Here is a 72,089-nt window from a genome sequence, read left to right on the forward strand (position 1 = left end):
AATACTAACTTACAAACTATGCCGTGCTAATGGCTGGAAAATGTATTGATAAATAAAAACAATAGACCAAACTAACAGCAGAGAAACAGACCATGTGTTTGACTACAGCAGCTTTAGGTGTAAGATGCTAACGTTATACAGCTAACGTTACAGTCAACACTGTTCAGGTTTAAAGCCATTGTTTACGTTACACACCACAGTCACAAATAAAGCAGTGTTACCTCTGAATCTGTGCTTCACTGCTCTGTCCGGACCAGACGTTTTATTATTCTTTCAGCCGCTCATTGTTTATTACACACGGCTAAAAACAAGCAGCATTTCCACTGAAAATCTCTAAATATATCATTATATCAACCATCGTTCCTTCTGCACCACACAATCAGCCGGTTGCTAACATGCTAACTGTAGAATAAAAGCGATGCCTGAAGTCTCTTTCACCCACTGTTTGGCTAACATGCTAACAGCTCCAGCTTGCAACACTGCGTTTGAAAAGTTGACTATAGAATAAAATACTGCTCATAAGGGAAAGCTACAATTCTACTGAATAAATAACCGTTTTAAAAGTAATACAGGATTTTAAAAATGACACAACTGTCATTTATGTCACTAACTAGCTTAGCTTATCGATAGCATTAGCATTAGCATTAGCATCCACACTAAACTAATAGAAGAGCCATAGCGCTTTTCTTAACTTGCCTTAACCCCACGGGTTGCCAGGTGTATGTCAAATTATTACACACGAATTAAAACAATACAATAAGAAATTAAAGCATTGCATGTTTAATTCATTTTAATTGTAATTTTAATATATATATATATATATATATTATATATTTATGAATAATAAAAAAAATTTATTGCATCTATTTTTATTGAATTTTTTTCACTTCTTTTTACATTTTTATTTTCTTTCCCTTTTCTTTCTTTTTTTTAATTTTTTTTATTTACAATATAAATGTTACATTTTAATTTTATTTCATTTCTGTTTTATTTTTACTATAAAAAGAGACTTTAAAATCCAACTACTAAGCTAAAACTCTTTCAATAAATTAACCTTATGACTATCCACAAAGAAAGTGCAGTGAAGTGAGAGACCTGACCAGGTTATTTAAAGGTGGGGTGTACGTTGTTTGAAAGCCAATGTTGACATTTGAAATCACCAAAACAAACACGCCCTTAACCCAAAGGGGTCCCACCCCTGTATTGACAGCTCCACCCACACATACATCTCTCTCAGTCTTTATCATAGCTGGAGGGAAGAACAACACGATTGCAGATTAACAAACAAGCAAAACCAACGTTACTCACCTATCGAGAAGGAAAAAAGCAAACTCAACGTCCCATCGCAGACCTTCCCGCCCCTTCAGTTCTCTCCAGCGCTGGAAAGCTGATCCTATATTTACACGTGTCCAACTTCTTGCCTTATCTTAAGCCTTTTTTTGCTTAATGTTTTTATCCGCCATGTCAATGTTTCAATCGCTTTCTGCTTATGGCACACATGTGCACTGAACTCTCTCTCCGCCGAATATTGAGAAGACACACCCCTTTCTGCTCATTGGCTACACGTTAGTTTTGTTTTTGTTTTGTTTGGCAGCCCAACGCAGTTTTCTGAAGCGTTTCTCAAACAACGGAGACCCCACCTTTAAGTTCAGTTCAATTAAAATTTTAACAATAGCCATTGTGACAAATCAGCTTTACAGTAATATAGATGTAAGTAATGTAGATGCAAGGGGGAAAAAAATCACTTGAAAAAAAACACTGCCTATGACAAAAAAGGGCCAATTTTATTTATACCAAATAAGGATATTATTTACAAATAGACACCACTGTGTAAATGATTTAAATTAATCAACACCATAGCAAAGCTACAATGACAGACCAAATAAGTACATGAAAAAAAGAATATAAAAAAGAATATAATAAAGCAATAAAAAAATGTGCACAACAACACAGACTGTTTTAACAGCTTTCTTGCTGCATGTGGTGGCTTACACGCCGTGACTTCACACGTAAACAAACACCAGGCCTTGTCTCAAGTTCAAGTTCACGTTTTGCTGTATTCATGGTGCACTTCAAAAGTGCTTTGGAACAGCATACTTTATTGAGCAAAAGATAGCATTGCATGTATATTTTAATGACTGGGCAAATAAGGATAATTTGTAGATGCTAGAATTGTAGATGTCCAATCTGCGTAGGACATTGTTACACTATATGGTCAAATATATGTAGATTCCTGACCATCACATATTTTGTCTGGTTCAAGAATACACTTTTCACCATGTTCTGCTATTTCATGTAGCACTTAAATTCTGAACAAATAACATGGAGATTCATAGAAATGGTCTGAATTTATGAATTCCTCAGCTAGCTGTAATACTATTAATAATAATAATAATAATAATAATAATAATAATAATAATAATAATAATAATAATAACTTCTCATAAAATAATTAGTAGTATAATTACAAATATAATTATTTAAAAATACATGAAGTAAACATCCATCTGCGCGTGAAACACTGTATGAATCAGAAATCTTCGACGCTTTGTCAAAAGGGTGACAGATCTTGACGTCAGAGTTCGTTTGGGTTGCCAAATACACCGTTTTCCATCCCTTGACTGCTCTTGACATGTTTTCTTTGTTTTCAAAATGACCAGAAAAAAAATAAAACCTTCTCTGGCATTAATGCAGTGTTACAGAGATATTAGTCAAATTATAAGTGCATTGTTTTATTTTGAAAGCACTCTCATAATTGCTTAGTATTTTGCTGATGTATTGTTGCATTAAGAAAAAGCCAATGCAAATATTAAGCTTTTTTGGAAATCATTGAACATATTATCTCTTTTACAGTATACAGCACTGTTTCCACACACAATCAAGATACAGTTTGCATAATCTGATCATTATGTTATAACCTTATGGTATTTGTTAAAAGGTCATGGTTGCGGTTGTTCCATTGCACCTGGAAAAAATGGTTATGGATATTTATAATGGTGGACATCATTTATTCCCAGTAAGTTACATCCTGCATATTGTTCCATAAAAAGCACTGGGAAAGAATGTTCAGGTGTACTGACCTGGTCCCGGCAAACAAGAAGCCCCTGGTCTTAAGCAATCCATCCCTGTCCAGATTAGCTTTCTAAATCCCTGGGATAATTGAACACTATCATAAACTCTAAGAGGGTTTCTTCTTCTAACACGAACTGTAATGAGACACTAAGTGTACCTGGGAATCACATTTCTGTAACACTTTTCTATAACATTTCTGTAAATGATGCAGGAACGTCATTTACAAAAATGCTCAGTTGGATAGAAATAGAGACTAAAAAAGACATGACTATATTTATGACATTATCTAGTTAGATATATAGCAAAGACAGTGGAACAGGTTTGCTAGTCTTCTGGCTGATGGTGGACCAGCAAGAAAATTATTAAAGCAAAAAGTACATTACTTTTTTATAAACGACAGACAGACAGACAGACAGACAGACAGACAGACAGACAGACAGACAGACAGACAGACAGATAGATAGATAGATAGATAGATAGATAGATAGATAGATAGATAGATAGATAGATAGATAGATAGATAGATAGATAGATAGATAGATAGATAGATTTCAACAGATGCGTTTACTTGCACTTCCTACAAGATGGCAGTGTGTAGTAGCTTTTACCAGCTCAAACACTAAAGTACACAGACACCAGGTCTGTTTTCTAGACTTTTCTTGACTTTTCTACATTTGATTTTATAAACCATTTGCACTGAAGCTTGAATATGCAGTTATCTTTCAAAGATCAAAATGATTTTTGTTCAATGAGCTGCACTGCAAAATGAAAGAAGCAAACGCTTGGCCTATCCCCCTAAATTTGTGGTTAGGGGGAAACAATGTAAGTGTATTTTTTATTGTTACAATGAATACTTAGGCACCATTGTTTACATGCCCACGTCGATAACCTGCCTCTGCCTGCTCGCTTGCTTACTAACAAGAATAGAATGATCTGATATACTCAATATTCTGACTCAGTGTTAGAAATCCCTTGAGCATTTTTTTTTCATACAATCAATCAAGAAAGATACTTGTATTTTTGCTCCCAAGCCAATATAAGGGTGAAAGAAAAATGGCAAATGGGGCAAATTCAGAGCAACTCACATTAAAGGTACAGGTATGATTAACGTAACAGATTTATCACTACCTCTATAATAATTCTGAATATTACTCCAGTGGCTGATTCAGTGTCAGCTCAGACTGTGAAGGGTTCAGCCCTGGCAAAACTCACTTTTTTCATCTGCTCCTCCTCTCCTTTTCACTGCTCTTGGATCTCTGTAAAAACCCAAGACTGCACATCAAAACCAACCGGAAAAGCTTTTGATGTGGCATAATACATAATAAGCATTACACATATTTAGTACACTAATGAAGTTCTTCAGTTCATTATCTTTAATGACCCCTGGCTCAAAGACTTTTTTTATGAATGCTGAAAATAAGCAAAATTTCAATTAGGCATGCAAATTCTGCGAATATGCAAAGCCCTCTGTGCTGCTGCAGGAAGAACTGGTCTGTTTGTTGTAGTTCCACTTTTTTAAAACCCTCACCCAAGTATATTCCCAGCATGAGACAAGCTCATTTGTAGAGCACCATCGCTGATTGATGTTAGCTCTCAATGCACTGAACCCCTTACTGTGCTTGGCTGGTTAATTCATTGAGGCTTGTTTTTTTGGGGGGGGAAAAAAACATTTGCTGCAGGCATCAGCATCACATAGTGGTTAATTCCCCAATTCATATTCAGCTGTTCTCAGTGCTTATGCATATCCAAAAAAGAAAGTCTTACATATTAAAAAAAAAATAATAATAAAAATAATGCAAGACAGACCAAAAAAAAAGGTTTAAAATGTAGCCTTAAGGGAACACTACAGTTCTTTTAAAACCAAATGTTTATACATTGCAAAATGTATATAATTAACCTTAGCATCTACTAAATTCCCACTTTTACTGAATAAATAGACTGACCCATTTTACTGAAATTTTACTTTTAGTGAAAAAATAGAAGGTTGCATACTATGTAAATGTGTCAGTAAAACCTCTACTTCTGTGAGTCTTCCTTTGGCACATGCATCATACTGTGTTCTTGTTTCTGCACCAATAAAGTGCAGTATGCTGGGTTTAAACACCTGCCCAATTCAAATGTTGCCCAATTAAGCCAGATTGGGACCACTGTTTTTTTAATTATTTTTTTTATATATAACCATTATTTTGACCTTTGCAGAAAAGCATATAAAATGTAGATTTGGCCCATTGTGCATCAGCATATCCAAGCCTAAAGTGTCTGTCTACATCCATGAAGCACATTAGATAGTGAGCTGTTGGTTTTTGTTCATAAACAGATAAGCCTTCATTCTTCCTCCTTCTGCCACTACCCCCTTGGGAATTTGCCAATTCCCAGCCACAGAACTGCTGCAACTACAGCCACTATCTGATTTCTTGAGCTGATAGCTAGGCGGCTCTTACAGTGAGAGTGGTATATCCAACTTGCTTGCTTTCCCGCCTCAATTTTGTTTGCAATTTTGTGCCTTTTTGGGTTTTGATTAAGAACACCATTGAGGTGTTGTTGTTCTGCACTTGTATGTATGACACCCTTTAGGAGTTACTGAAAATGTTGGGAAACACAGGAACAGAGCCTGTATTCTGATAAACCTTTAATAAACCATGTCTTGGATGTGGCACAAAACTATTTTTGTTTGTACATACATTATTTCCACTGTTGCAATCTCTAAAATCCAACTTGATTTCAGAACTTGATGACAGACAAGGATGCCTAAAGGTAGACTGCTGAATCAAGACTTGATTGCCCCCCCTCCCCCGCCCCACTCCCTGTGGGCCTGTGGGCCAAAGACCTGTCCAGGTACCAGTGGCAGATGGCATTACGAGGCTCTGGTAATAGAGTTTGAACCAGGCAAACCTTCCGATTTGCATGAACAAACCCTCTGATGGCTCAAAGTTCTTGGAGTGCCGCCTTAAGCCGTTTTGTACTCATTGATTCTCAAGTATGAGGAAATAATTCATAAAATGTCAGAAGCATCTGTGCCACCATATTATAGAAAAAACATACTATAAATTTGCTAGAGTAAATCTTATAGAGCTTACAAACAAACTCAATAATTTTTGGCTGTAGGACATGGATTTCTGCACACAAATCTCAACAACCTGTGTATCTACATAGGTTGGCAGTATTTCTATTAGAGGCATAAATATTAACCTTAGTGATCACAGTTGCAGCTGCCAAGGAAGCCATTAAAGCGTTTTACATGATGTTTTACTGTGTACAGTATGATTGTGTAGGTGACAAATACATTTTTCATTTTTTGAAGCCAGCATAACTTTTTAAGAGTTTTCATCTTTACTATGCTTGTAAATACACAAAAGAGCTCTTAAATGAGACTGGTGCATTCTGGAATAGTCTAGTTAGTTGCATGGGGAGATGCAATTGGTAGCAAAATCAAGCTTTTGAATTGCTAAAGCAATCTTAATTCCAGGCTGTAATGTATTCACTGCCACTGCTGAGCTGCACTCCTGCATTATATTCTGATCATCAGACAGCTCAGATGGCAGTCTATAAACAGGGTGGATTCATTACTCATATTGAATTAGAAGCAGCCAGTGAGAATACATAAGGGTCTGTCTCCATATGTGAGAGGGTGGTTTTTAGCTTATCTGAGTAAATTTGGTTGCCAGTTCCTCTACTCTATGTTTCTAGATATAAACTCTTTCCCTTCTTCTGGCTCAGCAGCGGTAATCTGTCTGTTTCCGTTGTAATGATGCAGCAAACATAAAACTGCAGTTAGAGCAAGGGTTAGACCCTTGACAGTGAAGATGGTGAGTCCTAAATATTCTGAGCATTGAGCAATTTTGACATCTCCATTGGTCCATGCAGGCATTTGCAAATTAAATTATTAGCCACCCTGCCCCAGGTTCCTGTACGACAAATAAGTAAAAGAAAAAATAAAGAAAAAATACATTAGGCTGAAACTCACAGGTATATATTTTACTGTGTAATATATATCCAATATAAGAAGGAGTCATTGCAAAAAATTTTTTTGGAACAAAATCTTTTATTAGAAAAAGAAGTGTTAGAAACATTATGCACCTGTCCAGTGCCAGTGTGGTAGAATGTCTGACATTCAAAATGACATTAGTACTGCAAATGTAATCTTCACACTTGAGTTTAATCCCCAGTACAATGATACATTTATACAATGAACAAATATGCTACAGTTATTTATTTCAAATGAGATCAGCAACACCATCAGAAATATTTATTTATTATCTACAACATCTAGCCCATTAATAAAAGAAACATGGTTTGGAATGTTAATAATAAACTGCTCAATGGTTTTCTTTTCAAGAGGCTTAGAAATGTACCTTATTCATGAATGAATATGCCTCCTGGTCTCTACGATCCGTAAAAGAAAACAAAAAAACAAAAAAAACAAATTAATATTGGCCTGGTAAAAAGCTTGATGCCGTCTGCACTCTGCAAACCATCAATCAACTCTTAGCAAACTTAATCTGCCTCCTTATATAACCGGATCCCTGGCACACATGACCAGGAAGAAAAGCACCATGGAAAGAGAACTGGAGCTGAGGGAAAGGGTACGCACCTGGTTTAAGTCCAGTAGGGTCTGGACTGAGATCTTAAGAGAACACTGACTTACAAACACTAACACAAATAAAATCTTTAAACTGATTTAAGGTTCTGGATATTCTTTATGAGATAAACTATTGGTATATACAGTAAACCCACTGTTCATTTGAATAAGAATGGCTGTATACCCCTGCTCATTATCCCATCATCAGCATCTGGCAGCAGCACAATGCATAAAACCAGTCAGATACTGTTACAAATGGTCTCCAGGTCTTCAACTGAGAGGGGCAGTGGTGGCTCAAGTGGTTATGGGTGGTTAGGGTGTTGCTTGGAAGGTCTGGGAAGCAGTCTTCTCTGCTTCAGGGGTGCCCTGACCCCAACGTCTTCAACTGGGATATGCTATATGATGTGATAATAAAGGCTTCATCTGGTCAGGTATGTTGAGACTCCTGACCACAGCAGCCTCAGATTTCTGCAATGAGTAGAACCCTAGTTTGGCTTTTAGCTGTTGTAACTTATTAGGGCACAGTATGCTAAGATGTTTTTCTGCCCACTTAAGTTGTAAAGAGTTGTTTGAGATACTTCCTGTCGACTCAAATCCAGCCAGTCATTCTCCGCTGAACTTTCTCTCATCAACTGTATCAAGTTTCTGCCTGCAGAACTAATACTTACTGACTGTAAAGAGACTGTTTTATATGAAAAGTAAATCAAATTTTATGAAATATTCAAACCAGTCCAACACCAAGTCACTGAGATCATTGATTTGAACACTGACAGAAGATTTTGACCTGCATGATTCAATGCATTGTTCTGCTGTAACATGATTGGCTGATTGTATAATTGCATGAATGTGCTGGCAGACATCTGAAAAGTGACATCTGAAAGTGAGTGTATATATGCTGGATAAAATTCTATATAATGTCTGGATGGGGTATCCATAAGGCTCACAAGTGGAATATATGACATACCATGTACAAAGAAAACAAGTATGAATGACATAATATGGTCTACTAAAGTATTGTGACTCAAATTAAACATCTGCAGCAGTAATTCCTAGGATGTGTTGTCAATAATGTTTATTCTTCATGTCTATTTTGATATTCACTATGATGTGAGTCAAAATTCTAAAGATACACTGTTCAAGCAATGCACACATTAAAGTCACCATCTGCCACCAAGTCTAGAAAATAAATATGTACTTATTCTCAGTGGAAACAAAAGGGAAAGAACAAACGAATCGTTTTTCATGATTTTTAGTATAAAGGTAAACAACCGTCAAATCAATAGAGTGTTTTCCAACTGCAGATGTGTCTTTGACAGGACATTACATTGCAAACTTTATAAGGTGTAAAAAAAAAAAATCTCCTGGATACACTTCATATATAAGATAAATTGCAGTCAAACCCAGCCAACTAAATAAGGAACAGCAGCTGAATATTGTTAAATCAATATGGTTGAAAAAATAGTCCCACTTTTTACTGAAAAGAGCAAATCAGCTGCAGTGTGCCTGTTTAATCATTTAGGCCAAGTATAGTGGAATCCAAAAGTAAGATACCATATTGAAAATCTAGGAAGATTTTTGATATTTAAAACTGGAAATAACCAGGAAATTGTAAGATTTTGAAAAAAAAAAATCTTTCGATTTCTAGATCACAAACATTGCTGATGGTTTTGCATGCTGTACAAAAGAACAGATGATGGTCAGATTATGCATGATGTTGGACTGATTGGCATGTTGTGAATTCAAATCCCAGGACAACCAAAGATGCCCCTACTGGCCATTAACCCTCAACCTCTCATTTGTATGAGCAAAATAAATACAAGTCGATCTGAATAAGAGCATCTGCAAAGGGTCATACATGTAAAATGTAAATGTATTCAGATGACACTGATGTCTAAAATGAATCATTAAGGTTTTTTTTTTAATGTGGAATCCATGTCAACTTAAAGGTGGGGTCTCCGTTGTTTGAGAAATGCTTCAGAAAACTGCGTTGGGCTGCCAAACAAAACAAATACAAAACTAACGTGTAACCAATGAGCAGAAAGGGGCGTGTCTTGTCAATATGGCCGGAGAGAGTGTTCAGTGCGCATGTGTGACATTAGCAGAAAGCGGTTTTAACATTGACATGGAGGATAAAAACAAAGAAAGAAAGCAAAGAAAGGCTTGCAATAAAGCAAGAAGTAGCACGTGTTAATATAGGATCAGCTTTCCAGCACTGGAGAGTCAATAACTCCTGAGATAAATGCTGTTACTACACAAATAACACCTCTTTTCTATCGTAGTAATGTAGAGAGGCAGCTACAACCGTGTTGTGTAGTAACAGTGTCTAGCTCAGGAGTTATTGACTCGGGAAACTCGAATCTGTGAATATGCGGCCAACTTTACTTAAGACGCAGAGGCGCTTTTTTCCTTCTCGATTGGTGAGTAACGTTGGTTTTGCTTTGTTACACAGAACTAATATATGCCTTTGTCCTTTGCATGATTATGCTTGTGTGTCATTTTTGGTTGTTTGTTTATCTGCAATCATATTGTTCTTCCCTTCAGCTATGATAAAGACACATTGCTTTCCATTAGTTGCCTGGGTTACGTATGTATGTATGTGCGAAGCTTGTTCTGTAAATTATCATATTCCAAAAAATAAAAAATCTGTTTTAACGTTCCTTTAATTTTTCTTAATATTTTTTGTTTTTTTGTCCTTTTATACTTACATCTCATAGAACAGGCATAAATGGTAGTACAAGTAATTAACAGAAAAGCAAAAACTTAGCGTGCATCCTTTCTTTTGCCCCAGACTTGTGGTGAACAAAACCGTTGTACAAGAGTTTGCTTTTTTCCTTCTCGATAGGTGAGTAACGTTGGTTTTGCTTGTTTGTTAATCTGCAATTGTGTTGTTCTTCCCTTCAGCTATGATAAAGACAGAGAGAGATGTATGTGTGGGTGGAGCTATCAATACAGGGGTGGGACCCATTTGGGTTAGGGGCGTGTTTGTTTTGGTGATTTCAAATGATGAAAACATAGGCTTTCAAACATCGGAGACCCTGCCTTTAAGTGGGAGATAAATCTCAAAATCTAAAATTCTACATTTCCCTCAAGTTATTTCTGATAATATCATTTGTAAGGAAAATGCATTCGATTGTAAAAGAATACAAAATAAATGTATTTTCATTAGTGGTATCAGACTTTTGAATGCCACTGAAACAATACAGAAATCTTTACAGAACCCGGACCCTATACCATCTGTTCATTTTTGAGGTCTCCAAAATGCACACCACCATTTACACAACCAAATGTTCCTGACAGTATGAATACACATTCAATTTCCCACCTCTCTCAGCATGTCACTGTGACATATCCAAGCCTCACTGACACCAACCAGAAGTCGCAGATGGCTTTAGAATGGCTCAAATTGCCCCCAAAATCATGCCAATTCATTAATATCTCCCGGCTGGCTCACAGAGTGCTGAGGATAGGAACGGATTATAATTGTTTAGCTGACGTAACTGAAATTCCTCATATAGCCAGGAGTAACAGAGCAGCCAACAGCAATGATAAAATACACTTTATTATTGTTAGCTAATGCACACTTTAGGTAATAGTAATTATTTTAGCTATTTTCAGAAATCACTTGCACTATACCTCCTTTCCACTAGCTAATTATTAGCTACTGACAGTCATTGAGAATCAGCAATTTCCCATGTGTATCCCATCGTCTATTACATTTGGACACTCCCTACCAAAAAAATCAATGAATCTCTACCATGTTAAGATGGCTTTACACCGTACGATTTCCAGCCTGATGTTGCTCTGGAGACAAAAAATACTATGAACGAATTATTTGGTCATGATTTGAGATCATCATTGGCAGATTTATCACGCATGTCCTGATGTTCTGGCAGTATCACAAATTATATTTTTTAATCAACAGCTCAGAGTGTGACTTGCTCCAGACCTTGTCTAAAATCCACCAATATATTTATGGCATACAGTAGGATTATGTGACCGTTACAGGAGAGCTACAAATATTGTAGCGGCATTGGAGAACCATCAAGCAAACATGCTAATGGACAGAAAAGTGTGTAATATATCAAACTCTATGTAAAGAATGTTTTCTACAGAGGCCTGGAATGATTTCACAGAAGCAGAACATTTTCTTTAACCGTTAAAAGATCTTACAATCTGACATGAAGTCTTTTATAGAATTCGTCTAAGATGTCATTGGGATCGTCTCATACAGTGTGACAAGAAATTTTAACAGACCACTGAAATTGTACTGTGGAAAACCAGCTTTTCAGGACGTAAGTTAAATTTTAGGGCCCAGATTTTAGCTTCCACAAAACCATCTCACAAAAGAGGTGAAGGCCAACTGAGATAAAGAATAAGGCTTGTAAATGCTTTTGTTCACAGGCAGTTTGCAGGGCTTTAAAAACGACACACTCTGCCTGTAAAGTCCCTGACGTTGTTTGTGAATATGTTTTGGGACCAAAGAGTCAGACATCAATGTCTAGAACTTAATAAAGTAATTAACTGCCCTTTCTCCCCAAATGAAAAACTTTGCTGACTCACAGACTTACGATCTAATGGCTGACATAAGACATCACATGATATATGACAGGCTTGAATATTTTCCACAAAAATAGATTTTAGTTCATTCAGCATTTGTGCCCCACTGCAGCATTGCAGCAATGCTGTGTAATTGCTGACACCTCACTAGTGCAGTCCCATTTCCCATACTGCAGCGAGCTGACCTGTGGAAATGGAATTCTGCTAATGGTTTCTGCTAAGAAATGTCTAAGCTAGAAACTCAAAAAGTGCCTAGGATATCCAGCCAGATATCCTATTAGAGGCCCAAAAACTAAATTAGTCTACACTGAAACATAGATTTCAGACTACGATATGGGAAACATGTTCAAAAAGATTGGCTAGAAGAATTTTCTGGCATCTTCTCTAGTGATTATTGATAACGTATAAGTCAGCAGAGTATACGGTCTTCACACAAGATACTTAACAAGGACTCCTACTCACATCTGGACAGAGGTTTAATGGACATACTCATAAATGGCTAAAACCTGAGTTATTCAAAGGACGTCATTAAAAAGACCACAACAATAAACAACATTATATAAATTATGGAGCACTGACATTTGGATTATTTGCATGACCATGGCTACATAACATATTAACAAGATGTATGCATATCCATATATTACCAGTATGATTTCTTCTCATGTCTCAATTGTATTTTTGAAAAACAAAAGTTTCAAAAACTGCCTGACTTTAGACATAAGACTTTTTTTTTTTTAAAGAAGTACGATACTCTTCAACAGAGAGAGCCTTGGTGAAATAGATATGTGACATAGAAAACACGGAACAGTCAGCCTCCATTCTTTAACACTGCCACCAAGGAGAGATTTCACTTTGTTTACTGACATGAAACGCTGTCCTTGGCACATGTCCCCCCTTGTCTCGGTCTTCAGCCCTGAACCCATCTGCCACACTCTAGTTTCATGGTCTCGAGTGAGGAGTCAGAATACATGATAACTCTCGGATACCAGTGGCACGATGTCCAGTTCCTGTTCTCTTTAATGAGAGCTAGTGGGATGTGGTGTTTCACAGGAAGGGGGTGAGGGGGAGTTCTGTCTGCTAGGACCCACGCTCTCAGGATCTCTGGGTCACAACAGATCCTCATAGTCCATGAGCTTTGAGTGCTGTCGCGTCTTCCATAATCGGTAGAGGCGAAAATCAAAATACGTTTCGATCATTTCCTTTCCTGTGACAGAGTGTAAGACAAAGCACTGATATATATATATATATATATAGTGTTATGCTATGATTAAAATATATGACAACACTCTTATAAGGTCTGCAGAAAAAGAATATGAGAAAAACAGAAACATAAACATTGTCCATGAAACAGTATTGTAGCCTTAATGTATTCTTCTATGAGCAGAAGCAGTACAGTAATTGTACTAGACTATTAGCCTTAAGCAAAAGATACTGTATAAACAAACTATTAGCCACAAACCTGACCCTATATTGTAAATGCATCACGGTGTGACATGTGGTATTTATTTATTGTGTGCACATTATATCTGAATTTCTTATCCACATCATCACTGTTTATAATAATAACAGTAGTATTTTGTCATATCGCTCAACCCTAACATAGATACATAATATAAGCAAATAGCAATTTATGAGTATTTAAAAAGTGCACAATTGGTAATTGTGTGTGTGTGTGTGTGTGTGTGTGTGTGTGTGTGTGTGTGTGTGTGTGTGTGTGTGTGTGTGTGTGTGTGTGTGTGTGTTCCTCACCCTGTGCAGATAGCTCCAGCGGTGACTCAAAGGTAACTGAATAAGGCCTCATCAGGTTCTTCAGCTTTTGGAACAGCTGTTGGCAGATGATAAGCAAAGACACCAATTAATCCTGCCTCTCTCTCAACCAGTCCTCCTTACCCCTCTCCCTCTCCCTTTCGAAGCTGTATACAAAATGGCTAATTCTTCCAGAATAACAACAAGCTCTTCACAGCCACAAGCATCTTGTTCAGTGGTTTAAAATGGCTGTCTGGAAAGGCAAGCTGAGGGAACCTTCAAATGCACCAATTACCATGCTTTTTATTCAGGCATGGATATGCATAGCTTAAAGCCTAGACCAAATCCGAGAATGTCTGTCCAGCTTAGGATTTTCTGAAGTGTTTAGCACAATCTTTCTGCAAAACCTGTCACTGTTACTTAAATGACATATGCATGAACATGGGGGAAGACTTACTGTGTTAGAATGACCATATGACAAAAAAAAATTAAATTAAAAAAACCTGGTAAATTTTAACTGAATGTTGGTTTACATCCCTTGTTTTTACTGAGGACAACATTACTAAGAATCCACTACTTGTCTGTTGGATTTCTCATTAATATGAAATTGAAAAAAATGGTAAGTGAGAAACTCTTGCTGTGTCTATTCCTTAGCTTTTTCTTTTAAACTCCATTGTAATTCCATTGTCTCCGTCTTACACAACACCATTAACATCTCACAGGGATAAAGAACCAACATTTCTCCGCAAAGAACCTGATATTAGCCAAAAATCAGTAGTGCAGAACTATTTCCCATGATGCAGTTCTAATGAAAAAGGTCTACAGAACAGACTACATTCACACATGTATCAGTCACACTTGGTTCACAGGAACAGCCAGACCTTTTGTGTGTAGTGAAATACAGAAAAGTTAATCGGTGCCTTGGCCATTGACACCACAGCCATTTCCAAATAAGCTTTATAAGCCCTACTGATACTGAAAGAGGGCTAAAATGCCCCAGGATTAAAACCACACCATCTACTGGATAACCTCACACAATAAATATGAAATATTTCCATACCATGGATGTACTGGAAGTCTTGGTTCATTTTAGAAAAGTGGACAAGGCATAATCTGGGTTTGCTTTCATGAAGACAGAATGACACTTTAGCCTCAGGATTACGCAACCAACAAGGGACGGGCTGTCTGACGGGCACAGACAGGCAGGTGGCAGAGACAAAATGAGACAAAGTGACAGACAGATGGAGAGAAAAAATAGAGGAGTAGAGTGACATGGATGAGAGATGAACATGGCCATTTATTGGTACACCAGATCCCTGGGGCTTTGAGTCATGACATGAGGTGAGATAATGCACTATAGCAGGAAGGCAGCCAGTGTATGATGACGTGTCATTGTGTTCATCTTTATTAAGTCTGAAGATAAAATCAGCAAATTCAGGACAAGCAGTATTTTATCACTGTAAGCGTTCTGTAAGCTTTAAGATGGACAATTTGTCACTGTGTTACTCTGAGTACACTGTGTTTATTTTGTGCATTCCTGCAACCTTGCGGAGGCAGTCTGACAGAAATATTCACTCACTATAGAAGTGCATTTAATCTGTGGGGTCAGAGTGTTTTTGTTCAAATTAATCTTCTAGCTTTTTCAGAAATGCTAACAATTATGCATTTTGAATTGGAATCTCTGCATTGTAACATCAGAGTATGCTAGAATGAGTTAGCATTAGAATAATGCAGTTTCTCCTCAAATAAGCCAAATGGAATTCCTGGAAGTCCTGCCCACTTCTCACATCTCACATTAGTAATTATTTGACTGGTGCGCTCAGCTTGACTCAGCGTTCCCGCTTGAAAGACTAGATGCTCTCTCACATACTGGCAAGGTAAACAGGAGTGTAAAATGTTTGGTTCATCAATGTATAATAAAATCTTACAGCATCTCCAACTTAGCTAACATTTGGTTAAAATATAGATGACAAGATTTATTATGGATACACCAAAAATGGTCAAAAATTGCTCTTTTGTTTTTAGACTAAAAGAGAGAAAATTCTGATTTTTTTTTTACAGAATTATAAAGAATAGAATAATGACAAATTGTCAATCTGAATATTTTCTAAACAATCTTTTCAAAGAACGATAATCAGAACATTATTAAAAACGTTTCCTTTGCTCTCCTGAGCCTGGTGGTAAAGACACCATCAAATAGTCTGAGCAGCTAATCTACATGGAAAATATCAGCCACATGTACGTTTTGCAGTTTTTACGTAGCACAACAGACAACTGATTTATTAAAGGACATTGCATGATTCCCCCTAATAGATAGCAGATTAGTTATAGCTAATTCTTACTTGTTGAAAAGTGGCATGACAGTTATGAATGTAGATGAGTTTAGAAATGTCACAGGATGGCTAATCACCTGGCTTTGAGGAGCTTTGACAAAAGTGCTAACTAGGAAATTCTGTGCACAAACAACTTCAATTAGCTAAGCAGGGCCAGTATGCTCCCTGGGATAGCTGTGACCTCACTGGGCTTCAATTCCAGAAGCACAAACCAAACCATATACTTGAATATCAACCCATGATATTGATTGGCTAACTAGCTAAACTGAGAGAGATGTTTTTACCCAACATTCTCCCATTGTACTAGCAGCAAATTTAGTATTCCTTATTATAGTTTTATAGATATACAACACCAATCATTTTTTTAGTGAAAAGAAAACAAAATAATTTTGAGCTTCCGTCTGAACGCAAGCATCAGTCCTACCTTTTCTCCATTAGGATTCCCCAGTACATAGCAGCCCATGACATGGATCAGGTTAGGCTCTGGGTTCACTTTACTCATAAACTTGCTTAGCCTTTTCCAAAACCTATAAACACACAGTGAGGAAAAAATATCCTTGAGAATTTGCACTGCATAATGGAGCGGACAAGCATTGATTTTACTCACTGGCTCATGTCCTCTTCTTTCTCCACCTTGGCAAACGTGGCCACTTTATTCTTCAGTAGGTACAGATGCCCTGGCCCACCCTGAATATAATTTATCAGAGAATTCAGCCTCATAGGCACTCATATACAAAAGACACAAATGAGCACACACATACCAAATAACAGGACTTTCTTTGTAAATTAAGGAGACTGAAGGTAGTACCATGTGACACATTGCCTAGTCACTACTGCTGTATTTGTTGTAAATTCACCTGACAGAAGATGAGCATGCTCCAGATCTTGCATCCTCTCCTATAGGAAGCCAGTCTTTTCTCAATCTCCTCTAGAGGACATCAACAACACGGATTAGCACTTGATTTTTTTTAAATTTTTTATTTATTTTCATTTTGATAATTTAGTTTGACATTAAAGTTTTTTCCACTACCACACACCACGACAGATTCTCAGAACAACAAGTTATAACTTATCATAATCATTCTGAATCATCATTATTACACTGCAGTCCAAGTTCTTCATCTCAGGCATCATGCAAGCCAGTGCTGATGAATATAAAGCCATTCCAATTTAAACACATATAGCACAAAAAAAAAAAAAGCCTCACAAAAAACAGCACAAGAAATGACAAATACGAGCAAACAAATTGGACACAGACACAGACATCAACCACACATAACTACCTACCCAAAATATCATCGAATGTAGCATGCTCATGATCCTAGATGTAAAGATATTAATGTTGAGTGATTAATGAATGCAGAACAACAAAGAATGATTTCTATAAATACCGCACTACGTGTGATGCTACTTGATTTGAGAGGTTCAAAGGTGTTTCAATAGGTCATGCTATACAGGATACCAGAGGTGAGAACAAGTCTTTGTTTCATAAAAAAAAATGTTTAGGTCTCAAATCTTGACATTTAAGTACTGAGTCAAGACAGACAAGTCCCAGGTTCAGACAAGAAGCTTTATGTAAAGACAAGAAAAAGTCAAGTCAAGTCAAGATCATAGAAATGATGCACGTTTAATATCATGTCCTAAGTATAGATAAACTATTCCCAAGTCAAGTCCTATGTCAAGGTGATGGTAAAGACAGACAATGTCCAAATCAAGTCACAAGAAAGGACATACTGGTCCCTAGTTATGTCCCAAACAAGACAGAAATCTCTGTCTTAATTTAAGGCTTTAATTTGGCCCTTTTTCTAAATCAAAAAAGACATGTCATGTTTTGTGAAGATGAAGATGAACATGTCCCGGGTCACCACAAGTGAAGACATACAATTTCAGTAAAGATTAGTACTGTAGTAACGTTATAGGAGCCCCAAGTCAAGTCCCAAGTCAAGATCGAAAACTTTGAGCTGTTATTAATTTACCAAATATCATACGATTTCAATACACAATTCCAGCAAAGTGGCCTAAATGAATAATTATTGTTGTTTCAGTATCTACGTGTGGATAACTATAATAGACACAGCAGTACGAAGCAATGTTGTGAAACTAAACAATTAAATAAGATGCTTAATTTGTTACTGGACATAATTTAAAAAAAAAGTAACTAAAGTAAAAACCAGAGATCATTAATAGATACTGTATAAAGAACACAATGATTAAAACAATTTAACAAAATGTCTTTTTTTTCTATTAAAAACTGGGTAGAATTGTTTGAAGCTTAGGAGTCATTTTAGACTAGGTCATGTGACTCAAGTCCACACATGTGGATGGTAACTGGCTACGACTGTCCACAATTATAATGTCATTCCTGATTTGTGATAGTGTATAGCTTTACGCAGTGTACACTTACATAAAGTATAGGGATAACAGAAGGGTCATCTCTGCGAATAATGTTGGGGACATACTCCGCCTTGGGAACTTTCGATGATATCAACTAGAGAGAAAAAATAAAAACATATTGTTTTGGTTTGTGTGGTGTTGTTTTGTCTTCTCACACTTGACTGCTTTTGCTTTGTGTTATTATTGACTACATGCCGGTGTGTCACAGAGCATGTTTGGGTATATGGGTCAGGTCTATGGGTCACATAAATAAAACAACCTTACATAAGTACAGTAATCGATGTAGAGAAAGATGTGAAGGTGGACTTTTTATTTATTCATTTATTTATTATTATTTTACATCAGAACTCTTTCTCATACATTCTAGTAGCTTTGATAAATATTAAAAAAAAAAAATCCTGTCTCTAAGGCACTTAGGCATCACTTTTGACTATAACATTAGAAAGCTCTGCCTCTTGCACTGGCATTCACCCTGTGCTTGTTTTTATGGGGCATGACTTTAGAGGGATGAGTAGAAAGTCATTTAAAACAAACAGCTTCAATGACCTTCTAACAAAACTGTATTAATACACGATACACAATACTAAACTGGATAGGTGTGAGGGCTCAGTTTCTTTTCTAATCTTTTTGCTCTTGTTTATGTTTAGACCCGAAGTAAGAACAAACAGATGACAAAATCATGTTAGCTAGTATTTTATTGCTTTGCTAGCTCAAATTGGTCAAGCTGTTCAAGACAATGCGGTTGGGTGACACATTTTCACCTTCTTGCCGCCATCCTAGACAGGCTGTAAACATGTCTTCAGACTAAACTGCGTATTAAATCTTTTTTTATTGGAGATGGCAGCCTCTTCAGAGCCTTATTTATAACCTAATGAAATCTGAAACCAATGGATAAAATGTCATATTGATAAAAAGTGAGATTTATGCCAGGCTAGCTATTTTTTTGAGTTTTAATACACAGTGCATAATAAGTAAATAATAAACATTTCGGAATGCTTTTCTATGTGTGGTGGTTGTTTTGTATTGTAGCACAGTAGATCCAAAATTTTCTTGAGCAAGCATATATCCTCTTCTACTTCTACTTCTTCTTCTTCTTCTTCTTTCGGCTCATACGGTATAATAAAATAAAAAATAATCCTGTTTTGTATGTTATATGCATGGTCTTGTATGTTGCCCTGTGGTACTTGAGACAATATGACAAAAAAATATGATGCGAGTTATTTCATATCTATTTCAGTGAGACATATATCACTCAGTACTAATGCAATCACAACATATGCCCTCAGCTAAGCTTCTAGATTGATTCTGAGAAAACTTGGCTGAGCTCACCATGACTTTAGGAGGGATGAAGTCATCGCTTTCACAAGCTAGTCTTTCCATCTCTTTCTCCTCTTCCCAGCCCGTGTCATTACAGCCTCCCTCATCTGGTGCAGCAGACGGCATCTGCAGATCTCCACCTACAGCACAACACGACATGGCACACCACAAAATGCACCAGACTCAGGTCAGTTCCAGACAGAGAGACAGTAGCAGCAGAGTAAGTTCGGCATAGACTACATGACAAAAGGATGACAAACGGAAGCACAAAAAAGTGATCAACGAGGACATAGAATCTGGATAGCTCTTTTGAAAGCACAAAAATACCTGGCAGCATACGAAGGGGATAGAAAGAGAAACAAACACTCGGATAATAAGACTAAATTGACAATCAGACAGTTCCCTCTTTCCACAGACACAAACTACCTGTATAGCGTAGGCGGCACAAAGAGACAAAAAACTATAACAAACTACACATATAGGATGTCACATGCTGACATGGAAACCTGCAGACCACACACACACACACGCACACACACAATCTGAAGCCCTAAACACTCCAGCTGAGACAGATACTCACAGAGAGAGAGAGATAGAGTGAGGAACACAGAATTGGAGACAGAACCCCACTCAGAAGAAGACAAACAGACAAGGTCAGAGTCAGCAGCAGAAGAAGCACAACACTCTGTGTGTGTGTGTGTGTGTGTGTGTGTGTGTGTGTGTGTGTGTGTGTGTGTGTGTGTGTGTGTGTGTGTGTGTGTGTGTGTGTGTGTGTGTGATATAAGTGACTTATTTTGGCAGCTACAAACATATAGCTTAAGCTCCCAAATGAAACACTTGTCTACGCTTTCACAATCATTTGTAGATCATGAGTAGAGCTGTGCATGGGACTGTGTATGGGACCTTCCCCACGCACCCTAAATCTTTCCTTTCATACTCATCTAAGTTATTTCTAAGGTACGCATTACAATTTCTAAATAATATCTTATGGGTTCATTCTGTTTACACACAATTAACAGCCAATGCACAGTTTAAAGAAATAAAATAGTCAACAACAGGATGTGCTGGTTCAAGTGCTGTTTTATAAACTGCTGAATATTTAGGGTGAAATCGATTTTTATATTATATTACATTTCACAGAATAAAAATGTCAATCTGCTTTTGCATGCATTTTCTATCCCCCTACAGTTCAGGCTTAAAGGTAAGCTCTTGCGTTTTAAGGCGGCAGCCTAGACGTTGTCGAAAAACCCAGTCTTTTCTGTTCCTACTCTAGAAAAAAAAAAAAAAAGGCCGGGCAAATCTCACAGCGATTTGCATAAGGTGAATTGGATGCGGAGAAAATAGACGTAAGCACCTGTCTAACCCCTGTGTGAATCCACAGTACTTTCCATGCATTAATACTAACAGAACCTTTGCACTCAGGTCACCAAATCTGAATATGGCCTTCAGTCTATATCACAACAGAGATGCAAACCAACAGAAAACTATTAGCCAAAGAATTGTTTTTAAATGGAACTGTTAATTATTTATTTGTCCATGCATAATCTTTCCATCTGATCGTTGCACCTATCTAAAAAAATCTGTGCTTGCATTTTTGTTGTAGTGTTGAGCAGATTCCCAGTCCCCATGCACACACATGCACAGATCTACTCAGTTTGAATCCTAGTGATGCAACAGGAGTCCAAGAGTGCATAATTGGCTCTGCATTTTAGATATAAAAAATGTCATCTCTCTTTCAGAGCTAGCCAATTACAGAATTCTAGTTCATGTACACAGGATAGGCGAGGGTGTAAAGACAGAGAGGAATGTGTACTTCCCACCCCCAAGCTAAATCAGGCTATCTTGGACTCTTGGCAATGGTTATTTGAATGTGGATAACTAGCCAGTGAGTGGGAATTAGCTAGGACTAACTGTAAGAAATCTGCACTGAAAGACATACTGGTCTATATTGTGTAGCTTACACAGTGAACAGGGTGTCCTAAAAGTCTCCATACATTGGGGAAATAAACACTTTCTTACTTACTTAGCTTATATTATGTTATGTTTTTTTTTTCAGATAGTGTTTAAGCCTTAAAAGAAAAGTGTGCTGAAATCATTCTGGATCAGGAAGCTGTCAGAGAAACAGGACTCATGGTAAACAAATACCGCATGACACTGTCGCCAGACTGGGAGGCAAAGTTGAGAAAGACGACTCTTGAGAAAGAGTGCTTAAAGACAATCATATAAAGTTGTTAAAAAGTATTCAATTCCGCTTGTATAGAGATTTATGAGACATCTAGTAAACCTATATGACTTTTAATGTAATTTCCTTACAATTAGTCCTAGTGTGTCTATACCGTATGTGTGCATTTCACACATTCCCCTAAATGCACATGATGACTGGGTGTGTGTCTAAGAGTGTAGGCATCTTAGTTTATCTGTCTGTACGAGTGTGTAATCAGGGCAGTGTGCAGGGATGGGTTAATGGGTTGACTCACTGTCTTTTGAGTCGGGTAGCGAGTCTTGCTTGACCGGGGTCGGGTCGCTCCAGGAGCGGTTGAAGCTCTTCGCCCTGCGCTCTGCAAAGGCTAGTGGAGGTGGAGAGATGATCACACACACCCTAACTCTCTCTCTCTCTCTCTCTCTCTCTCTCTCTCTCTCTCGCTCTCTCAATCACTCCGTGTCTGCTTAATATGTGTCACACATGACGTAGAGCTGTCCGGATCACTAACCACATGCTTCACGGCTCACACACATATTTCTCACCTTCTGTTTCTCACCATCACTGCCTAGATTAACGCTGTGATTTTCTGGCTGTTTCTTCCTATCTCGCTTAAACAAACCCCCAACACACAGAGTAAGACCAAGTGCTAGTTCCAGATCCTTATCTTAATGATCACCAAGAAGAATAGGACCACCGTTAATGCTCATATCTACTCATGCACATGGGAACACATTCTCAGTTTCAATCCATATGTACATATCACTGATGCATCACGATAGCATGCCTGGTATAGACATACCAAAACACGAATCACAAATCACAGACACAAATGTACAAGACACAAATGAAGTCAATCATGCGCTCCATAAGACACTCATACACATGCACACACGGTGACTCACTCTGTGCCTTCATTCTTCTGCTGCCCACCATTCGAAGGTGCTTCCGGAAATTTCTGCACACACGTTCATTAGAAGGAAAGAGAAGAAGGGAAAACAGGACAGAATCCAATTATTGGATCAAAACAGTGAACAGATGAACAGAGATGAGAATCTGAGAAGATTCTAAATATAGGTATAAAGTATAAACATGTAAAGAGCATGTACGTATTATACAATCTGTATGTATCATGCTCTCATTAGCCATTTCGGTCATTTTCCCCACATAGACACACACCATGAAACATTTTTCCTGTTTAGTTGAATCTCAGAGATGGAACTACATGTTAAGAGGGAAAAATATGTGATCATGTTACTGAAATATTCATAATGCATTTAAATGTCTTTTGACATTTACCTTTACCTTTTGTTTGATGCTTTTATTTCCAGAACGACTTACCGAGTGCTTCTGAAGTCTCTATGGGTGAATATAATTAATACTGGTTTCCTCCCCCGGTCCAAAGACATGCATGGTAGGTTGATTGGCATCTCTGGAAAATTGTCCATAGTGTGTTTGTGTGTGTGTGTGAGTGAATGAGAGTGTGTGTGTGCCCTGTGATGGGTTGGCACTCCATCCAGGGTGTATCCTGCCTTGATGCCCGATGACGCCTGAGACCCGAGAAGTTCGGATAAGCGGTAGAAAATGAGTGAGTGAGTGAGAGTGAGAGTGTATTAGAAACTCCTTTAATAGAGACGTTTGCTCATCTTTCACTCAGTCATTTAACGTTCCATCCTTGGGTCAATTTACTGACTCACACCTACCTACATTTCCCTTCACTATGAGCACATTTACACACACACATGCACACACAAACACACACACACACACACAGGTGACGCATGAGTTTCATGCTTCTCCTCACTCCTCACAGTTATCATTCCGTCCCACTGTCCACCTACACATGTATCAGACTACTCCCATTACTATTATAACCATCCACAAACAGCCACCCAAGTGCAGGAGAGGGGCAAGGAAATAACGCTGTAGCTCGGTACAGTCAGGGACGTATAATTACAATGTAGTGACTTGAGAATAATTGGTAGGGCAGTGATAGAGTGATGGGATGAAAGAAAGACGTGTCCCGAGTGGAGAGAATGAGAACACAGCGATCTCACCGTCTCTTTTGTCCCCTTTGCTCCTTTCACCCCATGTACGTAAAAAGCGTGATTGAATGTTATATCACCTAGATCAATAAGAAAGAGCGAAAGAAAGACCGAAAGAGAGAAAGAAAACAGGAAAGCAAAGAATAATGACTCCTGCACCTCCTTTGCAATTTTTATTCCTTTATATTCTTTCTCTCCTTCCCCAATCTCCTGTATTTCTTTTTATTCTTCCATTTCTTTGTCTTTGGATGGTATTAGATGGAGTCTCAGCTTGCTACTTGATTCCTTTCCTCAATTCAGAAGCTTGTCCATGTCATATCATCCTTCTACCTAAGCAGCTGGGTATCGTGGGATACATACAATTCATACACCTACCTCTTGTAAACGGGAACACACACACACACACACACACACACACACACACACACACACACACACACACACACACACACACACACACACACACCTACCTTCCACATTCACTCTGATTATACAACAATTTTTCACCCGTCGTCCCTGTCCCCAATCTCTCCAGCCTTCCCCTCCCCTCCCCTCCCCTTCTCTTCTCACTTCCACTTCTTCTCTTCTCTTCTCTTCTCTTCTCTTCTCTTCTCTTCTCTTCTCTTCTCTTCTCACTTCCACTTCTTCTTCTCTTCTCCTCAATCTCCTGAATGAATGATTGCAAAATCACCACTGGCTGTCTCCAGAGCGGTCTGGAATTCATTCCGGCCTGTTTCAATTACATTTCCTTCCTCTCCAGGAATTGCCTCTGATAATATTTATTCATATAGTGCTCAGCTCTGTAAAAGACACACAGGGTATGCAAATATTTCTGGCTACGCTTGATCACTCACTCTCTAAGAACTGGTTTACTATTAACCACCACAACAATCATTTCTGGATCGAATCAACATCACTGAAAAGCATTAGCACATCGATTAGGTTGTGTACAATAGTCAGAGGTTTTCATTCATTCATTCATTTTCTACCGCTTATCCGAACTTCTCGGGTCACAGGGAGCCTGTGCCTATCTCAGGCGTCATCGGGCATCAAGTCAGGATACACCCTGGACGAAGTGCCAACCCATCACAGGGCACACACACTCTCATTCACTCACACACTCACACACTACGGACAATTGTCCAGAGATGCCAATTAACCTACCATGCATGTCTTTGGACCGGGGGAGGAAACCGGAGTACCCGGAGGAAACCCCCGAGGCACGGGGAGAACATGCAAACTCCACACACACAACCCTGGAGGTGTGAGGCAAACATGCTAACCACTAAGCCACCGTGCCCCCCTAATTGTTTTCATATTTTATATAATATTTGTATTATATAAAGTGTGTATTGTGTATATTAATGATGTGTGATTCATTAGTGATGATTCAGTGATTCAGTTTTCAGAACTGGAAAAGAAGCGGTTCAGGCTGAGGACGACTCACTGAGACGTGACATTCTAATGAATGAACTTTTTAATTATAATTCTATGTAATTAGTACCAATTATCATGAAGTATTTGGGGAATATCTAATCACACCACGGCAAACTCCGGCAGTCACTAAAATGATTGGGGTAGACACTGGGTTATCCGTGTGAGTGATACAGAACAGAAATTACTGTGTAAGTGATCAACCATCACTAGAAAGTTCTGCATTGTGTTGTCTAAAATGATCCAAAGCAGAAACATGTGTAAATGAGGACTTCGTGAGTGAAGTAATGCAACAACACTTTATTCTGCAGAGCCTCTAAGGTGACATTGTAGATATTTTTTCATAAGTTGTGGTCACTAATTAATTAACTGAAGGCACATGATAATATATGGAGGCTGTTAATTTAATATTTCAAGGCCAGCTCAAGGCCATGAATTATTGTTTTGGCCACGAGATACGAAAGTCATGGCCATGAATTTTTTAACATCAGCTTGTATTTTAATATGCAGTGGGAATGACATCTTAACACGTGTCCTCCAGATAATTATTTGGAGAGAATGCATGAAAGCGTCTGTTAGCTTGGAGAATTTGCTTAATGTCACATAAGCTAATGATATATCCATGTGTGTGTGTGTGTGTGTGTGTGTGTGTGTGTGTGTGTGTGTGTGTGTGTGTGTGTGTGTGTGTGTGTGTGTGTGTGTGTGTGTGTGTGTGCGTATGCCTATGCTTTATTCTAGTAGCAATGTTTTATTAGCTACAGCCTCCATGCTTAGGTTCCTGTGGCCATAATGATCTGAATAATTTCATTTATCACGGTTTAAAATACAACATCTGCTGCAAGTCACATAATTTGGCTCTCAAGAAACTAAATATTAACTGGTAGCCACACCTTGATAAACAATAGGCATTTTGTCGCCTCAGCAGCTTGGAAGTCTTGTGGAAGTAGAATTTTCTGACACATATGTGAGATTACAACAAACTACAATTAAAACTTTTTTTTTTTAGTAAGAAACCTTTTAAATAGAAACCATAAATGGCCCAAAAAGTCATTACAAGCTCTGTGTCTGTTTATCCTGTTTTTTTTTTTTTTACCTTTGCCTTATTTTTGGACCACTGTACCAGACCTTGCCCTTGGTATCACAGTTTGCCGATCGCTTGACCTGCCTATAGAAGTAATAGCTCACCTGGACTCACCAGGTTCTTTATTTTTTGATTAAACACAGGATTTGTAGATCGGATGCTTCAAATTTAAACTAGCTTCTTTATACTTTGCTGGAAGAATTGCTTTGGAAATGTCAGCCAGTCGACCGGCTGTAATGATGAAGAGGATACGAAGGATGATAGAAGCTTGCATTTAACAGGCAAAAGAAAGAAAGCAAGAAAGAAAGCAAGAAAGCAAGAAAGAAAGCAAGAAAGAAAGAAAGAAAGAAAGAAAGAAAGAAAGAAAGAAAGAAAGAAAAGAAATGTACTCACGATATCCTGCAGAACAGCACAGGAGGTTGTCCATAAAGCGCAGAGAGAAGAGAAAGAGAAAAAGTCACTTAACAGTTCTGATGTTCTGTAATGTTGTGTGGAGGTGTTTTGGTGAGTGCTTTGCTCACTGTGTACTCATCAAATATCTGAGTCACTGAAAAATATGTGTGTTTGGCTAGAGAATCTGCAGGATCATCTGTCCCCGAGGTCACCGCACACTGCAACCTAATAATGTATATACGTGAGTGTGTGTGTGTTCATCAGTGGGTTGCTCACGCTTGCATGGTCGTCGTAGCAGTCTGGAAGCTGAACATGTTCTCTTTGGGGTACCATTGGTTGTCTTCTGTTGGAGAGAAAGTAAAGTTAGTTGTAACTGTGGGTTTATTTTATATTTAAAACACTTTCAATTGAAAATCCTGCCTGACGTATACTTCTGCAGAGACGCACATCATTTTTGTTGTTCATAGAAATGTGTAGTCAAGACTTATCATAGGGTAATCAGATAAGAGTTAAAGAGGAGCCAAGCTTGTATTATTACTGCAAAAAGATGAGCTGTAGGGGACATAGATCTTGTGGATCCTAATTATTCTCAGAAATAAGATAAAATTATGAATTTGAAATTTATATCCTGAATTTAAATGACAGAATCATTAGCCAAATTAAATTAAATTGAAACGTCAAGCTAAAAATAGAGACATCAAAACATTTCTAATGTGTATGTCATTATTATTATTATTATTATTATTATTATTATTATTATTATTATTATTATTATTATTATAAATAAAATAATAAAAAACAAGAAAACAGATTTTTATTTATTTCTTACACAAACTTATATAAGGAATACATTTTATTTGTATTCTAAATTGAAATAAATTTTTTAAAACTATTGAAACTAATTAAACATGAACTTATTATCATTTTTTGGCTTTGAACTTCTGTTGCGCTCGTACACAGCCCATTGCTAATGTTAGATAAAGAAAAGCAAATCTAAACAGCTAAAGTCATGACAAAGTAGTTGTATTGCTTTATCATGACTTTCTCACAGAACCTCACGTTCATTAATATTCCCATGCATTTGATGCACTGCTGTCTTTTACCTAATGAAGATTCTTATCAACTTTTAAATGCCTCTAACATACATTATCATAAGCATAATTCAGTCCTTCATGTGTTGCTTAGCACACACACACACACACACAGTTCCACTGCACAGAGGGTGAGAGAGGCTCACAGAGACACAGAGAGAGACACAAAGAAGGTACAGACCACGGCACATCTAACAAACGCCCCTTCTGATCTTCTGTATTTCTCTCTCTCTCCGTTCTGTTTCCCGTCTCACCTCTGTCTATAAAAGTCACGCGGTCCACACTGCTCATGCGCTCTAGTGGGCGGCGCTGCTTGCCTGGCTCTCGCACGCTGCTCTCCAGCTCTAGTGAGCCGTGACTGCGAGAAGGTGCTCCGGGACACAAGTCACATGCCAGGCCGCATTCTTTGCCCTCGCCCCAGCCGCGGATGTTATGGGCGCTGATAGAACTCTGCAGGGGCTGAGACAGGTGGTGGTGATGATGGTGGTGGTGGTGTTGGTGTTGCGAAGGACCTGCTCCTGCACTTCCTTGCCCTCCACCTGCAGGTTGCTGCAAATTCGGCCTAGTGGAACTTTGATGGTTAGCATGGCGATGGTGATGCTGGATGGGTGAGGAGGAGGTGGAGGCCTGAGCGAGGGTTTGAGAGGCAGACGGGGCATCCCTTGCCTCCCTCAGCACATCCAGCTCCAAGCTCTCCTTGCTGGTACGGCTGCCAGCCAGCATGGCGCTCTCGCCGCTGATAGTGTAGACACGTGATGGCTGCAGCGAGCACTCCACACACTTCTGCTGCTCTTCCTCGACTGAGAAGCTGCGCTCTAGTGACAGGCGGCTCTCAGAACAGGTAGACTGGACGGCTGAAGGCTGCAACAGGTGCAGCGTATTGTCAATCAGATTGGGCTCGGTGCTGCTATTTGAGTCCTGAAGAGAGAAGCTGTGCTGGTGGTTGTTGTTCTGGGTACAAACACTATCCGGTGAGTCCGAGTCGTGGCCAATGAGGGTGTCGGACAATAAGTGATCTTGAATGACAGAAACAGATAGATAGAGCATAAATAACAGAAACAGAGAGAACCAGTAAGAAAGGACAAATAATGTCATGTCCAATAGAAACTTTTGAATAATGCATAAATGTGTAAGAGGCTTAAGGTAGAGGTGTGCTTCAGGACTGGGATTCCCCCGGATCGAATAGGGAGCAAACTGGGTACCAGTGTGGAGCTGTGTGATGAATTTATGACCAGCAGAATAGAAATAGATTTATCAGACATTTTCAGTCAGTATAAACAAATGAATTCTTTTATAGCAGTAAGTCTGATATAAAATGAGTCAGGACTCAGGTGTTTTTCCTTCTGCTAGATAACCTTACACAGAATTTTAGTGTTTTAAGATAACTCCTTCGAATTTTAGATGCTTATGAACAAGCACTTGGGGCATCTCAATGAGTAGAAATGGGTTTGACATCATTTGAAAATAGAATTTATTTATTATTGCCCCAAATACGCTAGGTAAAAAGAGGAACACTTCTGAAAAACAAAAAAAAAACTCTTAAAGCCCTGAAAGTGTCTACTTTCACATGAGCTGTTAGTCACCACTGCAGCTGGTGACTTGACAAAGAAATTCAATGCTGAACATGGGAACAACCAAAACAGGCACAAATTCCATTTTTTGGCCTCTACGAAAAAGGATCAACTGATATGTCTCTATTCTGGAAAACAGAACCATTTGTTACAGAAAAATTGTAACTGCAGGAGCTGGCAGGGTTTGTCAAAATTCCTTCGGGACCAGGTGAGATTGTGATTTAAATGTCCCATGCACTCCTTTAGCCTGAGGTGCAAAAATAAAGGCTTATCATGAAAGGAAAGGGCGAGGGAGAGCCGTCAGTAATGAGTGTCTGACCTGATCCGTTTCGGCTCTCAGGTTGAGCGTGAAGGTACTCTCCAAATGCTCGGGCTGCTCTGCAAAGAGACACATAAGATCCATCATACACACACCGGCTATCGCATAACACGAGCACACCATGACATGAGAGAGCCTGTGAGTCATGGTAATTGATTTTCTGAGCCCAATCAATTACTCGGACTGGATCTATATCTACCCTGACTAAGACAAATTCAGGGCCAACTGTGAGCTAGCTAACAGTAAATGGAGTCATGAATTCAGGCTGTTTCTTGTTTTATTTGATCCAGCACCTACACACAAGGATGGATAGAATAGAAATACTACATGAACACTGTCTACGGACCCATTTCACTACTGAATTACACAATATAATAGTTTATTGCAAGCTAGCTTGCTACTTATGATTAGACTCCTGATTTTAGCTCAATATACAAATTGGGGACAATATTAATAAGATAACAGTTAGCTTGCTTGTTAAGAAACTTACTTATCAATCACCTCATTTAATAATTTTAATATTAGCTAGCTTTTTAATAAACCTGCATAGATACTAATGTCATTGCTTAGCATAACATTTAGCATTGTGCTAACGTAAAAAATAATTCAGCAGTCATGTTTATGTAGCTGGTATGCTTAGCTAATACTCTGTTACACTAAACTGGTGTTTAAGGACACCAACAGCTATACTTTGTGGCCAAAAACGGTTTAAAACAGGGTGCAAAAAGAAATTCTGTTTAAGAAACCAGTCAGAAATAATTCATAGTCACATTTTGTGTTTGTCATCATGGTCATAGGTTTCAAAGCAGAAAAAAATTACTTCTGTTAATCTAACTAATATACTATTCTAATAAACAAAACTATCTTGCTTTACAGACTGGAATGAGACAAACACACCACAAAACCAGAGTGTAATGACTGACAAAACAGTCACACAAGAAGCAACAACCATGCCATAAATGCTAAGTAATGGCTAATCCCACAGTATTGCTCTGAACCTGTGCTAACCAGCAAAAAATTATGAATTGAAGCAAAGCTCAATAATCCAGAGATGATTCATAGAAAATAAAATGTACAGTTAAATAGAATTTACAAGTAAAATAAAATAAATAAATAGATTGATTAATTAATTAAAAGGAATTGGTTGTAGAGAACCGAGGAAAAATAAGTAGACAAAATATTATAATATAAAACTACTGTGACTTTTGTTAGAGTATTCAACAGAAATGTGGCATAATCTATTAGACTAGTGGAGTATGTTAAAAACATGTGTATTTATTATGGAATGACATTGAATTATTTGATGATTTTCATTTTATTCTGACTGACTCTTGATCTCTTTTTCCTTTATTTCAGATGCTCAGTTTCATTTGCATGTGCTTTATTTAATCTTAATGGGTTCTATTATCTGTGATCATTTCACTGTCCATTGATTTGATACAAACCCACTCTAAATGTGCTGGCATGCAGGGCCTTTCTGAAAACGACACTCTAAACACAGTAGGTCTTCCCAGCTTCAAAATAAGGAACTAGATTACAATGTAAAGTCCTACAGTGGCAGAAAATATCACAGATGTTTAGTTGTTTGTAAAAGTTTTTAGCTTTGCCAGTGACCCCAACCCTAATGCTTGCATCTTTCATAGGGACAATAGACTTAAGTAGGGATTGCTGGTGGACGTTTGCAGAGCTAAAGCTCTTCATGGAAGGAGAGGACACATATACAACTTCTAACTTCTCTGCTGTCTTCATCGTGACCTCCCTAATGCATGGTTTTAATTTGGTGAATATCTAAGAACTGACGTTTAATGTTCTCCCATTATTATTTATTTGTGGTTATCATTATAAGCTGTGTGTGCATTACAGCAGAATATTTCAGGAACTTTTTTGGTAGCCAAACTTTCTAAGAACCTGTAGTATATGTAAGTAATTAATATGAATGTATTAGAAAACCTGAAGAAAGTGATCAATAGCAAATCAGAGGTTCCTTTACCACCTGAAGTTACCACAGCAATTTGCCTACAGTATGCTAATAATTTTTATTGATAAAAGAGGTTTATAGAAAATTTAATGGTGTGGAGCATCTGCAAAAAAAAAAAAACAAAAAAAAAAAAACAGGCTATTTCTTTTCTCACCAAGATAATAAGGCTTGTCATGTTACCAAGTCTTTAAAAAACAAATATAAAGTTACAGATATACCTCTTACACTTCCACTGTGCTAAAACTGGAGACTCCTTCTATAAATTCCTTTCTATAAATACTTTCTTTATTTAAAAAATAGTCCCCGGGTAAGATGCTACTATAGAAATGATAACATATAAGAACACGTGTTAAAATAATGCTATAGATGCTAGAAATCCCAGAATAATAATGAGAGACTTTAATTAGCCTGTGTATGATGAGGCTTCATCAGTAACCATCCATCAAACCACTTCAGAATCATGGGACCAAGCCAGACATCTGCACCAACTCCAACAATGGCATACTAAATGACAGAGTAAGCCGATAGCAGCCTCGCGACACACTCTCAAAGAAACCAGCAATCCCATACAGTCAATCAGAGATTTAAGTTACGTGAAGTTTAAGTATAGTGCGGATATACCGAAGACCTCGCCAAAGCTTTTTCTGATCCTCGCAGGCTAGAGCTAGCCCCTTGTGAGTCATAGCTCCGTAAGAAGCAGCTCTGCATCAAAATCACGAACAGGAAGTCTTTAATGAAGGCTGGGTTTTTCTTGGGTTTTTTCTTCAAGACTAAAGATAATACCCCTACACAAACTAACATACAGTGGAACTGGGTGCCCACAATGAAAGGGACAAACACTGTGCATCCTCTTCTAAACATGCACAACTTCCGAGCACCCACTCCTCGCTTAAAATTACAACCTCCTCCACATGAGCTGTCACGCAGCCGGGGATCCCTGTGCCGGCGATTCCACTAGTATAAAAGCCAACACCTCAGGGCCTGTAACACCATGTCTTGGAATTTGAAATCTGCCTTCTGGCACAAGGGCATGATGAGAATGACACCAGCATCAATTATTCAGGTCCAGCCTACACAAGTGGGTCTCCACAGGACCATAATGAGCACTCGGCTCAATCTCCCTAATAATGGGACAACAAATCAATGTGACGAGCCATGCAATCCACTTCAACACTTTCAGGGAATTACATGACAGGTAAAGATAATATGTTGATGTAGATAATATATCCACTAAGACTGGGATTTTTTTTAAATCATATAATATCAATATTGCAATACATTAGGATATAATATGCTTTTGTAGGACAAAGGGGATATTATGCTATCTTTCTTGTTTTTGAAAAAAAAATTGTCATCGAATCACATGCATGTTAAAATGTATTACATTTTACAAATTTTAAAGTATAGTTGAGGAATAATAGACAATGGAGAACAAGTTTAGGAAAATAATTAACGATGGGGTCATGTGGCAGTCATGGCATAGAAACTCCTTTATAAAACACTAAAGAAATGTCTCCTGAGAGAAAAAAACGTATTAACAAACTGTATCATCAGTTACTATTATGTTGCTATTATGCTACTATTACATTATGTTTAGTTGGTTCTGTTATGCTTATGCTAATAATTCAGAATTTCTTTCTCCATTTCAGTTCATTTTTGAAAATATATTTTTTTTAAATGAAAAGAACGCAATATGCAATGCTTCATCATGTCATGCCATATACAGTATCATTATATCTATATAATATATAGAATATGTAATATAATATCAAACTAATCATACATGATTTTGAATGCAAAATGAACTATATTACTGGTATATTTTGTGTATTGTACAAACTTGTAATAACGACCCACCCCTGATGTCCACATGGTAGCTCACCTTTTATGCTAGTTGCTCATGAATTCTAATGCAGCTCTAATTTTTTTAAGAGGAAGAGGAAGAAGAAGAAGAAGCACTTGAAGGATAAACTGCTGAAGCTCATAGACAAATGGATGGAAATCTCGTAGTCTGCGCTAGTAAAGTCAATAAGCTTTTAGTGTCATTTCAACCATATATAGCTGATGCAGTACACAGTGAAATGGTGTACCAGGACCATGGTGCTACATAAAATGGCATAAAGCTACATAAAATAACAAAAAGCTAAGTAGTTAAGTCACATAAAGTGCAATGTGTGCTAGTATCATTCATCCATCCATTCATTCATTCATTCATTCATTTTCTACTGCTTATCCGAACTATCTCAGGCGTCATCGGGCATCAAGGCAGGATACACCCTGGACGGAGTGCCAACCCATCGCAGGGCACATACACACTCTCATTCACTCATGCAATCACACACTACGGACAATTTTCCAGAGATTCCAATCAACCTACCATGCATGTCTCTGGACCGGGGGAGGAAACCCGAGTACCCGGAGGAAACCCCCGAGGCACGAGGAGAACATGCAAACTCCACACACACAATGCGGAGGTGAGAATCGAACCCCCAACCCTGGAGGTGTGAGGTGAATGTGCTAACCACTAAGCCACCATGCCCCCTGTGCTAGTATCTGTTCTGAGGCAAATATATTATGTTATGTCTAACTGTGATTTTTTCCCCCATATTCCATATTGATTCCATATAGAATCATTTCTTAATTCACTTCTGCCTACTTAAAACAAAACCAATACTTAAGGCTGTTGGAAAGCATTTTTCCTGGCAGTATATATATACTGTATATATACACACATATTCACACATATGTCGAGGTGCTGCTGGCATCACAGCCTCCCCTGTTCTCTGTCTCCACAACCAAATCGCAAGCATTAACACCTACAGCCTGGATGGCAGACGTCTCCGGAGGAGGAGCTTTAGCTACAGAAGAGGTCATTTAACACATATGATTTTGCTGCAATTTATAGCACACTGTTAAATCGACTTCTCTTTCTCAGCATGGTGTGAATAGAAAACGATCCTTTCACTAGTAAGAGGCAATTATCAGCCCCCTCTGAAGACCTCACGTGCTGCTTCATATTTTTCATGTACTTTCTCTGAGTTTTGATTAACGTCAACAAGACGCCCCACTGCTTGGTGAATTGCAACGTTAATAATACATAAGGAGGAATAGAGAACGCTGGATGAGCCCTGTGTCAAAAAAGAAATTGGAAAACAAAAGTCCGTGCTGGCCTGTGGCACGGGTGAAAGGCTTTTCCTGGGTGTCCAGGTAGTGAATACGTAATTAGATTTGGCTGTAAGCCGATATATAATGTTAAACTGACAGCTAGCAATTATCTGTTTCTGGTGGACAAATACAAATTTGAGCAAAAAACTGTAGCCCTCGTCAGGGAGCCGTGCTGCCTCACCTCAGGCAATATATAGCAAATACTAAAGATGAATGAATGAATGAACAGCAGTCATCCAGTCCAGAAAAGAAGAAAGGAAGAACAAAAGTCTCATTGGAAGCATTTCTATTTCTATTAGTGTTTAGATCAATACTTAGTAGGATACACTCCTGCTGGAATGGCATCAATATTATGTAAATGTCTTTAAACTCATTCATCTTCAATGAGTGCTTTCTCCTGGTCAGGGTTACAGTGGATCCCTGGGAACACTGATTATTATCGTTATATCATAATATAGATCATTTCATATCTAAAAAATATGTCATTTTCTCTAAAATGATATACAATTAACATGGAACATAATATGCACACATTCATGACTGGACTCAGGCATACCAGCAAGTGGGCAAGTGGTAGAAGATGTTGGACTAGTGATTAAAAGGCTGTGAGTTCAAATCCCAGGAGCACACCAAGCTGCCACTGCTGGGCCCCTGGGCAAGGCCCTTATCCCTAATCTGTTGTATAAATTAGATAAATGTAAGTCCCTCTGAATAAGACAGTCTGACAAATGCTGTAAAATGTAATACCCAAGCCATGACCATATGACTGGTGTACCTTCAGTTCCACACCTTTTAGGTTTACTCATGCCCGCTCTGTCACAGGGAGCTTCACTCTGTGTCACACTCCTCTATGAACATGACCCTCTACTCTAAACCCTTTCTCTTTTTTTCAGAGCTTGGATATGCGAAAGATCAAATGCTACATATGTAGCATGGTTGTTGCAGCAGGTAGTTTCTGCTTCACAGCTCCAATGTCTGAAGTTCAGAATCTGTCCTCTGATCACTGCCTGTGTCACTTTTGCATGGTTTTGTGATGGCTGTGTTCATTTCCTTCTTCCTCCCAGGACATGAATTTGCTCCCCTGCATTACTTTGGTGTAAATGAGTGTCTGAGTGTGTGATGGTGTCCCATGCTATCTGGAGTATTCATGCATGATGCCCAGCCTTCGGGATAGATTGAAGTTAAATTAAGGAATGGATGACTGACTGTAGAAATATGACCTCTGATGTTACACAAAACATCAAGCTACCATCAATCAAATCCCAAACATCTCTCAAGATGGTCTTAACACCAAGGAAGATTTGCATCAAGGAATTCCAGGCTGGTGGAACGAACCTGCCAAGAAGAATTGAGTCACTGGCTTACTTCCTCTAGAGATTGCTCACTTCACCAAATTAAAAATCCAAACAAAACAAAAACACTCAACCCTGTTTGATTTTGTTGCTGTATCTACTCACTGTACAACTACCACTCTAGCAGGGTTTTAGCTTCATTGTATTCTTGATAATGACTATGTATTTCTTCTGTAAGTCACCGAGGGTCTATGCAAATGTAAACTTAATCCTGACTCCTTGCCAATCATCATTATTTCTAATAGCTCCATTATAGAAAATATGCCTGGATAACATAAATACAAGGAGAGCAGTCGAAACAACCTTCCCCTGAGGTCATTAATCAGGTTAATGTGCACTTTTAAGGTTCCTGCTTTGAGATGTGTAAGCAAAGTAAAAACTAAAACTAAAAGAAGACCTTATTCTGCATTCTTGTTGGTAAAGCAGGATAACATACTGTACCTGAACAGAATCTGTGCAGATTTTATTCTGGTTTCTTTCGACACCTAAGGCTCGGCAGGGAACTACACGTCCTACATCACCCAGGTTCTCTTATTATGATATATCTGATGACACACACCTGTACACACACACAGTGCATTTTCACACAGCGTTCTGCTCTTTCGCTCCACAAATCCACTCTGCTGTCTCTTTGAAGCTGTACACATGTGGGCAGTTACAACCCACCTGTCCTTTAAATAAATTATTGTTAAGCACCTTTTATAGAAGCATCAACAGCACAGCTGAGCGAGATTGCAATTATAAGATTGCACGGTACATGGAAAGGTAAATTTCTACTTCTATTAACAAGAAATCAGCTTTGACGAAGCATTGGCTGTGAAAACAGAATAAATAATAATTTTATTTCCTTCTGAAACACTCTGACCACTTGGACATAACACTTGTTCTTAAATACTTAATACTGACAGATAGATCCAAGAGGCTGCATGACCTAAAGTCAGGACAGGAAGACAGGGGGATGCAGGAATAAGAGTTTGCCCATAAGGCCCTTCATCAGTTTAACAACCTCTTCCATATCCACATGACTCCTTAAAGATGTTAGGTTGAATATTCCAGAGACAAATGATCATTAGGACTTTACTAATAACACGTTCAAAGGAGCAGCCGGTTTACATGGAATTTGGGGACCTTCCTGAACAACAGTCCACTGATTAAAATGTCATCTCCTACAAGAGCCAAAGCACTACAACACTCCCTAATGACATCTGGAACCTTTGCTTAGTTTCAACAGCAGACATATTTGGAGGAGGAGCTTTAAATGTCAAAGGCATAATCGTAGTACCAAACCTGCATCATTTCATCCCTTAACCCTAATTACAGTGCACATTGCACATTCTGATTTTCACCACCAGAAGATAAAGAGAGTAGGGGGAGACCCATATAAACCAATCAGCTTGATAGTTCAGCCTTAATGCCTGCAATTTGGTTTCCTCACAAGGTGATAATTAGGTACTGTATGGTTAAAACAGAACAACAACAAAAAAAATCACCAAGTAGCCGTAAGTGAACATTTTGCTATCTTAACGCATCAGTGCTTTCTTGTAGTGCTCATTTATAGGCATCCTTGAAAAATTGCTTTTCAAAAAGCAAGTAGAGGCTTCATAAATAAACCATAAACTTGCCCAGGGAGTTGAACAAACTGGTTCTATGGAAACCATACAGTGTATTTATCTTCATGGATATCAAATACAACTCTGCATCATTTCCACTAGGGTAGAGCTGATAAGGAGGTTACGGCCCCATTACCCAGGAGTGTTCAGTGGCATTCAACAACTGCTCAAGATTTGCTCCGCTTTGGGGTTGAAGAACAGCAGGCACTTAAATGAGCATCTCTTGTCCTTCTGCACAATGTATGTGAGATGCTTAGAGGGACATTTTTGTAAAATAAATAAATAAATAAATGTATTAAATTCGCAGTTTGGTGTCTGGCATTTTCTTGGTGTCTACCTCATCCAAAAATCTCTTTCCATAAAAAAACACATATCCAAAACAATCAGACACTCAAATAAATAAATTATATATTTAACCATTAACAAACAATATGGATCTAAGGACAAAATCTGGGGTCCTTTAGAAACAGTGATATTTATATTGAGACTCGTTTCATACAATTTCACACTGATGGACTCCATTCAACTGCTTATGGGAATTCTTATAGCAATTGGTTGCTGAACTAAGTTAGGTCTTAATAATTAAGGTGTAAATAATTTTGCCTCTATTTTTCCACTTTTTACAAGAATATTATGAAGTATATTTTTTATAGATCTAAATCCATTTAAGGTACAGATGGTATCATTACAAAAGATCAAGCGGGTGAATACTTATGCAATGCACAGAATAATAAAAACACGATGAACTATTTTCATAATCGTCATGTGTCAGTCCTTTATAACAAGTTAAAGTGTTCATGAAATAGTTGGATTTAAATAATTGGTTGTCAGACACTTCACACTGTATTCCGAAGGTCTTATGATATACTACTTCTACACTGCTATACTTATGATATACTACTTCTACACTGCTATACTTATGATGTACTACTTCTACACTGCTATACTTATGATATACTACTTCTACACTGCTATACTTATGATGTACTACTTCTACACTGCTATACTTATGATGTACTACTTCTACACTGCTATACTTATGATGTACTACTTCTACACTGCTATACTTATGATGTACTACTTCTACACTGCTATACTTATGATATACTACTTCTACACTGCTATACTTATGATATACTACTTCTACACTGCTATACTTATGATGTACTACTTCTACACTGCTATACTTATGATATACTACCTATATACTAATATACTGCTTCTAAGCGGAAAGCTAAAGAAGCACATAAAGCACGTCTTGGTAAATCAGCATTGTTTCTGTTAAGCAGGAACCAGATGCAAATTCAGTTATGCCAAATCATTTATTTAAAAGGTTCACAATATTAATTTTGTCTGTGCTCTGTTTAATTCCTAAGCCAGCAGTGATTATGAAACTTCACAGCTTATGTCAAATACATCAGTTTGTTAATTAAACACAGTTGTGGGTTTCAGTAATATAACAAACATAAAGAACATAACTAAAAACCAACCAATACATCTGAATTGGTTAAGGCTCACGGTTGTTGAACAAGGTTTAAGCCTCAGCTCTGCCAAGCTCTCACTGTTGGGCCCTTGAGCAAGGCCCTTAAACCTCTCTGCTCCAGGGGTACTATATCATAGGTGAATCTGCACTCTGACCCCAACCTCCAAAGTTGAGATATGCACAGAAAGAATTTAACTGTTATATAATGTATATGTATATATATATAGGCTTCTTCTTTTACAGAAAAATATTCCACCTACATTTAGTGGCCTTCATTTCACCTTCATTATGTTGTTTTATGGCTGCCTGGAAGAAACACTGGTGAGGGGAATAACAAGCAGCTCTTGGTGGACGTGACCAATTGTCTATTTGCACACTGGTGTAAGTGCGTCATGAGAAGGCAGTGGAGATCCTCATTGATGACTCAGCCACTCTACACATAGACCAGGCTTGATGAGCTTCAAGTGGTACCATGAGCAGCAGCCGGGGGCTTTTATGGCTATTCAAGGGAATCCGTGTCCAGAACAGGACGTTCATCTTTACCCATAATTGATTAAAGCTTCTGCCTTGATGTATGACTCACACTGGGAGCTCAGACACATATTTTTTTTTCATTCTGTAGACAGTAAATAAACGGTATCCTGAAGGCCATGTCCTTGGTCCTGGACATTTTTAATCACATTGTGCTGTGTAACAAATAAAGAGTACATGAATTCACATCCAAGGGTATATCAATGACAACTTCTTGGAAGAAGACCACAAAAGAAGCATTTTTGCCTTATGTTCTAGTAAGTATTTTAGTGTTGATGGAAGGGAAAGATAATGCGTTCATGGCACTGTGTGTGGCGAGATGGGAACAGGGAATGATGTGACCAGTCGGATGGTTTGATCTTGCTACTGATTACCAGACAGCAGAACATCCACAGCCTCTCACAGCTATTTTTTTATAGATTTTTTCACTCTCAAAACACTTCCAGTAGAAGAATAACAAATAATCAGGTGACTTAAGCTGAGATCATGATGTGATATGATGTAATGGTATATACTGACACAGTTTCAATGACCAACAGAGCAAAAAAAAAAAACTTGTTGCATGTTGCATCAAACTCTATCAAATTATCTAAATGCTTATAATTTACAATTTGACCCAATATTACAGCATGGCTCTCGTGAAGTGCATAATAAATGCCATATGACATGCATATTTCAGTTAATACAAGTCATTTTCACTTCTCGCTCTTTGCGGGTTACTGATACTGAGAAATCACCCCGGAGCTACAGATGTACTTCCAGTCTAATTATTCATTTTCAAAGAAAACACACTCAGGACTTTTCTGGCTGGTGTCTGCATACTTGCATTAATAATGTATTTTTCATTACCTCAAATCATTCTAAGCTCATCTGTGTCCAAGCTCTCACTGTGCCACAAATGTCTGGATGCTCTGTGTTACTTGACTATATCTTACCAACACTGCATCTAAAATCGGTATGCAGAGCTATGTGCACACGTCTGTACTGCATACTGAGCAGGGATTTTATCCTTTAATCACCCCACCACACACACAGACACACACACACACACAGTCACTTGACCAGAGGGAATGCCATGTAGCCAGTAGTCAGATATTAAAGCGCTCTGCCAGGGAGATATAGATGCAAGGTTATGCCCATGACCTTCCCTTCTCTAAGACACATGAAAATGGTTTTCTCAAGAAATATGACACATACTTGAAGCCAGTGACGCACTAAATGTACTTAAACAGCACATAAACTACACAGAGCAACCAGAATTAGGGCATAGGAAAGGATGCACTGTCTGTGAAGGATTAGAAACTACAGTGGATGTGATGCAGTGTTGAATAGTCCCGATGCCAACGTCCCTATGTAAACAAATAAAAAGATTATTTCATGTCAATAACTCATCAGGATCCATTAGCACGAGGCACTGAGTGACGGATGCATTGATTGATCTGTCTTTTACCCTCCGCCTGAACATCAGACTCTCAGTGGCAGTGCCACACTCAGAGCTATGCTATCAGAAATGAGAACTTGGTGAATAACATTTCTGGACACAAAATCTACAAGCATGCAATTTCCCATCCAGTTCCTTCTCCACCACTTTAAAAGCTAAGCCTCTGCAGTGGTACCTGACACACATGCAGCTACATCAGGGTGTGAATTTCTGTCCCACGTGACGACAACAAGACAACAAAGGGCTGCAAATATGTCTTTATATGAAATACTGTCTATTGTGTAAGCATTGCAGAAGTCATTCACACATCCATAAGCTGTAGACACGTTAAGATGCGGCACCACTCGTGCACCACATGACCCAACAGTCAATTATTATATAAATGACATTATGATCACTTGTAATAAGGACAAATTAAAAAAAAAAAAGGCTGCATCTGTTTATCCGGTTCAGTGATGCGTCTTTGTCGTAAGGAGATAAAGATCCTACATATTTCAGCGCATGCTGATACAGACACATCTGGCAGGCTGCTGCGCATCTGCATCTGCATCTGCATGTGGACACCAAGTGGAAAGCTGGTGCTCACCTAACTTTTGCTGCCACTGATGAAATAGCATCGTTCCTCAGATTCCTTCTCTTGGACACGGCAGTTCCCATGCTGGCATGGAAACAACGGCGGTGACAAAGCGGCTCATTCCAAAACGATCACGACGCAGGGAAACGCACGGAAACGCGTCCTCTTCGGAACTGTAGAGAGAAACAAAGCGCAAGCTGTGTGTAGAACTGAAGCATCAGTTGCGCCTGGTTCGGGTTCTTGCTTGCACTACGCACAGCTCTGTCTCAGAGTACAAGGAAAGCAAAAAAAAAAAAAAAAAAAAAAAAAAAAACCACAGAGAGGAGAAAATAAATAAATAAATAAATGAATAAAACGCACACAGAAGCTCCGCCCACTTCTCTGCTCCCCATTCAGCCAGGTAGAAAGGGGCGTGTCAAAGATCCGCCTGGCGGAAAGTGTAGGCGTGTCAAATCGGAGACCCCATATATGGTCACGGAATTCCATTTATTTATTTATTTATTTATTTGTTTGTTTGTTTGTTTGTTTGTTTGTTTGTTTGCTATTATTAAAGTGTTTGGTCGTACTGAATAGTCTACATGCATATTCTATACAGTCCCTTCAATATGTAATAGTTGTAATGTGGGTGTAATCTTTATAAAAACAAAAACAAAACAACACTAATAACTGTAATAAGAGCACAATAGTACAGTACAGTGTAGAAGTCATTCAATCTAGTTAAACTGGTTCTAAATCAGTTAATAATAATGTTAGGTGAGAAATAAAGAAAAATAGACTATTAATATTAATGTATGACTCCCCCCCCGAAACGCATAACGTATGTTTTTAGTGATTTTGTTGTTAAATGCTTAGTAAATGCTGTATTTCTATTGTTTGAAATGTTTGTAAGAAGTTATCGGTTGTCGGCCTTGTTATTGTGACAGGAAGACAATGCTATTGCAGATGAAATTGTGATTATATATATATATACCAACTACGTTTAACCTGCAGAATAGCACATTCTTTTTATGGTCAGATTTCCAGAATGTTGTTCAGCTCTATACAACACAAGTGAGGACACATGGAAAGACTAAAACTCCAGTTTCAACAGGAAGAGGTTACTTCACACCGGTGTCACTATCCGTGGGCAGTCAAATGCAATTTTGGCAAAAGGTAATCATTAGGCTTTAGCCATCAGCAAAACCATTACATAAGGTTGGTGTGGGGTTTTTTCCAGATAAAATTGGACACACCTGAAACAGATGAACATGTTGAAAACAACAAGTCATATCAAATAATTTATATAATATTTTTTTGGATATCTGCAATATAATATAAATTATTAAAGCCAAAACAGATGTAGAGAATGTCAAGATCTATAAAAGGGCAGATAGCACTTACCTCTGATTGTTTTATGAAGGCCTGTGATGCAGCATGGGCTTCAGTTTGAAATGATGCACTTGGCTGGTGTCATGTTTCTCAGAAGAAAACATGTTATTCCTTTTGCCGTCTCATGTTACATTATCTACCACAGTTTTCTTGTTTTTAGAAAAAGTAATCATTTTACACTGCAGAATGAAGTACATTAGGATCATTCATTAGATTTGAGGCCAAATTTTAGTGTAGCAAACATTGTTGTGGGTCTGTGAGAGCATTATGTGTATGTATCTGTCAGGGAAATCGGACAAATTACTGACACTCTTAGTGGTTTTGAAATAAATAACTCCACAACAAGAAAGGATAAGATGAAAGGAGGGATGCACAAAAAAAAACACGCGCACACACACACACACACACACACACACACACACACACACACACACACACACACACACACACACACACACAGCGGAACTGATTTAGCCGCCAGCTCTCAGTCACACTGTTAAAGGGGATGCATTAGAAATTGGTTCCATCCAGTGGATAGAGAAGAGAAAAAATATATATATGATCTAGAAAATACCACTAATTTCATTTGATCTGCTTCCAAGTGGATTCTACTTTAAGACCAAATGCAAGAAACTGTATTTTGTTTAAAAACAAATAAAGCATTACAATAGTGTTCTAATTGCCTTTATTCTTTAGAAGGAAAGAAATGAAGACATTGCCTCCTGCATACGAAGTAAGTCCCCGAAGCATCACACTCAGCCTGACCCATGAGTAAGCATCTTAATTAACAAACACTCAATAAGCCTGGATAAAGTACCATTACTTTTTTCCACTCATCCCTTTTGTCATTCTTTCAGTTGGTTATCTCTCCGTGTACTCACTATGCACTATATAATCTCATGGCTCAAGAAGCAAAGGCACTTCTTTCAATTGAAGAAATTTTACAATAAATACGGCGTAAACTGCCAGTGCTACACACTCTATACTTTGCTTAGTAGATTTGTGCTATGTAATTTCATTTTTGCAACTTTATGGCAGACAATGAACTGAAATGTACAGTTTTTGTTTCCCCAGAATGTAATTGATCAGCCGAGACAAGTTTGTGTATGGAGTCCAACTATTTTGTTGCAAATATCCATATTGGTATTTTAAATTCGACGTTGATGTGGGCCTGCAATAGAAATACACCTAGATACGAACATTTTAATAAATATGCTCTTGGAAACACTGAAAAAATACCACAGAGGTAGAAATGCTTAAATTGTCAGCACAGCTCTTCAACCTCAGCTCAGCGCTCCAGGTTATAATTGGTCTCAATTAGAGATATGATTTGATGTGCCAATCTTACTCATATGGCATAGTTCATATAAAACAAAATGTTATAATAACACACGTTTCAAACCACATCTGCATGCACTGATCAGACCAATGATTTAATTATATAACGAGTATGTTTGATTGACAGTCACATTGCCGGAGTCTCCCAGCCTACTACGGCAAACATCTACAGAAAGTTCAGCACAGTTAATCCTCAACGTCAAAAAAACGTCTGCTTCATCAGATTGCTCATGAACATGAAGTGAATGTGTGAAGGACGTTTTATATATAAAGAGAACAGATAGACAGTAGAAAGATTCACAAGATTAACTTTATCCAACATTAACTGATAACAAGAAACATAAAAAAAAAAGAAAGCTGAGGCAATAGAACTTAATTTAGATTTGATGTCTCTATCTGCATCACACAAAACTAATGAATGTCCCTATTTGTTTAAAAAACTAAAAGGACAGAACTGTACCAGAAGTACAAATCAAAGAACATTTTGAGAAGCTAGATGTGGGAGGGAGGTGGGAATACACCCTGGATGGTGAGACCATTTAGTGTAGCCAATCCACCTACTGCTATGTTCTTGAACAGTGGGAAGAAACTCTAGGAAACCTACAGAGAGACCATGTGAAATCACACGCAGACAGCAACTCAAACTAGGGGACCAAGGCTGACCCAGGGATCCTTGGCAATACACTAAAGTGCTGGTGAAATTGCACAGAATGTGAAGTGTTATTTTTATCTTTGTCATTGAGAACTATCTTTCCATCAGCCTTTTTGTGCTAAAGCTCTTGAGATCCATACAAACATCCACTCAATGCTGCAGGGGTGGTAACTGAATGGAAGAATTGCTATTATCATTGCTCACTTTCTTTCTGCAAACTTAGAAAGGTCATCCAAGCAACCCATCTCATGGATTCAGCCTTCTCAGGAGTGCATTCATGTCGTTTATGTCGATGACCATGCGTCTAATGACTTGCATGACCATGTAGTATAACCTGTAATCAACACTACAAATAAAGCTCATTATTCTATGTTATGAATATTATTCAGATTTGATCATTTAATGAGACGGTATGTTAATTACAGGCTTAATTGTGAACACACCAATGTTGCAGCTGCAGTAGCTATGTGATTATAGATCAACACCATATTTTGCTGTGTCGTTTATTACACCAGTACATTCGTGCAGTTAATGTAATCTAATCAGCTAAGCATGTGGCAGCAGCACAATGAAAAAAATCATGCAGATACAGGCCAAGAGCTTCGGTTACAGACGTTAGAGGTTCACATCAAACATCAAAATGAGGAAAATTGTGAGCTCTGTGATTTTAAGCCTGGCATGGTACCAAATCGGTACCTACACAACAGTCATTAAAACTTACACAGAGAAAAAACAAGCAGGCTGAAACTTTCTTGATGAGATAGTTCAGAAGAGAGTGAAACCGGTTCGAACTGACAGAAAGTCTGTAGTAACTTAAATAATTACTCTTTACAAACATGGTGAGCAGAAAAGCATCTCAGAATACAAAACACATCAAACCTCGAGGTAGATGAGCTACAACTGCCGAAAACCACATCAAGATCCATTATTTTCACACATCAATAAAAGAAATGGGGGAAAAACAGGTGATTTATTTGTCTCTAATCTTCAGCTGTCAGTTTCTGGGCCCAGTGTTTGCCTACAATAGCCTCAGATTCTTGTTTCTCGGCTGACAAGGAGTGGAACCCAGTGTGGTCTTCTGCTGTTGTAGCTTATCCAACTCAAAGTTTGCATGCTAAGATGCTTTTCTGCCCACCATGGTCGTAAATACTGATTATTTCAGTTACTATATTTAATCATTAAATCCTTAAACCAGCCCATCTGGTACCACCATCCATGCTACGATCAAAGATTACACCTTTTCTTCATTCTGCTGATTAATATGATATAATTGAATCTACTGACTTGAATCTACATGCTTTTTTGAATATGCAGCTATACAGTACATAAATAAATGTGTAATGTGGACCAACAACCAATCAAGACTAGATGATGTCTCTATTTGCGTGGCAAAAAACTATTACACTATTATTTAAAATGTTCTAGCCTAGATATGTTCATGCATTATAGATGTATCAGTATCTGGGGCATCTGGTTAGGGATGAGAGATTAAAGAGTTTTCCAGTGTTTCAGATACAGATATAGATATTTAGAGCACTAAACAAATACAGATAATGATGTTGTGTTACACCTCTTAGCAGCTTTGTAGATCATCCAAATATCACTGGATATGCCTTGAATTTTCCGCCTCAGTATCCTGCATTAATAGAGAAATGAACCGTATTGAAATCTACACTCTAAAATGACGTGATTAGCTTTATAAGCTCCAGGCTTCTGCCATGTATTGAGAGCAACAGGAATTTGCTCAGTTTCTTTATTTTGTCATACTGTCACACAGCTTTCGCCTTTCCAAGTATATTACGATTCAGAACTCCTTGTAATGCAGTGAATAGATAAAATGCCTTTATCACGATCAAGCCAAATGTTAATCTCTTGCTTGAATTTTTGAGATGTACGTGTGATTAAGCAGATAATTACACTGCACAGTTGCCCTTTTACTTATGACTCATAGTCACATATACACTTCGCAACCCCCTTGAGATTACCCTACACACGTCCATACACACACATAGAGCATGCACGATTCCTTTATTACTTAATTACTTTACAAATAGAGAATATCTATCTATCTATCTATCTATCTATCTATCTATCTATCTATCTATCTATCTTATATATATATATAAATATATATATTTATATATATATATATAAAAATATATATATATATATATATATATATACATATATATATATATATATACACACACACACACACACACACACACACACACACACACACATATATATGACAGTGTTTGAGTACAATGACAAATTTAAGTGGCATGAACACTGTACTGAATGAGTCCTGTCACTGAACCTTGATGCAGAAAGAAAAGCTTTCATGAATTCTTTAGTTGAATGTATTTAAGCCTGAAATAAATAATATATATATAATTGTATAATTATATGTATAATTAATATTTACAGATATATGACTACTTTGTCACAGGGAAGAATTTGTGTTTAACAAAGTAGTCAATGTGTTTAAATGGAAATTGCTATTTCTTGCTTTGGATACAGAAAGACAAAAATATAATATGTTCATCATGTATATGGATAAAGTGCGTAAAATCTTGTTGCTTGGCAACCAAGTAACATTTGTTGATAATCATATTCATTAATAAGGGCCGAGGCTAATGATTCCGTTAGCTAGCATGAAACTATGAAGTTTTGTGTACAAAGAAATGCGAACGCTGGATTTTTAAAATATTTGACTATTTGAATATTTGATTCCAAAGTAATGAATAGCACAAGAGCGACATTACTGCAGTGACTGGAGGAAAGCTGGATGAAACTACATGAGAATGGCTTTGAGAAGAGCTTTCACATTAGAAAGCACAAATTCACACTTGTTGTGTAAGCATTGCGAGAGGAGCTCGTGTTGACCATCTGTTCATTTCACACAACACACTTTCTATACGCCAAAGGAGCCAGCTGTAATTATAACACAGAGCAATATAACCATGAGTAATGAACAAGCTTCACATAGACCACTTTACTGCTTATACATGAGTACCAGGCTGTACGGTTATTATATCATGGTAGAGTACAACCATTAAACTGAAATTTCGAGTGGTCTTGTTTTTCACTAGTGTCTATTGGTCTGAGTGTGAAGAAAAAATCTTGTTAAAAATAAAGCATTTGTTCAAAAAAAAAAAAAAAAACAGCCCAAAAACAAAAACCTCTGTAATCTGGCTGATATATTTTCCCTGTTTAAATGTTTAGATGTAATATAATACAAGATGCCACAGATGCAGTGAAATCGAAGCATATTCATGAAAACTAGTAGACTTCTTTAAGTATTCATTAAAGGTGCATTAGGTAAGATTAGTTTTTTTTCTCTCTCCAAGATTAGGGTTGACATTTGAATGATTCCCACCCATGTTCACAAAGCTCCACCTCCATAATCTAAGGTAGCTCATTGAATGTCTATAAAGAAAATAACAAGACCACACCAAAAGAGTGTCTTAATACAATTAGCACAAATCATGTTCTATATAGGGGGCACGGTGGCTTAGTGGTTAGCACGTTCGCCTCACACCTCCAGGGTTGGGGGTTCGATTCCCGTCTCCACCTTGTGTGTGTGGAGTTTGCATGTTCTCCCCGTGCCTCGGGGGTTTCCTCCGGGTACTCCGGTTTCCTTCCCTCCCCACATGCATGGTAGGTACATGCAACCTTCCTTCCCCACATGCATGGTAGGTACATGCAACCTTCCTTCCCCACATGCATGGTAGGTTGATTGGCAACTCTGGAAAATTGTCCATAGTGTGTGAGTGAATGATTGTGTGTGTGTGTGCCCTGCGATGAGTTGGCACTCCATCCAGAGTGTATCCTGACTTAATGCCTGATGACGCCTGAGATAGTAGTTTGGATAAGGGGTAGAAAATGAATGAATGAAAGAATGAATGAATGTTCTATATATTTCTCAGGTTACTTGCACAAATAAGGCATAAAAACCTTATTATCTTTAATCAATGAAAATGTGTAAGCTTGGAGAATAATAGTTTTGCATTTGCAGACAGTTTATGTGAATATGTTAAAGGTCACAGTGAGGCCAGGACAGTGCAGGTCAGAGTCAGCTCACCCTACATCATCTCTGAGTGCCCTTTATCGGTGTGAGAGATGAGATCAGGATGCAGTACAGCAGTGCGTCTCGTTTCAGCAGTTTCTGCAACAAAGGGCAATCTCTCACATCGACTCTGCTTCATCAGTCTGCCCGAGTCTAAAACAAACACAGCCCACACACACACACACACACACACACGCACACACACACACACACACACACACACACACACACACACACACACACGCACACACACTCTCACAACCTAAATGGCAGTAACATTAATATAATGATTCTGTTTGTAACTGCTATATAACACTTCGGTTACACACACATGTGTCAGTCACAGTAAGACAGAAGGCATTGACAGGCTGAATGCAGAAGCAGATGGTCTCCTGGTAAACCATTTCACATGTCTGCACATTCAGTCCCACATTTTGGATGTATAATAAAAAATATCCTTGATTCGTCCTTTACAACGGTCTAGTAACATTCAGTCAAGTGTACAATATTTATTACGATCACAATATTTATTACAATCTCTAATACATTATTTTCCTTACATACATTATCTCTCCCATTTAAAAACAGGTGTTGTGTTATATTTAAAAAATCACCAAAACCTGCACAAACATTTATATTGAAATAATGCATTAAAATGTTTATCAGTACACTGGTGTACAGTGGTGCCAGCGTCAGGACACTGTTGGCATCGAGGGGGCGACGTTCTTCCCTCTGTTGGATAACCTTACATATAATTTTGAATTTAATACCGTCAAATTGAGCAGCACTTGGGGCATCTCAGAGAGCTGAAATGGGTTTGATATCGCCATTTATTTCGAAGATAGAAACATTTGTGTGAAAGCTCACTCTCACTCACTCTCTCACTCAATTTCTACCACTTATCCAAACTACCTCAGGTTACGGGGAGCCTGTGCCTATCTCAGGCGTCATCGGGCATCAAGGCAGGATACACCCAGGACGGAGTGCCAACCCATCGCAGGGCACACACACACTCTCATGCAATCACACACTACGGACAATTTTGAGATGCAAATCAACCTACCATGCATGTCTTTGGACCGGGGGAGGAAACCGGAATACCCGAAGGAAACCCCCGAGGCACGGGGAGAACATGCAAACTCCGCACACACAAGGCGAAGGCGGGAATCGAACCCCCAACCCTGGAGGTGTGAGGCGAACGTGCTAACCACTAAGCCACCGTGCCTCCTGTGTTAAAGCTAATGAACCTATTTTGATTATTTTGGTCTAGTGTCTACTTCTATATGAGCTATATATTAAGCACCACAATGGAGTGTGGTATAACAAAAAAAAAAATTATACTGAAGCTTTTTGAAAGAATGGATATCAAAGCAGGAACTAAATTTGGAATGGGATGTTCAAAAAGTCAAGTTTTGCTTATAGAGTGTACGATTTGGTTATTACCACCAAAGTGACCTCCTCAGTCAGTATTACAATATCACTGAAAATAAAGGAAAAAGAACGAAGCCTCTTCACCCCAACAGTGGAAGCACCCATAAACCTGCACCTGTGTTATAATTGTAAAGTTGTAATTGTAAATTTAGAAAAACCTGTTATTTTATTATCGATAATATATAAAATGTACCCAATAAACCCCAATTTTCTATAAGCCATGCACGATGAAGTCATACAGTCTAGCTACATTTTCTGATCAAATCAATTCACCAGGACTCCCAAAGACTCTGCCAATCTTGTTACTGACCAAGCCCTAGCAGGACTGGCATTAAAGCCATTACACACTGACCGATTCAATTAGCCTAGAAGAGAGAGGAAGCCCTGGTCCTGTACGTGATGCCCATGCATATGGCCACCTTCCTTAACCTTGTCTCTCCCTGCTTAAGCAGCACTAGCAGCATGGATCAGTGATACACTTTTGTGTGAGAGTAAAGCTTGTGCTGCTCATATCTCATGCTGATGATGTCAGCATGGGGAGTGATGTATTGCAGGTGCTGCTTATTGCTTTCCACTCGTTCACCCTGCGCTGCTCAGCTGTTGGCTGCAGCTGCATGGCCTGATTCCTGCGAGGGGGGGGAACGTGAGACAACAGCTGGGAAGGGCAGATACGGAAAACTAAAGGAGGAAAAAAAGGCAGAGATGAAAGGAAGAGAATGGTGGGGTACAGAAAGGAATTTGGAATAGCAAACTCTAAATCAGTGTATTTGGATATTCGAGTGTACAGATATAGACAGGAAATTATTTCCAACCAGACTATCCAGTGTCACTCAAATGAAGATGGGTTCCCATTACATTCTGGTTCCTCTCAAAGTCCCTTCATCATTTCATCTCATGGAGTTTTTCCTAGCGTCCGTTGCCTCTCGTTTACTCATAAATCTAACATAAATACAAATAAAGAATTTAAATGTTGTCAATTTTATTCCTGTAAAGCTGTTTTGCAACAATATCCATTAACCAAAAATGCTATACAAATTTTTTTTAACTTAATTTAATTGTAAAAAGACCCCACTTACTAGAAAACAAAGACAGAAGAGACAGAAACATGGACAAAAGACGTCCTTTCTCTTTCATTTCATTCAAAGTACAATTCTGTCATTTTTCTTTACATTTAATTTCTACTATAGTAGCACAGTATATACTTAGTCTGTTTACCTCTACTGCTATGTACGTCTTCTCCTCCAGAGAAGTATTTTATAAATGAAATGAACAAGTAAGGAGTTTAACTGTACTTCACCCAGCATTCATGTTTATTTCACCTCCAGCTGTATTCCATCACTGCTGATGACTTCTTACATGTTAGTACATTTACATTTATAGCATTTGGTTGACACCATTAAACAGAGCAACTTTATTGTGCTATAAAATCTCTATTATCGAATACATCAATACTGGTTTGATAGGTCCAGGAATACCATGAGTCTCTTTGGAGGTAACAACCAAGAAAAAACTAGTGCTAGTTTACGTATTTTAGGATGAGGGACGTCTTCACCCGTCCTGTTTAAGACGGCCAGTTCTGACATTGAGGGTAAGTTTATTCCACCGCCATGGTGCCAGAACAGAAATGAGTCATGATGGATACCTACCTTGTACCCTGAGAGATGGAGGGACCAGTCGAGCAGTGCTAGAGGATCTGAGGGAGCATAGTACAGTGATAAGAGCATGGTTAATAACGTGGGCTTTAATAGATTAGCCCCAATGCACAACAGATATCTAGATAACCTTTTTAACTTTTGTGTAACTCTTCTAATACATTTGGAATCAGGGCTTAAAATGACCTAAATACAGTAATTGCAGGTTAAGAATCTCAATTGTTCACAAATTGTCTGCTGCTTGTTTTCGTTTCTGAGACATATTCAACTCTTAGGCACTGTTTGCATGTATACAGACGTTATTACACATTATTTTTTTTATCCCAAGTCTAATTATGGTGCAGATATATTATCAAATAAGAGATTACAGCCCACTAAGTATAACAACCTATTCAGTTATGATGTAAAGTAAAGTTCTAGCACATTCATAACATAACCATGCAAGAGTTCCTTCACAATGAAACCTTTCCTTAGAACCTTTTTGCATAAAGGTGTTCGATGTAAAATTTTCTAATTTATGAATGCCCTTTTTAAGGGTTCCCTCAGAAGGACAATCTAAAAAAAAAAAGGCTTCTAGACTGTTTTAAGTGTGTATGTAAACCACTTGAATCTTAAACATTAAACACATGATTAATGCAAATACAACATTTCAGTTCTCATCAAGATTCTGTTGCACTACACAGTGCATCTCTGTCAGCGCTCATAGAAGACCTTTTAATATTTCACCAGGAATACTAAACCAGACTTTGTTGACCTTAAGCACAAGTTTGTATTCACCGCCCTCATCCTTTTCCTAACCCAATCTCCAGCCAGCCTTATTTCCACCTGATGTTACCATGTTCTGTCAGTCATGTTCTGACACCGTAGGCAGGTCTGACAGAGACACAATGCGGCCCCACTAGGACGCTGTGACTTTATGAAAGTCTGGATGCTTTCCCAAAATGATGACAGATGAATTATTGAGCTGTGTTCAGCGAGACGGGCCGCCTCTATTCCATTCAGACTGGAGGGATGATGAGTGAGTGGAAAAGAAGAGGCACAAGCCACAGCATGCCAGGCTTACCGGACTGTGACCATTCACACTAATGAGATAATTAGCATTAAAGCCAAGCTGCCATGATTAGAAATAATCATGGGTTAAAAAAGACTTAACTGTTGATAAGATGCACAATCATGTAAGAATAAGCCATTGTATAATCGTTACAGCTGGTACATGTGTGGAGACGAAGGATGGAAACGACTGATTATACTTTTATTCTTTCACTAGAAGGAATAAGGAATAATTCACTGATATTTTACTATCTATAACATGTTATTTCACTTCACAGTGTGAGCCTGAATTAGGGATCAAATGTAATGGGGTATCAATTTTTGAAATGATTTTCAAAACATTTTTTTCAGTAATGTATTACTTAAGATTCTGGTTTCCCTTGAATGAATGCTATACATTCATCCCTCCAAACGATCCATCCATTCATATTATTTACTGTTTACATGGACTCTATCACAGGGGACACGCTGCCCAAGACAGGGACACCATGGGCAGAGTGCCAACCCATCACAAAGCACAATTACACACATTTGCACACACGACAAACAATTTAGAGATGCCAATCAGCCTACAAAACCAAAACTATGAACTGGGGAGAACTTAAACATGAGTAGCACACGCAAACATGGAGGCTAAGCCACTAATTCTGTGAGCTGATAGAATAAAAAATATTTAGAATCTGCTTTAGCTTAAAATGTGTTTCAGAGTCATGTCCTTCTGACTAACATCATCTAATGACTTAATTATTCCACTCCACTGGAACAATATAATGTTCTTCTGACTGATCACCATTATCCTTTGATTAAACATTTCTACCCTGATGGGAGAGGTCTCTTCCAGGATTCCTTGGCCTCCATCAACAGCACATGAAGGCTTACTGCAAAGTTTAATGAAGAGGACAATTATGTAAATCATATGCTCTGACCTTCACAGGCATCAGATCTCAGTTCAACCGAGCACCTATGGGAGATTTTAGATGGATAAGTTAGAGGGCAAGTCTGTACCGTTCTTGTGATATGTACTGTAGAATCAATGACTAGGTGCACTGAAGCTGCCCTGTTGGCTCAAGGTGGCCCAAGACTATTATTTCTTTCCTTTGTCACCTATGTTATTCTTTTTCTACCACAGGGACAACATGACAAGGACATAAAGAAAGAGTTCCTGCTGTACTAACCTCTGTATCTGAGAATTCACTAACTCTGAGCGTTCACATCAATAACGTATTTCCGCCCCAAAGAAACTGGCACTCTCACCATTCTGTATAAACTCTAGAGACTCTTGTGTGTGAAAATCTCATATCAGCAGTTACTGAAATCCTCGAGTCAGCCCATCTGGTAGCCAGAATCATGCCAAGTCATAGAGATTAATATTTCCTTCATTTCTTATGTTTGATGTAAATATGAACTGAATCTTTTGACTTGCATCTACATGATTTTATGCCTTGTGCTGCTGCCATACGATTAGCTGATTAGATAACTGCAGCATGAGCATGCATTTATGCAGTTGTTCCTAATAAAGTGAACACTTGTGTATATACAGTATAGGAACCTTAAAGTTACAATTAACATGGTTTCCATTTTAACTGGTATAGTTCTATATTAATAGGAAATTTTCTCATTATTCGTAATAGTCTGAAGTTACAGCCTTGGTGATGGAGCAGTGTGCTCCTGTCCCTGTGTGAGTGGATAATAATGTTCATAATGAAACAGGTTTCATCTTTGTCTCATCTTGGTTTCTTTTCATGTCTGAAGTAGCCAGCGCCCATCGTGACCCACCTGAGGTGTGAGAGCAGACAGAAGGACAGGGAGATGACAAAGGCCACGGTAATCACGTTACCTAGATACACTATTCACCTCCAGACATAAGCCATGAGCATGTTCTTTGTCTCCCTTCCCTTTCCTTCACATATATCTCATTTACTGTCCTGTTTTTTTTTAGCTTATTCTTCTTACTCTTTGAACTGTCGCTAGCCTCAAGTGAAGGATGAAAGATGGTTGAGAACACATTAATAGTCCTAGGGCTCTAATTTAAACTCAGTAACATCTCATTGAACAAACAATGTGTAGCTAACTTCTTTGGGGTAGAATAAGGCTGTTAGAGACAACGTTATATTATGTGATCATGCAAAAGCTTGCAAGCAATAACCTGGATCCTCTTTGAAGATCTGCATGAGCCTCTTTTTTATAACCATCATTTATTAAATTACAGAATCTCTCCCACTGTTTCAGCACACACTCTCTCTCAATTTAAGTTCAACTCAAATTAAGTTAATGGATAATACTGTAATAAAATCTCACCCTCTCTGAGCTAAATCACTACAAAATCATAAAGTTCTAACCAGACACTATACCAAAGAAGAAGATACTGAGGTACTGGCGATCACAGTAGTGAGTAAATTAAATACGGCAAGTGTTAAAACTAAGCATAACAAGCAAATGAGGTTCTCTCCGTGATTACTGCGTGCTCGAAATTGCATGACCGTCAAACCTAATTAGCATTGAATAAAATCTGATGACACCATTCATTTTAATTAGTGCCTAATTAACTGTCCTTCTCAATCTCAAAATACAAGGAGTTACCAAAGAGATTTCCATAGAAACCCAAACAATAGTACAGTAACCACCTGATGAAACGTATTCAATTAAAACGTGAAAGACACGAAATATAGGGTGTCCTAAAAATTTCCAAATATAGTAGATGATGTACAGGATGCCAGCACCATGTCACTTGTGCCTTCACCAGTGTAGTCCACTGCTAGGTTGGTTTGGAAAACTTTGAGTCTTTTTGAATCATTAATAAGTTTGGCAACAAGTCGCGTGTGATGTGCTTGCCATGTTTCCAGTTAAAGTCCATCGCAACCTACTGATCCTGCCAAGAGAACGAGTTCAATATGCTTTTCTTTTGCTATTCATAAAGGCTATCTGAGAAAAAAAATCTAAAATCTAAATTATATCTAATATACTGTGTATAAGTAAACATTTAGAAAAAAAGACATTTGGGACAGCCTATAGTGTCATTTGGATCGAATGAACAGCCATCTTAGGCATCTATGAACAATTAAAGCATGACTAAATTTATATATGTTTTTCTAGAAGCAAATACATTTAACTACACCGCTGCTGAATTCTTGAATCTGATTGGTCGGAAGGGTTGTTCTGATGGTAGCTCTGATATTAATGCACTTGGATGGTGGTATAGATTTTACATGATCTTAGACTAAAGAAAACTGTACATTTTTTGATATGGTACATTTTCTGTATCATTTATGAAAGGAGGCTATACAGTAGCGTCGGTGGTTTGAAACAATCATTAAGTTTTCTGCTACGGCAAAGTGTTCAGGACAGAGACACGTAACCAGGGGCTGTTTGAACATGCCATTCCAGATTTAGTCCCATGAAGGCTTTCTACAAGTTTTTCCACTCTAACCTAGTCTTCATGGTGCTTTGTGCACAGGGGCATTGTCATGCTGGGAGATGATTTAGCCTCCTGGTTCCAGTGAAGAGAAATTGTAATGCTACTAGATAAAAAGACATTTTATACAACTGTGGGTCTGATGGTCTGGTGTCCACATACGTTTGGCTATATATTACTCTTCTATTTGTTTTCCATTTTACTTGCTTTTCATGATAGTTGGACCGTGGCAGCTTCAGTTTCTAGTGGGCTTAACAGGATTTAAGAGAAATGTCATTTTACATTCTGACATCACACAGAATGGATGATGGACGTTGAAATTCAGTGGAATGGAGGTTCAATAAGAAAATATTAGTGGGGGAAAAGGCTAAAGGATAAAAGGGTAATCTTGAAGGGGAAAAGAAGTAAACACATACAGTTCTACGTTACAGATGGATAAAAAAAAAAGAGAACGTTCAGAAAGCTATAACAGGAGAAGAAAAGGTCATGGGAGAGGCCGAACAAAAACCTTGTTGCTGTGGATGAGTGTGAGGAAGACTGATGTGTGGCAAAGTGATAGATCTTTAAGAACATAGACAAACAATTATCCATGCAGGATCATGAGTAGAGATGAGACCTGTTGTATCAGCAGTGACTTATTGCTAGTCATTTATTAGCATGTTAATCAATGACGATGCTAAAAACAGCTCCCTGTTCTGACGAACGATGGAACTTTTTTTTAATTATATCATTTCCGAATCTGAGTAAAAACAGACCTGTCATGGCTAAAAACAGAATGTGTCCTATCAGAGCTTGCAGACTGTGAGAAAGAGTGAAGGTGTAAGAAATGGAGCAGAATGTTACATTGCTGCATTATACACATTAGCATCAGTGTTAACCCAAGGGCTGGAGTTGATCTAAAAACAGACATTTTTTTAACAAATATCTCCCTGGATACTTCATTTATCAAACAGAAGCCTGGAAAATGGGGCTTATTCTATATGTTTTTAGTAAACCGGTCCCACTGCCTGTGCAGCGCTCTGTACAAGTAGGTTACATAATCACATGACATTAAAAAGTTCTTTTAAAAAAAATATTTTTATGGATTCATGTCTCAGATTGTTATGCCAATTTGTTTATATACACTTAATGCCCATTTTATTAACACGCCTCTACGCCGGCACGTTTATTCAGGTACCTAATCAGCCAATCACAGGGCAGCAATGCTCGGCCATAAAATCATGCAGCTACAGGTTGAGCTACAGTTAATTTTCACATTAAACATCAGAATAAGGAAAAATGTGATCTCTGTGACTTTAACCATGGCATGCATGTTGGTTAAGGTTTATATGAAAATTCATATACTATTACACTATTGTTTCCATAGTAACCCCTCTCTCACAGTGATTTAAGAAAGTCTGTTCTGTTCGGAGATGTTTATTTACCATTTAGGAAAGGGGTCTCCAGCATCAGGTCTTTGTAACAGTCATCTATGGGATATTCTCTGTAATATGACAAGCTCTGTTTATAACTTCAAAAAGAGAAAGAGATGGTGATGGAATGACTGTAGATACTAAATGCGAGTGATAACAGGAACTTGTTTTTGCAGATGTTGCAAAACATTATACGTAACTAAGAGCAAAGAGCATTAGCACCTTGATGGTGCTTGCTTAAGCGGAATAAAAACCTTTGGCATTTACTGTTATAGGAAACAGTTAGCTTTGAGGTGACGGTAACATGCATGTGATTCACATCAACCTCCTTTCATCGATTGTTTTCCTAAAGCTTCGTCACCTGCTGTTATCACTTCCATCATGTTAACAAACTCAATTATGTGCTTTTTGTCATGTCACCTAATCAAGTTCTTCCCCATTACGCGATTTCAGCTAATAACAAAAATAGGCTCAGTGTTTGATATTCAGCAGATATCCTTCAATAAAGCTTTTTAGCTTAGGCAGGAGAGGGGAAAAATACAGCAAGTGGAAAACCCACCTGAACAAAAGGATTATGAAAAATATTTGGGTTCTGGAGGCATACTGAGAAAGCTACATAATGCTGAGTCACTGCCTTTATGTTGGTTCCATACACTCGTTCTTCCAGTCCCATGTTTATACTTCAATTCAGTTCCTGCCCTCTCACGCAACCTCTCATTTATCTCTTTCCCCGGCTCTCATTTACATCTCACCTAGAGACAAGAAAATGAAAATATGCTCAATAAAAATCCCCAGTGGGAAACTGTTCCTTCATATTCCATCCTGCCGACCTGAATCATGGGCATACAAATAAACCGGCAGACGTTGCCTGTGCCACAAGCCCGCTCTATCCTAATATTTATCTAATTGTAGAGATTAGCCTATTCACATCACTTGAGCATGAACAGAACATTCGTAAGCCAGTGCTATCTGATTAAGCTTTCTCCTGCATGAAGACTTGATAGAATATAACCAGCTAAAAGTAACAGTGTGAAGGAAACTGAGCTGCCTTCCCTCTCATCACAAACCTTTGATGCTTTAATTACAAAAATCGTAGTTTCACTGGAGAAATAGCAGAGGCATTACTCTTATTGACCTTGTTTTGCCCCCTTACAAAGTTTCTCTTTCTAACCAACATCCACATAGTTCATTTATTTTGCTCATTATTTGTTTCCATCAAAATAGCGCTACTCATTACACACTCGGTGACATCTTGTTTAATTTAACCAGTTTCTAGTTGGAAAAACCGACACGCCATACTTCATTATGAAGCCTGTCCTGTCACACACACACACACACACACACACACACACACACACACACACACACACACACACACACACACAGACTTGATAATTAATAACAGAGCACTGACTGTACATATCCCATCTTATCAAAATTAATGCCAAGTGTAATAATGAACAATGTGTTTGTATAGTCAGTGTGATATGTCATTAAGACACAGAAAAGCTGGATATGGATATATGAGGAATAAAACATTCAGAGGTGTGCAGTAAGAAGACAGTGCGATTTGAAGCTACATACTACACTTATACTACAGAAATCGAGCATTCAAAGATGTGATGCCAACTCCATGTGGTCTTTGAGGACAACAACCTCCTAATCAACACATAATTGTCAGACTGTGTATGATTGTAGAAAGGACATTATTCATAATTACACTCTTCGGTGTTTATAACCATTTATAATCACACCCTCCAGTTTTACTCAAATGAGGATGAGGTTCACTTTTGAGTCTGGTTCCTCTCAAGGTTTTGTCCTCTTCCATCTAAGGGAGTTTTTCATTACCACAGTTGCCTCAGTCACCTCAGGCTTGTTCACTGGGGATAAATACAAACCCATTTTGGGGCAATAGCGGCTCAAGTGGTTAAGGCTCTGGGTTGTTGATCAGAGGATCAGGGTTCAAGACCCAGCACTGCCACTGTTGGGGCCCTTGAGCAAGGTCCCTGCTCCAGGGGCGCTGTATCATAGCTACCCCTCTGTTCCAAGCCAAACTCCTCGGTTGGGATATGTGAAGAAAATAATTCTACTGTGCTGTAATGTATATGTGGTGATAATAAAGGCTTCAATGCCCCCAATTCATTCATTTAACTATAAGTCTAATAGTAATCTTGAACTTATGTATAATATACATTTTTTGTATAATATTAAACATTTTGTACTATATTTATGATGTTTTGTTAAGCTGCTTTGAGACGATGTCCATTGTGAAAAGCTTTTATTAAGTTTAAAAGACAAATTAGAATTGAGCTTGTAAATGAATAAAAGCAGAAAGAAGTGCAGCTCTTGTTCTTTACTGGTAACCACTGTCTACTTGACATGGTTTAGGGTAGAATTGTCATATTGTGTTGTTTGTCTACATTTACAGCATTTAGCAGATGCCCCTATCCAGAGCAACTTACATTTTATCTCATTTTTATACAACTGAGCAATTGAGGGTTAAGGGCCTTGCTCAGGGGCCCAGCAGTGGCAGCTTGATGGACGTAGGAATCGAACTCACAACCTTCCGATTGGTAGTCCAACACCTTAACCGCTAGGCTACCACATCCCTACTCTTGTTACTTCTCTCAGGTGATTAATCAAGGACGGTTTCAGTTTCCCTTAAAGTGTAAATTGCATCGAGCTCAATAATCAGTTTGCTTTAAGTAACAGGTAATCAATAAAAAAAAAATTTTTATCTGTGTATCTATATCGCACACCATAGGTGTCATTACATTAGAAATGATGATGAAGATATTAAAATAAACCATGCAGCTGGAAATAATGAGTGACTGTTATAAAAAATTCATCCACACCTTCTGACCAATCAGAATTAAGCAGTGTGTAGTTCCAAACAACAATAACAAGCAAACCAGCACTGATTGAATTCACTTGGAAACAAATACTAACCAGTGAAGTGATTTTATCTCTGTAAATTCTCTTCGTTTCGTCAACAGTTGAACTAAAGTAGCATGCTTAGCTTCTTTTGTTATTATCTCAGTCTGGAAGATTTGCTCCTCATAAAGGTCTTATGCATGTGCTCAGGCTTCTCTGTTTGTGAAATAGACGTGACATTTTACTGGAGAAATTCACGTCTGAGAAACCTCCAGAAGAGCGTTTTGAACTGAAGCAGAATGGAAAGTGAAATCAGGGCTGAATCAGGTATCTTACACTTCTTTCTATTTTAAGGAACAGCTAAAAAAAAACAAAGCTCCGTTACAGCATTGAGAAAATAAGCCAACTAGAGCAATGTACAATGATGGAGTGATGGTTTACTGGTGATTCATTTATACCACACACACAGAGAGAGGGGGGGGGGAGACAGAGAGTGAGAGAGACGCACAGAGAGAGAGAGACAGAGAGGGGGGCAGAGAGAGAGAGAGGCGCAGAGAGGGGGGGGGACAGAGAGATAGAGGGGCACAGAGAGGGGGGGGAGACAGAGAGAGAGAGAGGCACAGAGAGAGAGAGACAGAGAGGGGGGCAGAGAGAGAGAGAGGCGCAGAGAGAGAGGGGGGGGGACAGAGAGAGAGAGGGGCACAGAGAGGGGGGGCAAAGAGAGAGAGAGAGGCACAGAGAGAGAGAGAGACAGAGAGGGGGGGCAGAGAGAGAGAGGCGCAGAGAGAGAGGGGGAGACAGAGAGAGAGAGGGGCACAGAGAGGGGGGGCAGAGAGAGAGAGAGAGGCACAGAGAGAGGGGGGGCAGAGAGAGAGAGGGGCACAGAGAGGGGGGACAGAGAGAGAGAGAGAGAGAGAGAGAGAGAGAGAGAGAGAGAGAGAGAGAGAGAGAGAGAGAGAGATGATTAGAGAGAGATTTTTGGAATAACCAAATGCTAATCTTTAATAATTTCTATAGAAAGCATTGCAGGCACATAAACACATAAACAACACAATAACTATCTGAGCAGGAGTGAAAATTCCTGCTCACATTCATTTTTTCAATGTTTTCAACTGCCATAGGCACAATATTAGGGTTTCTGTTAAGGTTTCTGTTAAATTCTAATACACATTCTGAACATCCAAAGCTCAGAGCAACATACTGTATGTTTCACACAGCATCCCAGTTCCCATCACTGTCCTGTTAACTATAACCATTGTTATTACTTTCCTAGATCTACATGCATCTCGATTATTATTATCTGCTAATAAATAAAAGCTATTCTCATTAATGATCATCAGACACATTGCTTTAAAATATCCCAAATACAATAAATACAGACAGATGCTGCAGTTCTTCCACAGCTACAGAACCAGGTATATTTACACACTGATATTATTACATGGTTATAAAGGCACATTTGGCTTGCGGGTACCGCTGTTAGTGGCGTGTGTTTGAATGCGCTTGAGATGTAATCGAATATGAATACATTATTCAGTAGGAAAGGTTAACGTGGTCTATACAGATACAAATAAAAGGTGCACTATTCATCATTTGTTTCACTGGAGCTCGGATTAGATCCCAGAAAAAATTCCCTCAAATAGGAGCTTTTTATTTGGGTCATGTGGGCTCAAGGTAGAGGTCTGATATAAAGCTTGAGGGATAAAAAAAAGTTTATTCATTTATTCCTTGATTGTAAATAACCGGCGTGCTCAGGGTTTAAACCATTTTACCAGTTCACTGGCATTCAATTAACTTACGGGACGTTTTCACTGAGTATAACCAAATGAAAAGAGATATAAAATGAGCCAGGACTCTGTGGCTTTCAGTGCGAGACTGATGTGTTTCCGTCTGCTCAGTGTTTTTCACTCTCTGTAGGATAAACTTACACAGAATTTAAGTGTAGATTGTAGAGAATTAAGGAGGCGGCACGGTGGCTTAGTGGTTAGCACATTCACCTCACACCTCCAGGGTTGGGGTTCGAATCACTCCTCCGCCTTTTGTGTGTGGAGTATGCATGTTCTCCCCGTGCCTCGGGGGTTTCCTCCGGGTACTCGGGTTTCCTCCCCCGGTCCAAAGACATGCATGGTAGTTGATTGGCATCTCTGGAAAATTGTCCATAGTGTGTGATTGTGTGAGTGAATGAATGTGTGTGTGCCCTGTGATGGGTTGGAACTCCATCCAGGGTGTATCCTGCCTCGATGCCCGATGACACCTGAGATAGGCACAGGCTCCCCGTGACCCGAGAAGTTCGGATAAGCGGTAGAAAATGAATGAATGAATGAATGAATGTAGAGAATTACGAACAAGCACTTGAGTCATTTCAGAGAGCAGAAAAGGGTTTGATATCACAATTTACTTTGGAGATGGAAATAATATGTGTAAAAAAATGTTTTTTATGAATATATTGTCACTAGTAGGCAAGCTACAAACAGATATACTCTAAAATTACTCTGAAATTCTAAAAAGGCTTAAAAAGTGTCTACTTTCATATGAGCCATTAAGCACCACTGTGGAGTTTAATGCTAAACATGGACACAACAAAACTGGCGTAAATTCTGACCTCTTTTTTTTTGGCCCCTGGAAAAAAAAGTTCAATTAGGGTATATATCATTTAAAAAAAAAAAACACCATATAGCTCTAGTTAGAGTGGTGATGAAGTGTTTCCAGCATCTTAGCGATGAAGCTCATCGTTAATTAAAAGAAATAATTACATTAGTTAAGTCACGCCCACTTTGGGTACAAATCCAAATACACCCCTTAAATGTCAGAAAAAGAGACAGATAGAATCCAGCTGAGCAATGACTCACTTTTCTGCTTTGGGAATTCTTTACTGTCAACAAGAAGGAACACGCAGGACTGTGTAGGTGTGTTCTCGCATAATAGCTTACTAAAAGTCCTAACAAACAGCAACAAGAAGTCACATTCAAATCAGCGTCACTTCACGAATGAGATTTGTTTGTTCGTCGTACGGTTATTTTACCTGTTCTGACAAAAAAATTTCAAGCTGTTCTGCTTCTATTGTTCCCGTGAACACACACTGACTCAGAAGATTGATTACAGCAAAAACGACAGCCATCCATAATTCACCTGCAGCTTCATATATGTTCACACACACACATTCCTCTTTTTTCTGTCTGACCTGATTTACCCTTAATAGAATCATCCGTTCACCGTGATATCCGGGTTTGGAGAGACGGAGCGCTAGACAAAATCAGCTCTCAAATATTTGACTTGACTAATAATGTTGTCATATACCGTACACTTCCTCCAGAGACTACTGAGAATTCTGCCTTGTCTGAATTCCCAGGACACTTTCCCTATATTTTCTTCACACGTCTGACAAGCTAACAGGATGCTCTACATCTCCTCCTAGTGTATATTAAAGAAATCTGATTACTGATTAGATTGCTTTGTCTGGATATTTCGTTCTTGCAGTCATGTGACTGCTCACGTCTTCAGCGTGACTAGCTGCCGTTATGGAGGATGTACAGTATAAACGAGTAACATATCACCAATGTAATGCTTTCTCTTAGGTCTTTTCTCTCACCAGCACATTCTCCCATGAACACATTATCACATAAAGCTCCTGGGGCCCTGATGGTGCTTTTAAAACTTGTCGCCGTCACTCCCTGCTATACACGGTGGCCATTTTTCATAACCCTGCTGTTTGAACTGGAAATGAACTCTGGGATCTGATCTGCTGGGAAAACAATAACATGCTTTATCAGCCCCTCTTTCCTATTCCTCCATGAGCTTCCAGCACCGCATACAAATATGCCATATCTCAGAATCAGTACACCAGGAGGGCTGTGAGACGGCCGTGAAAAGAGGAAGTTTGAAATCTACACTTTGCAGACAGACAGCATTCTGGCCTCAGCACAAGAAAGTGGCCTTTAGGGGGAATCCGATTGAAAGGAACTCAAATATGATACATCAAGTTTGAGCTTCAGTCAATATTTAAACTCATTTTCGTTCTCTCACAGCGTAGTTAAGGGCAGCTGGGATTAGAAATCATTGCGTGATTCAATGTGATCGAAATACACAGTACAAGATTGGACACTGAGCAGTAAAAACTAAAGTGTAAACAGATTGAAGGCTCAGGCTCAGTCTATGATAATCAAATGGTGATGACTCAAGAGGAGCGAGCTCACTGCAGTATTAAATGGTAGCACTGTATCATGTGTCCCATTTAAATCAAAATCACAGTTTTGTGCACTGTAGATCACAGATAATCAGATAACATTACGTAGTAGTGCATTCATCTTCACTATATTGATCAGGATCGTGCTGGATATCGTTGAGTATCCCAGGAAGACTGGCTGTGAAGTGATGGAATATACATGATATATACGCTGCATGAGACCTCGGTTCAACTCAGGCCACCATAAGCACATATTAAAACACTCATTCACACAAAAGGACAATGTCAATTAACCAGTCTGTCTTCCTGAGAAAATAGAAAACTCTAGAAACTCAATGTGTTGAATCATTATTTGATAGCAGGAACAAAGCTATTCCCACTAGAAGCAGTTTAGCCAGATTATTAGTTACTATCTACTAGAAATGCATTATATTCTCAGTGTTTTTGGATACCTGACCATTCTGACCATACACAAGCAGCCATAAGATTAAAACCACTTGCTTACCTTGTCCACTTAAACAGCTCTGACTCAGAGGCATTGATTTCACAAGACCTCTAAAGATGTGCTGTGGTATCTGGCACCAAGACATTAACCTCAGATCCTTACAATCCTGCAAGTTGGGATGCGGAGCTTCATCCAGCATATCCCACAGATGCTCAGAATGAGATCTGTCTGGGGAAATCGGAGACACTTTCAACTCGTTTTCATGTAAATAAACCATTTGTAAATGGCAGATCAACTTCAAGATCTGTCTGCTGTCTAAAATATCCCACCCTTTATCAGGTGCCCTTCCCTTTATCAATATTATTCACATCACCTGTCACTGGTTTTAATGTAATGGCTGATCGTTGTGTACATGCCTTGTTGAACACTCCGGTCCGGCGATGCAATGCTTTATTTCTGTTACAATAACCTCCACTTTTCTGAGAAGGCTTTTCTAGATTTTGAAGCCTGGCTGTAAGGATTTGCACATTCAGACACAGGAGAATCACAGAGTTCAGGCACTGACGACAGGTTGAGGTGCAATCAGTGTTCCAGGTGTTTAGTGGAGTTGAGGTCAGGGCTCTGTGTAGGACACTTGAGTTTGGAGAAGACCCACCTATGAATATGTGGTGTACTGTGGAAACATTATTAGGAATATAGGATATACAGATGATGTGTACTAACTGAACCAAATACAAATATGAACCTTTTTTTGCCATGAAAATTCTCAAAGCATCTGGTTGATCTGAGTCCATCAGGAGTGGGATTGCACAGGATGCAGCAAAATGTCTACAAAAAGGAGGTTTTGCTTCCACGTGGATGTGTATGAAATATAAAGCTTATGGGACACGAAGAACCATGTTCGTTTGGTACCTACCTGTTCGGGTTGTTTATATTTTTATACATACATCCACCTACATTCATTAGAAATCACACTGCTGCCGCTTCTACTTCTACGGTGTTTGTCAATCTTTATTAATAAATAAAGAATCCAATTCTGGCTAAAGCCACACCCATTATATGTGATGAATGCAGATAGACATACATATATTTGGAGTACTAACCACACAGACAGTGTGACCGTGATACACCAGTATGACCAGGGAACACATTCTGCAGGTTGTAATGATATACAGCCATTTATTTTATTAGCCGAGTACCTGTTTTCCATCTCAGTCAAGAAACAAAAAACCACATCATCCTGCATAAACAGATTTGATCAAAATAAGTAGCAAAGAGGATAACAGACAGTGATCGAAGACCTTAGCGTTCCCATTAGGCAGCGTGCCCACTGACTTTCCTCAGAACTCAGACATTCATCTCCATAATTAGCGCCGTGCTAACATGGCTCCTGACGTATGCTATTTCAGGCTATTAAGTCAGACAAACGCGGATCCTCAGTGCTCCTGCTGTAAGTCGGGCATTTTTAAGAGTTCATATCTAACAAGATCTAAAGAAGATGATCATTAATATAAACGTCTCACATGGACATTATTACAGGTCAGAAGGGTAGCGATTTCCACAACATGATTGTATCGCTTTTCATTAAGCATCCAAAGAGGAGTTAATTGCACTTTATTAGTAATTAGTGTCTCACATATTTTGCCAGATAACTGAACATTATTTGAAATGTGAAGTAAATGTAAGTAAATGTCGAAGATGTGACTAACAACAGACTTAATGTGACAATTTTAAATGTCAAACAGACCAGGAGTGCATAATTAAGGCGTCAAAGTGTCTTACGGTTGTTACGGTTACATCGCGGTGTGTTAGAAAAACAAACAACAACAACAAAAAAAAACCTAGTGCACTTGTAAGATTAGACTGTTAGTGTAGTAGTTTGGACTCACTGATAGGAAGGAGTGCTAAAGGAATCAGAGATAAATGCTCTTGAGTGGTTACTTGGATCAAGAAGAGCAAGAGGAAAGGCACTGCTGAGCACATACAAAACATCTAACAATACAGTTACACAAATGTAAAAAAAAAAACCATTGCATTGATATGCTTAGGTTTGGAATGTACAGAGTCAGTCGTTCTAACAGCAAACGTCACGATACATGTACGTGATATCTGACATGCTACAGGTCTGAAAGTCAGCACTGAGACGTGGAAGTTGAAATGTTCTGTGCTTTCACTGCTGCATATTTATACTGTAGTGGTGAAAATAAATGCCTCGGTACCTCGAGGCTGGGCTGAAGAACAGCATAAGTAGCATGTAAAATGTTCATAAACGAATGGTTCTGCTCTAATACACGGTTACAAAATGCTGAGTGAGCAAACTTAGTGATGCTTGAGGATGTCGTCTTTAAAAGGTTCACAGTGATGGGGTAAGAGTGCGAGTCTCACGAATCTCCTGTTAGACTTTACACACTGCACGGACACGGCGTAAGGAATGAGGAAGCTGTTACAATCCTAATACAAGGTCAAATCTGCCTATGCCCATCTGACTGCTTGTGCATTTTTAATCAAAAGTCCTGTTATGATTATTAATGCATTCTGTTGTAGATAATGTAGGGACATTTTAACACGCTGAACAGAAAAAACGAGTCGTGTCTTGAGGACTTCTGCCTTTTTTTTGGTCTCGTCAGTGGCCAAAGGTCACAGCTGAGCGGTCACTCTTCTTGTACCTTTCTGGCTCTGAGCGTTGGAGATCTGTGAGGGTTTGTATTGTGCTGTGGCTGAGAAGAACCTGCTCCACTCGAGTCTTCTGAATTGAGATGACTGTGAACTCTGTCCAGATCTTCATCCTGAAAAAGAGTGTTAATAAACGCCGCTAGTAACTTTCAAAGCATTTTCTCTCTCTTTTAATGAGTAACTAGACGTTTTTTTTAAATGCTAGAATTTTACTTATGAGTAAGAGAAAAAAACTCCATAGAGATTTCCACCCATAGAGGCAACAGCCCTCTTATTCAAATGCACAAATGTGTGTTGAGAGAGAAGGATGTAGCTACTCACCGTATCAGCAGTCAGCTCCTCCTCCGTGTGCTCACTGCAGTAGCTGGTGGGCTCCATATCAGACAGAGCACTTCCCACCAGCTCCTCCTCATAATCAGTGTGATAGTCCGACTCCTCTGAGAGAGGGATAGAGAGAAAGAAACGAGGAGAGAAAGAGAGAGAGAAGATGCAAGCTATTTAGCCTTTAATCTTTTATATAGTCAAATTTTACAATGTCACATTCTTTATTAAGTGCAGATCAATACGTTCTCTCTCACACACACACGCTCTAGCTCACACTCGCACACTCGCACCCGCACACTCGCACCCGCACACTCACACCCGCACACTCGCACCCGCACACTCGCACCCGCACACTCGCACCCGCACACTCGCACCCGCACACTCGCACCCGCACACTCGCACCCGCACACTCGCACCCGCACACTCGCACCCGCACACTCGCACCCGCACACTCACACCCGCACACTCACACCCGCACACTCGCTCTCGCACTGCAATACTGCACTCGTACTTTTTACTGGTAAAAAATGCTCAGACGACAATATCTGATAAGAGACGTAATATATATAGTCAAATTTTACAATGTCACATTCTTTATTAAGTGCAGATCAATAAGTTCTCTCTCACACACACACTCGCTCTAGCTCACGCACTCGCGCACACTCGCGCACACTCGCTCGCGCACACTCGCTCGCGCACACTCGCTCGCGCACACTCGCTCTCGCACACTCGCTCTCGCACACTCGCTCTCGCACACTCGCTCTCGCACACTCGCTCTCGCACACTCGCTCTCGCACACTCGCTCTCACGCACGCTCTCGCTCTCTCACCATCAATGAGTGTTTGTTTGACAAGCTCAATACGGGAGACGATCTCTGCCAGGTCAGTAAAGGAAGCATTTGGACAAGTCACCATCTAAAAGAAAGACAAAATGGGTGTCATGAATTCAGGCATAACACAAAACATAAGCTAAAGGAGTCCACAGTGAAGGTATAAGTGATCGTCCTGTTTATTCCAGCACTTCTCCTAAGTTTCACACAGTAGAACTGAGCAAGAAAACTTTTTTTAAAGAATTTCACTGACTTTTTTTTTAATCCAAAGTGACTTGCACCGAGACAGGATAACTGCTGGGCAGTGGAGAGCTTAATGGTCCTGTTCACTGGCTCAATAGTGTCAGATTTGTGATACTGGGATCATGACCTAATGATCAAATATGTCATGTATCTGTTAAAGCTTTTAATTACATTTTTTTTTTTTTAAAGAAAATGAGACATTATTCTTGTATAGTGCTGCCTGCTGGCATATTAACACAGCACATTTTGCCTTTACGGTCACACTGTGGCAGGAGAACAGAGAGCTCTTGTGCCTGCTCTCAGTAGCCAGGGTCATCACCATGGTGATGTCTCTCCACCCAGCGATCGGCTATGAGAATTCTTATCAAATAAATTATACGTTTTTTTAGGCCAAAAAAAAAAAAAAAGGAAACTGAGAAAGAAAAAAGTTCCAAATAAATGGTGTTGGACTTAAGAGCGTGGATATGATTATTTACTCACATTGTTTTTGTGGGTGTTGTGGAACTCCTCTTGGTGCCTGTCCTTCAGCATCTTCTCCACCACTCCGCTCCTGCACCACACGTCAAACACGGTCTTCCCGTGCTGGTAGCCAACCTCCTGTCAACACGACAAAAACACATGTTGTAGCTTAGACGGAACAGACAATCATGCAAAAGGCTGCTTCTCTGGCGAACATTAGAACTAGAAATGCACTGATACAGACACTGGGATTGGGGATCAGCCTAATAAGAAAAAGAAGAAGAAGAAGGAGAAGAAGAAACCTTTGTTTTATTACATATACATTACAGGATGGTGAAATTCTTTCTTCACATATCCCAACTTTGGAGGATGGGGTCAGAGTGCAGAGTAAGGCATGATACAGCACACTTGGAGCAGAGAAGGTTGAGGGCTTTGGTTAAGGCCCGAGAGTGGCAGCTTGGCAGTGCAGGGGCTTGAACCTCAGATCAACAACGAGAGCCTTAAACAAATTGAACCACCACTGCCCCTTCAATACTGCACTCGTACTTTTTACTGGTAAAAAATGCTCAAACGACAATATCTGATAAGAAGGCGTGGTTGTATGTGATATGTGCCCTGATGCACTAATATACAAATGAGACGTAAGGTCAGTGATGTGGCCCCTACGATAACAGTTGCCTATAAAGAGCTATTACTGCATCTTTCTGCAATGCAACGTACATGAATAAACCTCTTAAACACAAGATGAGTAAGAAACAGCATGAGTAGGCCACACTTTACCTAGTACTTTAAGTAATTCTGCCACAATAAAAGAACAAAACCATAAGTTAGTTTCATCTGTAAACAGAACCTGCTCTTTTCCCCACTACAGACCTGCTGAACCAAGGCTACCTTTTCATTTACCAATCAACTCATTACCATTTAAAGAACAAGCCTAGTAGCCAAAGCGCTTTAACTAACACACACTCACACACACTCACACACACTCACACACACTCACACACACTCACACACACTCACACACACTCACTCACACTCACTCACACTCACTCACACTCACTCACACTCACTCACACTCACTCACACTCACTCACACACACTCACACACACTCACACACACTCACACACACTCACACACACTCACACACACTCACACACACTCACACACACTCACACACACTCACACACACTCACACACACTCACACACACTCACACACACTCACACACTCACACACTCACACACTCACACACTCACACACTCACACACTCACACACTCTTTTCATGGCCACTGTTCTAACCAGAGACACACAACCAGAGCTATATAAAATATTCAGTGATGTTCTGGATTGAAAAACCATGTACTTGTGCTGAAAGGCATGACATCAGTGCATCCCTAATTCT

General features: G+C 38.8%; 3 protein-coding genes across 7 annotated transcripts in view; all 3 read right to left on the bottom strand.

The window, feature by feature from the left end:
• The window catches only part of LOC113640055 (uncharacterized protein KIAA2026), a 13,489-nt gene extending 12,775 nt beyond the window's left edge, over nt 1-714 (bottom strand). The window contains exon 1 of the mRNA XM_027142380.2: nt 222-714. The gene's annotated coding sequence lies outside the window, so the exon portion shown is untranslated. The remainder of the gene's footprint in view (nt 1-221) is intronic.
• A 9,389-nt stretch (nt 715-10,103) lies between these two features.
• nsmfa (NMDA receptor synaptonuclear signaling and neuronal migration factor a) lies at nt 10,104-42,541 on the bottom strand. Of its 5 annotated transcripts, none has more exons than XM_047805978.1 (15): nt 42,282-42,541; nt 30,136-30,189; nt 28,500-29,261; nt 27,431-27,497; nt 27,155-27,160; nt 23,107-23,159; nt 22,479-22,568; nt 20,014-20,141; nt 18,695-18,778; nt 17,578-17,611; nt 17,148-17,218; nt 16,898-16,977; nt 16,715-16,817; nt 13,961-14,036; nt 10,104-13,415 (listed from the first exon to the last, which is right to left on the bottom strand). In XM_047805978.1, exons 1-15 carry the CDS (start codon nt 42,310-42,312, stop codon nt 13,318-13,320), a joined length of 1,737 nt encoding a protein of 578 aa, XP_047661934.1. In that variant the 5' UTR covers nt 42,313-42,541; the 3' UTR covers nt 10,104-13,317. The 5 variants fall into 5 exon arrangements, with proteins under 5 accessions (XP_047661934.1, XP_047661935.1, XP_047661933.1 ...); XM_047805979.1 differs by having other exon boundaries at nt 28,563-29,261; nt 30,136-30,194; XM_047805977.1 differs by having other exon boundaries at nt 30,136-30,194.
• Nucleotides 42,542-67,312: 24,771 nt separating this feature from the next.
• pnpla7a (patatin-like phospholipase domain containing 7a) overlaps nt 67,313-72,089 on the bottom strand; it is a 24,341-nt gene continuing 19,564 nt past the window's right edge. The window contains exons 33-36 of the mRNA XM_027142372.2: nt 70,708-70,824; nt 69,985-70,069; nt 69,153-69,268; nt 67,313-68,944 (exon numbers count right to left, since the gene is read on the bottom strand). Of these exons, the coding sequence (XP_026998173.1) occupies nt 68,810-68,944; nt 69,153-69,268; nt 69,985-70,069; nt 70,708-70,824 (453 nt within the window). The 3' untranslated portion in view covers nt 67,313-68,809. The remainder of the gene's footprint in view (nt 68,945-69,152; nt 69,269-69,984; nt 70,070-70,707; nt 70,825-72,089) is intronic.

Source organism: Tachysurus fulvidraco, chromosome 21, assembly GCF_022655615.1.
Source record: "Tachysurus fulvidraco isolate hzauxx_2018 chromosome 21, HZAU_PFXX_2.0, whole genome shotgun sequence".
In the NCBI taxonomy this organism is placed as follows: Eukaryota; Metazoa; Chordata; class Actinopteri; order Siluriformes; family Bagridae; genus Tachysurus; species Tachysurus fulvidraco.

What these genes read in the sequence shown, in the direction of transcription:
- nsmfa (XM_047805977.1), bottom strand. Translation starts at nt 42,352, where the DNA reads ATGGGAACTGCCGTGTCCAAGAGAAGGAATCTGAGGAACGATGCTATT. An exon ending in TGAGAGCCGAAACGGATCAG is followed by an intron (nt 29,262 to 30,135) that starts GTCAGACACTCA and finishes CTGTCATTCAAG; the next exon opens with ATCACTTATTGTCCGACACC. An exon ending in AAAGAAGAGGACATGAGCCA is followed by an intron (nt 16,818 to 16,897) that starts GTGAGTAAAATC and finishes GTGTGTTTATAG; the next exon opens with GTTTTGGAAAAGGCTAAGCA.